Source organism: Diospyros lotus, chromosome 2 (genome assembly GCF_014633365.1).
Source record: "Diospyros lotus cultivar Yz01 chromosome 2, ASM1463336v1, whole genome shotgun sequence".
Taxonomy (NCBI): Eukaryota; Viridiplantae; Streptophyta; class Magnoliopsida; order Ericales; family Ebenaceae; genus Diospyros; species Diospyros lotus.
Genome location: NC_068339.1, coordinates 36188348 through 36260436, shown reverse-complemented (window position 1 = coordinate 36260436; position 72089 = coordinate 36188348). Strand labels below are relative to the sequence as shown.

General features: G+C 35.3%; 2 protein-coding genes across 2 annotated transcripts; both read left to right on the top strand.

Annotated features, from left to right (window-relative positions):
- The first annotated feature begins 33783 nt into the window (after positions 1 to 33783).
- Positions 33784 to 34414, top strand: LOC127794793 (nuclear transcription factor Y subunit B-1-like). Its single transcript, XM_052326045.1, has 2 exons — positions 33784 to 33844; positions 33933 to 34414. The coding sequence occupies exons 1-2, from the start codon at positions 33784 to 33786 to the stop codon at positions 34412 to 34414; spliced, it is 543 nt and encodes a 180-aa protein (XP_052182005.1).
- Positions 34415 to 37844: 3430 nt separating this feature from the next.
- Positions 37845 to 38475, top strand: LOC127794792 (nuclear transcription factor Y subunit B-1-like). Its single transcript, XM_052326044.1, has 2 exons — positions 37845 to 37905; positions 37994 to 38475. Exons 1-2 carry the CDS (start codon positions 37845 to 37847, stop codon positions 38473 to 38475), a joined length of 543 nt encoding a protein of 180 aa, XP_052182004.1.
- Positions 38476 to 72089: the final 33614 nt, after the last annotated feature.

Sequence of the window (72089 nt, the reverse complement as noted above, 5' to 3'; positions counted from 1 at the left end):
CTTGACCTTCTTGCCCTTGCTAATCTTAGGTGTAGGACCTGATGCCCTCGATCATTGTCTCTTGTGTTTGGGCCTGAAGCCTTCATGTCTGTCGACCTTTGCTACAAAAGTGTGATGCCCCGCTCCCACTTGCGGAAGGCCACTCGAGAACAATCATCAGAATTGCTAACATGCCTGGCCATTTGTGAAGGGTGGATTATGTTTCAACACGAAACGCCCTAGGTGGGAACTAGGTTTCGTCCTTCCCTTCCCTCAATCCCAGGATCCACTAGCCGATTTGGGCTTTAACCATAACACACTTGGTTAATTAATTTCCATTATGCTTGCCCAATCATTATTTTTAATTTTTCTTCTTTCCAAGAATTCCACCAGGCTTCATATAATTCAAAATTCCAATCAACCCATTGATTTTTACCAATTTCGAGGAAAAACTAATATAATTTAAATTTTCAAAAATTTTGGCACTTTCTCAAAAAATACCCAAAATCCCTTTATTTTTGAAAATTCCTACGGGGCCCAAAATTAACCAAGAAATGCCCCCAAAATCCCCAATTTTTGATATTTTTTAAAAAAATTGACCGACGGGGCTAACTGGCCCGCTTGGGGTCCTCGCGGGGCCCCGCGGTGCTCTAGTTGTGCAAGCTGGCCGCGGGCCACTCACACCTGCTGCTGCATGACCTCGTGCCCACGCGAGCTAAGCCTCGCCTGCTGCCCGCTATGGCCCCCTGCTAGCCCCGGCTACTGCCATCTGCCAACCTCACTTTACCCTTATTATTTTTTTCCTTTCTCTTGGGCTTCCTAGCCCAAATTTCCATAAATTAAATACCCATAAAATGCATCATAAATCTACACATTTGCAACAAGAATCATTTTATTCAACCTCTTTGGCTTCCAACAACCCAAACCAAATATGAGATTTACACCAATACTTTGGCTTCCACATGCCATAAGCCAATATCTCATTTTGAAAATAAAATCATACATAGCAATTACAATACATGCTTAGGCTTCAACAAGCCACAACCAATAACACAAAATACATCACAAGGCTTTCACAAGCCATACAATGGTCTTAAACCTTCACTCTCATCCATCCACATGCTATTCCATCCTTATCTTGACTTTCCCATCCCTTGACAACCTATATGTGAGGGTAAAAACCTCATGAGCTATTAAGCTCAATAAGGGTGCAATGACAATAAGCATGAACATGAATATAAAATGTGATGTCAATGCATGCAATGCAATAAAGTTAGGGCTTCCACATCCTCACAACCACCTTGGTTTGAGGCTTTAATCTACCCTACCCCACACAACCTCAAGGCCATAGGTCCTTGAACACAAACAACATGCTAATGCACACATATTTTCTCATGAACCATACTTACAACCTTGCGAGCCACTATCCCATGGAACTATCCCTTACCTTTTTCCATTCTTTGAGGCTTCAAGAACTTCCTAACTTTATTGCCAACTCTTCTCCTTAAGAGATTCTTGTACAACATAGATCTATATTACTAAAGGAGAAATAGAAAGAAATCTAGCCTTTAAATGGCTAAAAACATAATCTTCTTACCTCTTGAGGCTTTAATGCTTCCCCAAAGCCTTCTTCTTGGAGCTTCAAATCACATCCTTCCTTGCTTCCAACTCCCAACTCAAAGAAAGCTTTCTTCCTTCTCTCTTTCTTTCTTTCTTTCTTCCTTTGAGAGATTTTTCCCTAAGTCTTGATATCCCAAACTCAAGAGCAAATCCTAGCCCTTGATCTTTCTTTTTGAGACTCAATCTCAACCCTTGGAAGAAAACACAATCCATGCCATGGTCTCTTTAAATCTCAACCATTGGATCACTTTTCCTTTTCAAGACTTAATCTCTACCATTAAAAGAAAGCACAATCCATGTGCCTATCCAAGAACTAATCTTAGCCATCCAAAATTAGTCTTTAATTTCACTCATTATTATGTTGGCAATCCTTGCCAACTTTTAAGACTAAATGGTGGCCCTTAGATCGCTTCCCACGTTCAAGAATAATCCCCCACCCTTGGATTATCTTGAATTTCTATTTCCTTTCCAATTAATTAAATCCCCATATTTTCTAAGGCATTAATGGTGACTAATTACCATTTCCTTTTGGATTTTCTTTAATTCACCATAATCATGCCTCTCATTAAATGCTTGAAAGACTAATTTCATTTCTTTTCCATTTATTTAAATCTCTCCATTTTACTTGAACAAGACTTTGCCAAGTGTCATTCCTAAACACTAACCTTGGCTTCCAAGTTTCCATTCAAGCCATCCATGTGTCTCCACCACATAAATTCACCAATTTAGGGAAAAATCAATTATTTCTCTCATAATTGAATATTCACTATTTTTCCTATTTTTCATAATTTAATTCCTTCATGGAATTTCACTCCAAATTACTAAAATGCCCTTTGTGAATTATTAATCCCATATATCTCCACATAAATTCAAAAATAGAAAATTAATTCACTTCCATACTTAATTCCACCTAGGAATTATTTTCAATTTGCCAAATTACCCTTTATTGGACTTCACTATCCAAATTACCAAAATGCCCCTCTCATAGGGCACCCTCATTCTCAAGGATCCATCAGGTGCGATGCAATAAGTGATTGTGTAGATGGTAATGAGCTGATCACTTGTGCCACGCACCGTGGGTGACGATGAGCGTCGGTTAATGGTTTCACGCTCTTAAGCGCAATGGTAGGATCCCTGACTCGTGGTAGGGTTTAACAGCCAAGGTAAGGCCTAACATGGGACATGATTGTGAAAGCTGAAATTGGGTGAAGAATGGAAAGGGGTTGCTCAGTGAAGAGTTCTCTGGTATGGATATGAGACCCCTACTAGCGAGTAGTATTGGCTAGTAAGAAAGGCCTAAGTATCTCTATGTGCTTAAGCAAAGAACTCCTGGTTGGGAGAAGGTTGTGGCCCGAGCATGGTTAAGCTCGAGGTGAGAATGTAATGGTGCGTGCATCGCCAAACTCGAGGTGGACTTGGGTAGCGCATATATGGTTGAAATGTGAAATTGTCTGGCATGGTGTATGGGCATGTCGATTATTCGTTATGTGGCAAGTAAAGACCAGCTGGGCAAGGTAGTAGACCATCTATGAAATGGTCGAATTTGGCTAGATGGGTCAAATGGATGATTCCCATGTAATACTAGCATGGTTAGTTGATCAGTAATGAGAAGTTGCCATGAGAATCGACTCAAGCTATGCATGCATGTGATTAATGGCGGGATGCTATGGTGGAATGGGTGTCAGAGTGTCTTGTGGGCACTAGAAGTGACATTGCTGAGGATGATCAGTGCTAAGACGTTGCTGGTTGGACCAATGTAAAATAGTGGTAGACTGATCAGTGATGCAATGTCAGCGTGTTTGGTTTTGGTTAATGCTAAAAATGGGAAGTGGACTGCAAAGAGATGCTTTGAGGCAGTTGAAATCCATTAAGGGATGGACATCATTGCACTAGGCATGACCAACTACCAGTGGTGCGGTTTGGTGAGAGGCCAAAGCGGTATTCGATTGATGAATGTCCTCGAGAGTCAGAAGAACAAAAGCCTAAGTGAAATCTCGAGGTGGGGATAGCCCGAGGAAAAAGTGAGAAATGCTAGGCTATGAGATTCTCGAGCATGGAAATTTGGTGAGTAACCCGAGAATGTGATTGTCTTGGGCAGAAGAGTAAGGTAAAGTGAATTTCGAGGAAGAAATTCTTTTAAGGGAGGGAATGTAACACCTAGTGTTACTGGTCTTAGGAGAATGGGGAAAGGAAGTGAGAAACTTTCAAATATACCCATGAGAAGGTGATGGATTTTTAGAAGAATGGTGCCCTATGAGAGAGGCATTTTGGTAATTTGGATAGTGAAGTCCAATAAAGGGTAATTTGATAAATTAAAAAATAATTCCTAACTGGAATTAAGTATGGAAGTGAATTAATTTCCCATTTTTGTATTTATGTGGAGATAAATGGGATTAATAATTCACAAAGGGCATTTTTAGTAATTTGGAGTGAAATTCCATAAGGGAATTAAATTATGAAAAATGGGAAAAATAGAGAATATTCAATTATGAGAGAAAATAATTGATTTTTCCCTAAAATGGTGGATTAATGTGGTGAAGTCACATGGAGGGTGGAGATTTAAGCTTGGAGGCTAAGGCTTGTGTCTTAAAGTGACACATAGCATGTTCTCCAATAAGAGAAAGATGGAATAAATTAATTCCAAAAGAAAAAGGGAAAATGGTCATGTGAGCATTAAATGGGAGACATAATTATGTAGGATTTAAATAAATCCAAAGGGAAAAGAAATTAGTCTCTCATTAGTGTTGAAAATGTGAGATCTGAATTTGAAAGAAAATTGTGAGTGAAATTAGTCACTCATATGTGATGGTTGGAAAATGGTCAAATTAAATAAATAGAAAAGAAATTTTATTTATGGAAGGGAAGACAAGATCAAGGATGGAGGAATTGTCTTGAATTTTCCAATGGATGAGATTAAAAGTTAAAGAGCACATGGATTGTGCTTTCTTAAATGGTGGGGATTTGGTCTTGAAAAAGGGAAAGAAATCTAATGGTGGAGATTTAAGAAGACCAAATGGCATGGATTGTGTTATTTTTAATGGATGAGATTTGCTCTCTTAAAGAAAATCCAATGGCTATATTGGATCTTGAAGTTATTAGATATAAAAGAAAAATTTCAAGAGAGTAGGGGGAGAAGTCTTCCAATGGATAAGAAGAAGAAGAAGAAGAAGGAAATGGGAAGAAGTAAAGAGCCTGGAGGTAAGCTCTTTTGTTTTGCAAAGAAAGTGGAGCCTTCTTGCTTCTTTAATCTTCTAGTCTTCTAAAATAAAAGTTAAGATCAAGGTTTAATTTTTTTTAAGGGAATGGAAGCAAGGGAGGTCTTGAAGATTAAAGTTTATTGAAGATATTGAGGAGTTAAGGTAAGGGATGGCCCCATGGGGAGGTGGCCTTGCAATGGGTTGTAAGTATGATTCATAAATGTGTATGTTGCATTTTGCATGTTCTATTATGTACATGAGACTTATGGCCATAGGGTAGATTGGGACATGGTGGGAATGGTGGGTTGATGCCTCTAACCTTGGTGGGTTGTGAGGGAAAAGAGACCTAGCCACACTTGCATGCATTTGGCATCATATATTCTTGTTATGTCCACATTTACTTTGCATTGCACCCTTATTGAGCTTAATAGCTCAAGAGGTTTTTACCCTCACATATAGGTTGTCAAGGCCTAAGAAAGTCAAGGCAAAGATGGGATAGTATGTGGATGCATGAGAAAGAAAATTCAAGACCATTGTATGGCTTAAGGAAGCCTATTTTTGTTGTATTGATTCATGTTGTGATAAGTACCATGAGTGGCTGTAAGGAGTATATATATATATATTTTTTTGTGTAAGCTTTTCGTGGAAAAAAGTGGGTATTTTGATGTATATATGATGTGTATGAAATCTAGAAAAATTTGGGTTAAAAAGGCCCAAGAAAGATTTTGAGTCAAGTAGGTGGGCAGTAATGGGCGCACGGTGGGCACGATGGGGCCATAGCAGGCGGCGGGCACAGGCGCGGGCATGGGCGTGGGCGAGAGGCCAGCCTGCGGCCAGCTCACCGCAGGGCCCCATGAGGGCCCTAGACGGGCTAGCAGGCCCCGCCGGTCAATTTTTTTAAAAAGTTTCAAAAAAATAGGGATTTTTGGGCCATTTCTTGATTGATTTTGGGGCCCGAAATAATTTTCAAAATAAAGGGATTTTTCAGGCATTTTTTGAGATAAACACCGAATATTTTGGAAAATGGAATTTTGGAAAAACCAATGGGATGTTTGGAATTTTAAATTATATGAAGCCTGGTGGAATTCTTAGAAAGAAGAAAAATTAAAATAATAAAATGATGATTGGCCAAATTTCATGGAAATAAATTCGCCAAGTGTGGTATGGTTAAAGCCCACGTCTTCTCATTGATCCTGGGATTGAGGGAAGAGAAGGACGAAGCATAGTTCCCATGTAGGGCGTTTCGTGTCAAAACATAGTCTGCCCTTCACAAATGACCGGGCATGTGAGTAGTTCAAATGATTGTTCACGAGTGGCACACGTAAGTGGGAGCAGTGCGTCACATTAAGTGCAAGGCTTTCCCGCTCTCCCTGGCAGGACAAGCTCATTAGTGGTTCATTGAATTACCAGCATGACATATACGATCATTCGAACAGTTGAAGAAAGAATTCCTGAATGCATTCTCCATCTATCTCTCGGAGAAGAAGAGTGTTATATATCTGATGAGCTTACAGAAGAAGCCAAATAAATCCCTAAAGCAATATATCGAGTGATTCAAAGCCACAACGTAGGAAGTAAGGGATCTCCCAGTCGGATTGGTGGCGACAACCCTACTTAACGGAACTGCATACGCCCCGCTTAGAAGATCCCTAGTCTTCTCCAAGCCAGATTCCATGACTAAATTATTTGACTAAGTAGAACAGTTTATCATCCAAATGAAAATTTTGGACGCAGGGGAAGGCAATAGAAGAGGAAAGGAAACCCAGCCCGAATTGTGAAGGACCCTATAGAATTTAGAAGATGTTGGGGCCCAACATGTGCATACTACAAGTGCTACAAGGTGAGGCGATAGGAAAAACTTGGAACACAATGCACCTTAAGAGGTACTTCCCAGCTTCACCAGTTATTAACTCCAGTGAAGGGGACGAAGCACGAGATGCAAAGCCGAACCTGTCACAAGAAGCATTACTCGATCTGGCTGGGGGCTGGGATTGTCTTTAATTTTCTATTATAATAATATCCCCCAATAAATAAAATAATATACCCCCTGTATTCCCGTGGAGTAGGCAAGACTATAAGCCGAACCACACAAAATCTCCATGGGCCCAAATTATTTGTATGTGTCATATAATGTGATGCAAGTACGGTGACTCAAGTATAGCAAGCTCCCAAAGGTCAAGTCGCCTAATGGCAATCTGGTGCCAATGACCACGAGCTGGCCCGGGATCACTAGAACATCCGATGCCTATGCCTACAGACTTACCCAGATCCCTCGTTTGAGTTGGGTGCTATGCCTTTTTGGCTAGACCTAACTCCTTGGTTGATATGGTGCCTAGGTCTCCTGGCAAACATGGATGTCTGGTAGGAATCCCATGCCAGACCATTGGCCAAACCCAAATTCCTTGAGGTAGACTGGCCCCAGGAATGTGGTAAAAAGGTGAAGCAATCACATGACAACTCTAACATGACCCTGCTCCCAAAGGTCAAGTCTCCTAGTGGCAATCTGGTGCCGATGACCACAAGTTGGCCCAGGATCACCAGAACATCCGATGCCTATACATGCAGACTCACCTAGATCCCTCGTTTGAGTGCGGTGCTATGCCTTTTTAGCTAAACCCAACTTCTTCACTGATCTGGCGCCTAGGTCTCCTGGAAAACTCGGATGTTTGGTAGGAATCCTGCACCAAACCACTGGTTGTAATACCCGAGATTTTTCAAAATCAAATATGATGTAATGCTTAAAACAAAGGTTCATTTTCTGAGCCAGGGGTAAAGTTGTAATTATTGAAGTTTGGGGTAAAGGTGCAATTGACTAAAAGTCTTGGGAATTAGTGTAAAAGATATGAACTTCAAAATGTCTTTAGATTTCAAACTTTAATCAAATGTAGTTTTGGATCATTTTGAAGTCCAAGTCCAAGTCTTCTCCAAGTCTTTTGCTTAGCCTCCAAGGTTGGGACATGTGGCAAGCTTTTATTAGCCACACATAGAAGATAATAATAAAGCCTCATGATTATATGGGACACACGGCATCATTTGGTAAGAACACATGGATAGAAATGATTATATGGGACACTTGGCACCATAAGATGAAAGTAATGATCACAGCCCAAATCTTAAGGGACATATGGCACCATAAGATAAAAGTAATGATGTTGGCTTAAATCCTAATGACACATGGCATGAATCTATTAGTCAAGAGGTTTAATATGTCATGATTAGGCCCAAATCTCTAGGGCCACTTGTCACAAGGGGAGAAAAGTCATGATTAGGGTGCAAATCTTAAGGACAAGGGTCACCATCCTATTAAGTCAAGTGGCGTAAGCATGATAAAGCAAAATCTCCAAATCTAAGTAATGATGATCTTGAGACACTTGGCACCATAGGATTGCGACACATGTAGAAATAATTATGGGGCTCAAATCTCAAGTCCAAGTGGCCAAATCTTGTGGTGACACATGGCAAAGGGGTAGAAGAGTAATGATGAGTTATAATTAAGGGTGACACATGGTGAAATGTGATTTTTTGAGCACTTCTATAAATAGGCTATGGGGGGGAGAATTTGGCCAAGTCCAAAGCGGGATAAGGGAGGTTATTTTGAGAGGCTTTTAAGTGAGGTTCTGTTCTTAAAAGAGAGGGGAGAATCTACAAAAAAAAGGGAGTGAATTTGGTGGAGGAACAAATGAGATAAAAAGGTTCGACGGGAAATCGCACCTCGTTGGAATTTGAGCCAAAATAGTTGGAAATCAATTAGGTAAGTCTATTTTTTGTTATAATCTTGTAGAGCATAGAAGAGGGAATCTATAGGAAAAATGAGGGTCAAATCGAAGTTAAAATGGCCGAGTTATGGCCAAAATATGAAGGAGATCGGAAGCTGTATGAAAATAGGGGCCGCACGTGAGCTTCACTCGCCGAAAGGGGCTATGCGTGGGCCCCTTCCCAAGGTATGTGAGGGTGAATTTAGTCTTATTTTTCCATGAATGTTTTATGTTATACTCCCTTTTTAGTTCCTTACAACCCTGTATAAAAATATTTGGCATTTACTTTACGAAAACTCATGTTTTGGTAGTAAACAGCCTCAGTTTACATGCAAACGATACTTTCTAGTGAACCCGAAGGTGAGTGGTTCTTGTGCATGCTTCTTGCTTCCTCTTGATCACTCTTGGTTTCATTTGTGGATGGTTTGTTGCTAACGTCTTATGTTCCCTTTGTTTTGAGCATATCCTTTCTACTTTATTGCATCGAGTTTAACCATGACAGCTTATGTGCATGGCTTGTGAACATATTCCTTCTGCTTTGTCATACATCTTGTCATTTGGTGACTATGGCTAGTTGGTGGCTTGTCATGTATGAACTACCACAAGGGCCTGTGTAAAGGGGCTGAGGGGTTCATACATGGTAAGTGAGGAGGATATCTCGTGCCTATGTAAGGGGGCTGAGAGGTTACATCTCATGTTTTATTGATTTTGAGAAAATCTTGCCTATTTTGTATGCATCTCGGTATTTGTATTTGTGGCTAGTTGTTGGGACATCATAGGGGATCTCGTGCTCTTGCAGTGAGCCATGATCTTGGGAGATTTCGTTCTTATTTCTACATGTCTCCGGGCAAAGCTTCTTATTGTCTTGCATGCATAGTTTCTTTCCTTGTACCACTCACTTAAATGTAATAATCTAACTCGAGTGTTTCATACCCCTGGGATATTCAACGTCCCAAGTATCTCAGCGTGTCAGGTACCCGAAGTTAAGCAAAAGAAAAGGGCTACGAAGAGGCTAAAGTTTAGTTTAACTTCCTATTACTCATGTACTATAGATCTTCTGTAATCTTTAGGTTTGTTTTGAGAGAGTTGTGTATCGTAGTTGTATAAACAGGGATTACGTAAGGCTTAGATTTACTTATTATGCTGTTAAAGTTGTAAGTTATGATTTCTATGTATTATGATCATGGTAAGAGATATTTGATGATTTTTGGAAGTCATGCATTCCGGTGTACTCATATTAGAGTTTTTATTATTGGTGTAAGTAATTAATTGGTGAGGTTAAACCCTTAGCCAAAATCTTGAGTGCCTCATGAGCTTTTGGAAACTCGAATTTTGTGATGCGTGGGTCATTAACAAATATGCTGTAGGAGTTTGATGAATTTTGAAATTTGGCAGGCCCTAGATAGCAATTGTTTGGGAGAAGCATGATTTGTAAGTGTCCAAGAAGAGGAAACCTTTAGACAAGAATTTAGGGACCGACTGGATTTTTGAGAATATAATGATATACGGATTGTTAGAATTAACAAATATTTTGCGGGTGTTTCGAGGATTTTGGAGGATAATAAACACTTGGGAAACTATTTTATTGTCTAATTGTTCTACAGAAATGTTGGAATTCAGAAGACTATTGTGTCTTACGGGAATGTTGGAATTTAGAAGATTTAGTAGGCAATTAGTTCACGAAATTCCTAGATCTGGGACATAGGTATTTAGGGATTTATTGAGCTAACAATTGTTCGGGCTTACAAAAGTCAAGGAAGTTAAGAAATTTATAAGTTTTGGTTGACTATGAATGCCCTAGATTACTTATTTCTAATATATAATTATTGATCTCATGGCTCAAGTCTGGATATTTCAGATGGTGAATACCAGGCGATCCTAAAGATTTGAACCAGCTACTCCAAACCATCGTGAGAGTGTTACCCAGGAAGAAGAGTCATAATACACCCACGAGGCAAACATCGAAGACCCCTCAAGAAGACCCATCCCAAGGAAGAGGTCTGAGAAATGGAACCCGCATAGACCGAATAGAGCGAGTCATGGAACACATGGTAACTTATATGCAAGGGGTGCAGCTAATGGATCGAGTTACCCCTCGAGCTCCTGATGCTATTGACAGGTTCCAACGGTTGAATCGGCCTATATTTCGAGAAAAAACGGGAGCCGACCCAAGTGAAAGTGAGTATTGGTTGGAGCAGATCGAAAAGATATTTAATTTTATCGGGTGTAGAGAGGAGGAAAAGATTACTTGTGCCACTTTTATGCTTCGGGACGAGGCAGACCATTGGTGGAGAACTATGCAAAGGACTTTGCCGGATCCCGAGGGGCAAGGTATGCCAAATATTTCATGGGCACAATTTAAAGAACTCTTTAACACCAAATATTTTCCCTTATGCAAGAAATTGGAAAAGGACCTAGAGTTTATGAACCTAAAGCAGATTGGGAACATGACTATGGCCCAATATGAGGATAGTGATTAGCGGTCAATTTTGCAAAATTTTGTTATAATTATAACCCTATTTTGATTTTAAATTGATTTAATTAGAATTTGCAACATATATGTAAATATATATATATTATATATCCATAATATAATATATACAAATATAATACACATATATATAACATTATAACATATTATAATTTCTTGGCAGCCATGCGTGAAGCTCAATCCAATGAATCCAACATTCATTCGAATGCTTCACAATACCTATTTAGATGGATGAAGTCCAAGTACTGTCGAAGATCAAACTCATTCGAATGACTTGTCCCTCATCCGGATGTATCCTCTCCAAAGCATTCAACGTTGTTTCGAGCACCATCATCGGAATCCCTTTTTAAAGATTTTGTCAGAGCACGCACAAATGAACGTGGTGGCATGCGACGTAATTTCTTCTTTGACGAGGGCCATTTGAAAAAGATGAATATATATATATATATCATCGACTTCACTAAGAAAGAGTCCCCATCCGCTATTCAACCAAAATGAGGGGAAAGTAGCATTGTTCATCATCTTGTTCTTGCATTTTGCTTCTTTTCTATTTTGTTCTTTAATTCTATTAGTTTCATGTTCTTCATTTTGTTCTATCAATACAGTGTTTTTTATTTCTGTTATCTACATTCTACAATTTCTTTTCATGCGTGTTTACATTCTGCAATTTCCATTAACTATTCATTTACGCTTTAGTAATTTAAATTTATGTATTTACATTCAAGCACTTTAGTTCCTGTCTCTTTAATTTTTAGTTGGAGACGTGTGGCTAAGCTTAAACTTGGGCTAAGGCAAGGACTGTGTCCAGTGCCACTGCTTGCCCAAGAGAGCCAAACTCCTAATGAATTAACAGTAGGTTAATTTTAATTGAGCAGTGTGTAAATTGAATCTATGGGTTTGGATTGAAGCACGATCCTAAATTAGAGTCTCCATGCCATATATGGAGGTTACTTAAATTGGAAATGTTTTCATACCCAAACTCATTTGATTAATCTGAATTATTGGTCTCTATTTATAAATTGCAATCTAATTTATTATAATTACTTAATCTTAACTCTCTCATGCCATGTATGGAGAGTGCTTAATCTAGAATTATCATTATCTTGAGTTGTAATTATTGGCAGAATCTCAAGGTATGTTAAGTGTATTTTGACTTATGATAGTTACTTAATCTAGACTTTCTCATGCCATGTATGGAAAGTGCTTAACTTAAAGCTATTATCATTTTGGAATACAGTTAACTGCATAGCCTCAATTTTAATCTGTCGATGTTAAATATTTTGATATCTCTTTGGTAACTCAATGGGTTGGCACATAAATTGCTTTATCTCGAGATTTCCTTCCATACACAAACATCCATTTTTGTTATCTTGAAAAAAAGCAAATCGTTCAGCTGAATGGGTCTGACAAACCCGTTTAGCACATGAAGATTTTTTCACCGCTTTCATTTCCGTTTTGATCTCTCAGTGAATCGACCTAGACTTACCCAAAAAATTAAATTGTGCTACAGCGCACACTCGTACACTGGCAAGTATAAATGCCTTGTGCCTGCATTCTTGTTTCTTCTTTGTTTATTTTAAATGTGTTTGTTTAAAATAAATGCACAAAGTTCAGCACAGCCAGATAGTTTTACTTGACTAATCAAGTACATGCCAGTTTACAACCTGGACGAGGAAGCCAAGGCACAAGAGTTCCTTAGGGGATTGAAATTGGAGATCCAGTTAGCACTAAGATCTCTAGGGGCACGTACTTATGCAGAGGTGGTGTCACAAGCCCCTGACTGTGGAGAGCAACCTCCATTGAATGAATACCCTGAGGACAGAATTCTAGGAACTCGAGGATATAAAACTTGGGAAAAGACATGATCTTGGGGTTCGAAGAGAAAATTTCAAACACAAAAGGAACTGCCCCAAATGTAAAAAATTTCACCCTGGGAAACCATGTAAAGAAAGAACCCAAGGATGTTACACCTGTGGGATGAGTGACCACGTTGCACGAGACTATCCAAAAGGACCCAGGTGCTTCTGGTGCCAAAGGACTGGCCATTTCTCTAGGGACTACCCGCAAAGGAGGGAAGTCAATCAATCCAAGACGAATCAAGGAGGCCGAGACCCGCAGCGAGGTTGTGTGCTATAGTTGACGGGAAAAGATGCCAAGTAGAAAATTGTGACTTTATGTATAGTTTGTGACTTTAAGGAATGTAATTAAGAATGAAAAGGAAGATGTAACAAGCTTACTCTAGACCTTGTTACGAACTTTTATGAGAAGTCAGTAATGATATTTGGGGTTAGCAAACGCACTTGTAACCCTTGTGAGTTGATGATTGAGGTGTTTAAATCATACTTAGATTAGTTGTGATTGTGGATCGATATATGACTTGTTCTCCTCGAGAGAATTCGAGTACGAGGAAGTGTCGGTACCAAGAGTGTAATTGTTGCATCGTGTGCTAAGTGGGCTTAGGGAATTAGAGGTTCGGAAAGGGGGTGAAGGAATGGTAATTGCATACGTGGATCGGGGTAGTATGGGTGGTATGTTTTTCTTGATGTAGGCATGTGATGTGTTGTGAGCTTGCTTAGGAAATGTGTTTCCCATAATAGCGAGCAATGGGATTTCGGTTCCCATACTTGGCCTTTGGGGAAGGGGAATTTTATTCTAGTTACTCACCTGACCTTCGGTTCAGTATATAGACTGTTGTACACCCCAAAAATTATGAGTAATTGGCTCTGATTTGATTATCCTAAACTCTGCCCTTGTCAACACAGGTGCTAATACTGTAGTGCGTGTGCTTTAGCAGCACTATGTGAAAATTTTGAGGTCTTTATGATTGCTTGAGGTGTTTGTTATTTCAGAGGGATTCGAATGCAGGGTAGCGACGGTGGATAGGCTTTCCAAAAGGTTATGGTTTTGTGATCCAGTACCACCTCGGGAAAGTGAACGTGGTGGTTGACGAGCCTACTCTAATAGCATGTTCTGGGTGAACGTGGTGGCTGATGCGGGAATGAGCCTGTTCTGTTGACCCGAGAGTGGGGACTGGTGGAGGCTTATTAGCCTGTGGCATGGGATGAGATTTCTAATGGAACATCTATTTAGGTCGCTAGCTTAGTGATTCACTCTCACCTGATGAACAGACCGCAAGTTACTTTAGAAGACTCGAAGGTATGGTCATACATTGGAAATTGGAAATGGGTTAAAAACCTTGATTGTGGGTATTGGATGGAATTTATGTGCCTGAGGCCAAGAGTTAAGGAAAATCATATCGAACGAAGCACACTAAACCAAGTATGCTATCCACCCTGATGTGAGTCTAGAGGAATAAAATAATACCTCCTAGTAAAGGTGTTCTAAAAACACCATGATTTTGAGGAAATTGTTCATGAAGAAAGAACTGAGTGAGTAGTGGGGAATGAGGTAGAATTGTGAGGATGAAATTTTCTTCTAAAGGGGGGGTGGATGTAATACCTGAGATTTTTCATAATCAAATATGATGTAATGCTTAAGACAAATGTTCATTTTCTGAGCCAGGTGCAAAGTCGTAATTATTGAAGTTCAAGTAAAGGTACAATTGACCAAAAGTCTTGGGAATTAGTGTAAAAGATATGAACTTCAAAATATCTTTGGATTTCAAACTTCAATCAAATATAGTTTTGGATCGTTTTGAAGTCCAAGTCCAAGTCTTTTGCTTATCCTCCAAGGTTGGGACATGTGGCAAGCTTTTATTGGCCACACATGGACGTAATGATAAGGCCTCATGATTATTGGGACACATGGCATCATTTGATAAGAACACATGGATAGAAATGATTATATGGGACACTTAGTGCCATAAGATGAAAGTAATGATGACGGCCCAAATCTCGAGGGACACATGGCGCCATAAGATAAAAGCAATTATGGTAGCTCAAATCCCAATGACACATGGCATGAATCTATTCGTCAAGATGTTTGATATGTCATGATTAGGCCCAAATCTATAGGGTCATTTATCACAAGAGGAGAAAAGTCATGATTAGAGTGCAAATCTTAAGGACAAGTGTCACCATCCTATTAAGCCATGTGGTGTAAGCATGATGAAGTCAAATCTCCAAATCTAAGTAATGATGATCTTGAGACACTTGGCACCATGGGATTGGGACACATGTAAAAATAATTATAGGGCTCAAATCTCAAGGCCAAGTGGCCAAATCTTATGGTGACACATGGCAAAGGGGTAGAAGAGTAATGATGAGTTATAATTAAGGGCGACACGTGGTGAAATGTGATTTGTTGAGCACTTCTATAAATAGGCTATGGTGGGGGAGAATCCGGCCATGTCTAAAGGGGGAGAAGGGATTTTATTTTGAGAGGCTTTTAAGTAAGGTTTTGCTCTTAAAAGAAAGGAGGAGGTTCTGCAAAAAACTGGATTGAATTTGGTAGAGGAACGAAGAAGATACGAAGGTTCGACGAAAAATAGCACCTCATTGGAATTTGGGCCAAAAAAGTCAAAAATCAGTGAGGTAAGTATTTTTTTTTTTTATTATAATCTTGTAAAGCATAGAAAAAGAAAGCTATAGGAAAAAATGGGGGTCTAATCGGACTTAAAACGGCCGAGTTATGGCCAAAATACGAAGGAGATCAGAAGCTGTCAGAAAACATGGGTCGCACGTGAGCTTCACGCGCCGGGAGGGGCTGCGAGTGGGGCCCCTTCCCGGGGTGCATGAGGGTGCGTGCAGCCTTATTTATCCATGAAATTTTTATTTCATACGCCTCTTTTAGTGCCCTACGAATCTGTATAAAAATATTTGGCATTTACCTTATGAAAACTTATGTTTTGGCAGTAAATAGCCTCAGTTTGCGTGCAAACGATACTTTCTGGTGAACCCAAAGGTGAATGGTTCTTTTGCATGCTTCTTGCTTCCTCTTTATCACTCTTTGTTTCATTTGTGGATGGTTTTTTGGTTACATCTTATGTTCCCTTTGTTTCGAGCATATCATTTCTACTTTGTTGCATCGAGTTTGACCATGAAAGCTTTTGTTCCTGGCTTGTGATCATATTCCTTCTGCTTTGTCATACATCTTGTCATTTGGTGACCGTGGTTAATTGGTGGCTTGTCATGTGTGAACTACCACGGAGGCCTGTGTAAGGGGGCTGACCACGTGGGCCTGTGTAAGGGGGCTACCTCGAGCTTGTGTAAGGGGGCCGAGGGGTTCATACATGACAAGTAAGGAGGATATCTCATGCCTGTGTAAGGGGGCCGAGAGGTTATCCCGTGCCTATGTAAGGAGGATATCTCGTGCCTATGTAAGGGGGCCGAGAGATTACATCTCATGTTTAATTACTTTTGAGCAAATCTTGCCTATTTTGTATGCATCTTGGTATTTGTATCTATGGCTAGTTGTTGGGATATCACAGGGGATCTTGTGCTCTTGCGGATTTATAAGAAGGGGAAGCAGTCGAAAGGCACAACAAGCAGTCAACCGTTAGTAAGGGAGCTATTGGCCTATCGTAAGCGGTCGCCCGTTCTCCTTTTGTCTGTTGATTATTTTCTGCTGGACTTGACATTTGCTGAGCCAAGTAATAGAAAATAACATGTGACGTGTTAGGGATACAAAATTGAATGGTAATCTAGTGTATGTTCAAAGGTGGGAACACCGAAAGATTAAAGGATGTGACGATATTAAATGGAGAAATGAAAAGGAAAACTAAATGAGAATACATGATTATAGGGAAACTATGTTGGGACAGTAAGGAATCTCATGTAGGATTAAGCGTTTATTTGTGCCTGGGATATGTTGGCTATAATCTAGATAAGGACGTGGTTTAGAGATTGTGGAAGGAAGCGATGGGGAGTCAGTTATTTTGGTATGAGAACCAAATGATTATGATTTTAAGGGGGTTATTTAAGAGTTGGGATTGGGAAGTAAAGCGTGTCTACCCCTCCGATGTTTGTATGGTCAAATGCAAATTTCAAGGACGAAATTATGTTAAGGAAGGAAGAATGTAATGACTTGGATTTTTTGAAAAAAAAAATACTAGTAATTTATCTTTGTGTTTGAAATAATCTACTTATTTGAGATTTGGGTATTGAGGGAACTTTATGTGTATATCTAAGAGGTCAAAGTAGGTAAAATTTAATTTATGTTGGAGAGGAAAAATAAATGAGGTGTTAGATATGGAAAAATCGAAGCTAATGAAGGGGCAAAGGAAATTATTTAGTGATGTGTTGAATAATCAAAATTTGATGGCATGTATAAGGTGGACTGAATAAAAGAAAATAGGGGAACATAAATAGAAATAAAGGAAATGGGGAAATATAGGTGTAACGACCCATTAGAGGGCCTAGTATTTATTCAAAATTAGTTAATTAATTGTTGAAGTAATTAATTAAGAGAATTTGCCATTTAATTTTCAATGTGGCAATTTAGAGATCTTAATTGAGAAAATAGCATTTAATTATATTTAATTATTGTGAAGATTAAATGCAAGGACATGTTGGTCATTTAAGGATTTAATATTAGCATTTAATTATTAAATGGAGTTATTGTAATTAAGGGAATTGAGGGAAACCGAGCGTGCACGAGAGTTGGAAGTCTCCAAGATAAGGTAGGAGAAGGAATCCAAGTTCAAGTAGGAGAGTGAGAGAAGGGCATTAGGTTTCCTATAGACATATGTATATATGTATAGCCTCATTAGCCTTTCTTCACGCCGCGTGAAGAACAGAAGAAGGAAGAAGTTGCATCAGTGTCTTGGCATAAGGAGATCTTCGTTGAAAGCATTGATCTGATCAATATCAAGGCAAGTATCCTATCTGTAATTCCTTTCATTACAGATTCAAGTAAGTTCGTTCTCAGTTATGTCAGTCCTACATTGAGTTTTGTATTTATATCAGTTCTAGTGTGTATGTATATATATATATACATAGAACAGTGAGTGCATGAAGAAGATCGTGTGATTCTTGATAGTTAATCTTTTAAATATGATCGTCAAATCATATTAACAGTGATCTCCGAATACCAGGGTCCTTAGCTTTGGGTTTCCAGTTTAATCAAATGGTATGTTTATGATTATGTATATGTATATATGCATTATAGTGAGTACCAGCCAGTTCATGCATGTTCCATGCAATGTTCTCATTAGTTATGATCAGTAAATCGTCCCTAAAGTTGTTTATATATCAATTGGGATTGATCTCTCAAGATTTCTTTCGGAATGGTGTAGTAATGTTAAGTTTTTAAATCAAAGTATCGTCTCTGTTATCGTAAGTTTGTTTCTGTTGAGACTCCAGTCATTCGAATGAGTGTTGTGTCATTTGAATAAGTTTTGAGACATCCGAATGAATTTTCAGTGTTATCGTAAGCTTTTCCCTTATAATATTCCAGTCATTTGAATGAGTTTTTTGGCCATTCGAATGAGTCATGTGTTATCATATCATTCGTATGTGTTTTTGGTTTGTCATTCGAATGAGTCCTTGAAGATGCGAGTAAGCTGTTGCTTTGTATAGTCTAGCATTCGAATGAGCCTTCTTGTCATTCGAATGATCCATAAATTGATTCGAATAAAGTTACTGTTGCATTCGAATGAGTCGGTTTTTGCCAGTTCAAAAGTTGGAAATTTTCAAAATTCATTCGAATGAATTTGTGAGTCATTCGAATAAGTCCCTGATCAGATCCGAATAGCCTTGTTATATATCATCTATCATTCGAATGAGCCTTCTGTCATTCGAATGAGTCTCTGTCATTCGAATGAGTTTTCTGCCATTCGAATGAGCTTGCTGAAATCCAATTTTTTTCATTCGAATGGGCTACTTTTTCATTCAAATTGCTTCCTTTTGCTTCCTCAATCATCCAAATAGTATCAAATGGCATCCGAATGGCTTCCAATAAATTCTTGATTCAAGTCTTAAATTTAATATAAATATTCAATTATTCAAATATTGAATTTTTATGCCAAGATATGATAAAATCCAATATGCCATGCTTATACTCAGAAATTTCAGAATATTTGAATCTCAATATAGTTGGTAAAAATCATATACCATGTTTAACAGTTAATTATGACATAATCAGCATTATTTTGTGAGATTATGTGCATACATATTTGTATGAGCATTGAGCATGACTTTATGTGGAGCACTACATATCGTGTGCCAGCATTTATATGAGCATTGCATTATGCGCGCCAGGCGGCTTGTGCGCGGGGATCCCATTAGTATCAGTTCAATTATATCTCAGTTATGACTTGCTCGCCTGATGTCGACCAGGGAGCTAGGGGCATATTGCCCAAAGTATGTGCTTACAGTTTTTATGTTTGCAGGACTCAGATCAGTCAGGTATGTGTTACAGTTATGTGGGCCTATGAGCCAAAGTTGCATACCTGCATTTAGTTTACAGCTTATGTGCATCACATCTTATAAATGCTATCCAGTGATTATTATATCTCTCAGTACAAGTTCAGTAAGTATTTTTATCAGTATCGATATTCTTCGATTCAGCTTCAGTTATTCTTTCTAGTTTATTACTTGTTGAGCTTTGTAGCTCACCTTGTACTCTTCACCATTCCAGGTCCTAGTGGGGGAGTACCAGATGTGGGGCCTAGCAGCAGTGTCCAGTAGTGTGTGTACATAGAGCCGCTCAAGACCAAAGATGTCTGGGAGTTGTTAGTTTATTAGTTAGTGCTTGATCAGTTTAGATTTATTTTATATTCCAGTTTAGGGATTTTCCCTTAGATGTAATTTATGGTTTTCGGTTATTGACTCAGGGTTTTATTTCAGTTGATTGAGATGTTCATTTTGGTATCAAATTTCAGTTTATCAGTCAGTTTATTTTATTATCTCCAGTAGCACCTCTTCTCGGGCAATTCTAGGAGATGGGGTGTTACAATAGGTGTGTGTGTGTGGGTTATGTTGTATTTAAAAGGTTTATATGAAGGATATGTGGGAGATTTATTGATTTATGAAAGGGTAAATGTGGAAGTGGGAAAAGATGAAAAGAAAAAAAAAAAAAATATATATATATATATATAGAAGGAAAGAGAAGCTACGAGAGCTTCTCAATCTTCTTCCTCTTTTGTTCTTCTTCTTCCTTCTCTTTCCACCGCCTCTTCTCCTTTCATTTCTTTTTCAATCTTCTTTCCTCTATGCTTGATCTTGAGGGTTAGAGGTGAGGATAGCAGCTTTGGCGGCTTCAAATTTTGGTTAAGGAAAGTTCCCTCTTTCTTTGTTATTTATGTACAAATCCCTCTCTTTTTCATAAGGTTGATGAAAGTAAGTCATTTGGGGGTTTTGGTGACCCTTACAAATGGTAAATTGGGAGGTTGTTTCAAGATTCGGTGTGTTCTTACAAAAATTTTGGGTATTTACATAAAATTTAGTTGTATGTAAATCTTTCATTTGTTATCAAATTCTGAGTGTTTAAGCTTGTGGTTTCGTTGGGGTATTGATATATCCCATATTTCATAAAGATTGACACTAGTTTTGAGCCAAAATCGAGTTTAAATGAGTTGGGTTGAAGAAAATGGATTAGGGTTTTGTTTTTGCCGATTTTGTTCTATTTCTGCTTGCAAAAGTCAACTCTCCACATGTCAAAAGTCGACTTTCCATATATCAAAAGTCGACTCTAGAAGTGGACTACACTATGCACCTTGTACTCTTTTAGCCATAACTTTCTTCCCTGATATCAAAATTAAGATCTGCTTTTTGGGTTGTAAACGAGACATTGAGGGCTTTGATTTGATATATAATTTGACATATTTTGGTTGTAAAATTAACCAACAAAGTCCTATTATATTATGATATGCTACGCAAGAAGAATGAATTATCGAGTATGTGCCCACAAAGAGTACACAATTGTAAGAGAAGTGACGAAATGATCAAAATGGGAATGGAATTGATTTTGGAACTTGCTCATATGCCCAAAATCAGTGCACATTTGTGAATGAAGTGATGAAACTATGAATGAGGAACCATGTTTATATGAGGCATGATGTGATTACATACATGTTGCGCATGAATGATATACTTATATGTACATTAGCACATTTACTATTTTGCGTGGAGGGAAAGAAAAAGGATATCCTACAAAGGAAAAGGTGTAAGAATATGGGTTAGAGTCCCACTGCATCTGTACCCCGTGACGTGTAAGACTGTGGGTTAGAGTCCCCTAGCACCTATCACCGTAATGCATAAGACAGTGGGTTAGAGTCCCACTGCGGCTAAACAGACTCGCCTGAATTGAAGTTAGGACGAGAGTGGATAACGGTCCTCCACGATGTGATGATGGAATTATTTTGTTTTGGCACATGATATATTATATATTAATACACGTGGCATACATGACTTTTAGCATATGACGCTTATATTAATGCATGTGGCATGCATGACCAATTAAGATGGGAAAATATGGTATGGCTAAAATATTTATATTTGTATAAAACTCGCAAAGGTGAAAAAAAAAACAAAAAGGGGTCCATAAATTGATCTCATAATATTCGCAAGGGTGGACAATGGACCACAATATAATTATGGCACTTTTATATATTTGCATGTGTAAGTACATGAATGCATGTGGCGAATATGAATGAATAAAGTGGAAAAAAGAATAAAAACAACATGACATGGCTGGGCATGGTTAGGAAGTTATATATCTGTCAAAGTGAATTTAAAATTGTTTCATGTATTGTTCTTCCAGCTTTGTCAAGTTTCGATACTTAATTTCATTCATATTATATACTTGCTGAGCCTTGTGTCTCATTTTGTTTATTTTGTGTCAATCTAAATAACAGCAAGGCTGTTGTAAGCGATGAGTCTAGCAAAACATGATTTTTTTGTGGGGACGCGTAGTGTGTACAAAGTCTCCACGGGCAGAGGATCTTGGGGAGTGTTTTATCTTCTTTTGAGCAGGGCATGGGGAAATAAATAGTTGATGTAATTTTAATACAAGCCACTTTGATTTTGTAATGTATGGGCGATTAAGCCCAAGATTGATATCATATAAGATGTTGTTGTATAAAGAGACAGGTGTTACATTTTTATTTTATTTTATTGTGAATTGTGATGAATGTGCTGTTGGGATGCTTTGTTTCCATTTCTTAGCGACCTTCTCATGGATTGCCTATGCTAGCAGGTACTCCAAGAGGCGGGCCTATTTCCATTACAATCAAACCTTTGTGGAGTTTTTTATAGACACTTAAGCTAAAATTCATACTACAATATTTCTAATACCTCAAATTCCATAAAATGCTTATTTACATATCTTGCAAATCTATGGGTCCCACTTCCATTAGAATCAACCCTTTGATCTTTTTCCACATTCTCTCTACTTTGGTCACATTACCTAAAAATAACACATATAATGCCTCAAAGTCATTATTCAATTAGTTAAATATTCATTTCCCAAATTAATATAATATGACCGAATAACGAGTCGTTATAGTTAAGATTGAACTAACATGAGAAAATTCATGTGTTCTGACCATATGCTCTCTCTACCTCTCCAACAATTGTTTGAATGTTATCAATAGAGGAAACAACCATAGTTTTCTATTTAAATAGATAACCAAATCTTGGATTTTCTACTTAAACAGATGTTGTTGTCAAGATATAACAATAAATTTATTTGACTAGAAATGTTATTGTCAAGTCGTCTGTATCTGCAAAAAAGAAAATAGTCAGAGGGCACGGGGAGGTCCCCACGCAAACATTCCAATGCTTAAGTTAGATACTGAAGATGATGAAGGTCGTATTCAAACTAGTATCAGAGACATACATTTTTTGGAATGAATGTCAGCTTATTTATAGCTTTTAGGGATATTTTACTCTTGAAAATTAACATAGTTTTGATAATGATACCAAGTTATGAAAATCAATCTTGAACTCTAAAGGAGTAAGTTTGAGTGTTTAAATTCAAAATCAATGTCATTTTAATAATCTCAACTTGCCTTTAAAAGAAACAAAGTTAAGAGAGTTAACTGATTAAGAGTTTTGTGTTTGAAATCTCTCTTATATCAATCAAGTATTTTTCTACATGTTATCAGTTTAGTGTTAAGTTTTTCCAAGTGAATAGTCGACTACGCATGCTTGATCTGTCGACTATGTACTATGTGTTTGTCGACTATGCCTAAGCATCTATCGACTATGTTTTGCTCTGTTGACTATCTTGTTGGTTTTGTTGACTGTTAAATTTGTTCTGTCGACTATCCTTGTGTATGATGGTAGAAATTTTCTTTATAATTTGGGTGTGTTGACTATATGAAGATGTTTGTTGACTATCAGTAGATTTGGTTGGTTATCTGGCGACTATGGTTACATGTCTGTCGACTATGCCTTATTTTTATTCAAAAATATAGTCGACTAACCTCTTTAGTATGTTGACAAATTGTTTCACAAAAAGTCGTAACGACTAGTTTTTGGAGCATTAAATGCTTGCTCAACTACCACAACGATCGGATTTTTGTATTTATCTACCATCATCTATAAATAGGTGGCTTGAAGAATCGTTGATGGCTATTGAATACATTTAATATCTTCAACTACCGAGCATTCAAGTTTACTTCAAGCGTTAAATTCTATTCTCTCTGTACTTATCTTTTTAAGTCTTTGTATCTACACTGTACATTCATTTTAAGCCTTTATTTTTCTATTGGAGAGAACCTATAACTAAGAATTGTACTTTTAGATTCTTGTATTCATTTCTCTTGTATTTTACCTAGCTTAAGCTAGAGGGCCCATTCGAGTGGGAAGTTTGAAAATTTCCTAGTCGCGGACTAGAGGACTACTCGATTTGAGTAAGGGGTTGATAGTGGATTTATTTCAAAATCCTTAGTGGGAAGCTAAAGTAGTGGACTAGGCTTGGAAAGTCGAACCACTATGAATCATCATCTCTTGTGCTAGTGTTCTCTGTCTATTTGTCTTTTAGGAGCATTCCCATCTTCCTTATTTGATCCTTATAGTTAACCTTACATTAGAAAAGATTTCATATTTGTCAATCTTGTATTCTCCATTGTTAAAATGAGATTGTCTTTGTACAGTTGATACCTCATTATGCCATTTCAAGGTCTTGAGGTTTAACGAAACCGTGATCTTCATAGATAACATCTCTGTTTTATCAAAAGAATTTTTAAAGGAAAAATAATTTTTATATACCAATTCACCCGCCCTCTTGGTGTGTGCTATAGCATTTCAATTCTATCAATTGGTATCAGAGCGAGGTTTCCTCTATTTTTCATCAGTTTAACAACCTAGGGAAAAAGATCTTTTTTAAAATGGCACATTTTGCTTCTACATCTCAAGTCGAGGGTCAAAGCACCACTCGTCCCCCATTTTTCAATGGAACAAATTACAATTACTGGAAAACAAGGATGCAAATCTATTTAATGCAAGATTCTAGCTTGATACAGGCTATTCATAAGCAAATAAAGTTGTCTGATATGGAGAAGATTGAGACATGGAGATCAATGCCAAAGCTATGAACACATTAATTTGTGCTCTTAGCTCAGAAGAGTTCAATCAAGTCTCAACTTGCAAAATAGGGAAGAAAATGTGGGATAACATCAAGGTAACACATGAAGGTACAAACCAGGTAAAAGAAACAAAAATAAATCTTCTTGTTCATGAATATGAGTTGTTTACAATAAAAGAGAATGAAACCATAAAAGATATGTATACTAGATTCAATAATATTGTATCCACTTTAGAAGCTCTAGGAAAGATATACACAAATGGAGAAAAGGTCAGAAAAATCCTGAGAAGCTTGCCTATGTCATGGGATCCTAAAGTCACTGCTATTACTGAGGAAAAAGACTTAGATAAACTTGAATTTGATAATCTATTAGGGTCATTAATGACTAATGAAATCATGATGAAATGAAAGGACAATGTAGAATCGAAGAAAGACAAGAATGTAGCCTTTAAAGTTGAGAATGAGGAAAAAGACTCTTAGGATAGTGATGATGATGAGTTTGCACTACTAGCTAGGAGATTTATGAAAAAGGGGAGATTTAATCAAAGAAATTTTTTTAGAAAGGATAAAGATCAAAGTGAAGCTAACCCCTTTAATGAGATTCGATATTTTGAGTGTAAAAAGTTAGGTCACATGAGAAATGACTACCGTCAGCTGAAAAAGAAGGATCGAAAGGAAAGAAAAGTGAAGAAGAATGCTCTAGCTGTATGGGGTGAGGAGGTGCTATCATCAAGTGACAAATCACAAGATGTTGAAGTTGCTAATATTTGTTTCATGGTCAATCTTGAAGATGAGCTAACCTCTCAGCCTCTTAATTCAATTTCTGATTCTACATTTGAAGAACTTCATGATGCATTCAATGATTTGCTAAGTGAATGTGAGCATATGAATGAGAAAAACACTGATTTAAAAAGGAAATTAAGTTCACTACAAAGTGAGGTATATGGTTTGAAAACAGAAAAAGGAATCTTGGGGGGTGAAAGAAACAGATTGATTGTTGAAAAATGAAGTCTTTTAAAAGAAAATAAAGACGTAAAGGAGTCTTTAGAAAAATTAGTAGAAGGGAAAAAGAAACTAGAAATGATTCTTGAAGCTCAAAGAAATTTTGGAGATAAACAGGGAATTGGATTTGATCCATTCCATGCAAGTTCCAATAAAACAGTTTTTGTAAAAGATTCAAACCAAAAGTTTATTCAAAGAAAATCTTTCTTCAAACCAAAGTTTTCAAAAAGAGGCATTGCATGTCACTATTGTGGAAGAAATGGTCATTCAATTAATAAATTTTTTATAAGAAATTATCCTCAAAGATTCAAACAAGTTTGGATTCCTAAGGATGTAGTATCTTCTAACATGAATGGACCTAAGATGATGTGGGTACCAAAGGGAACAATTTGAATGATTCTTTTTGTAGGCTGCTTTGGTTTCGAATGATTCATGGAGCAAGTGGTTCCTTGATAGTGAGTGCTCAAGGCACATGACGGGAGACCAAGATCTTCTCAACAACATCATCTTCAAGGAGGGAGGTAATGTATTCTATGGTGATAACTCCCAAGGAAAGATCATAGGTATGGGTTCTATCTCTTTTGAACACATTGTATTAGATAATGTGTTTCTTGTTGATGGTTTAAAGCATAATTTGATAAGTATAAGTCAATTATGTGATATGAATTATGAAGTACATTTTGATGCTAATTCTTGTAAGGTCATATGTCCAAAGATAAAGGAAATAAAACTTAAATGAAAAAGAGTAGGAAATGTTTATCTTCCTTTTCTATGGTCATCTAGGATGGAAAATTATTTAATGTCTAACACTTCTTAAAATTTTTGGTTATTGCATAATCGATTAGGACATGCTAGTATGAACTTGATTAACAAACTAGTAAAACATGACCTTGTTAATGGGTTTCCAAAGCTGAAGTTTGAAAGAAATCACATTTGTGGCAAATGCATGAAAGGTAAACAAATAAGTGTATCATTCAACCCTACAAATGAAGTGTCAACATCAAGGCCCTTGACATTACTTCACTTAGACTTATTTGGTCCTATGAGAACATTGAGTTTAGGAGGAAAACAATATGTTTTGGTCATAGAAGATGATTATTCTAGATACACATGGGTAATTTTCCTTGCTTCTAAGAATGAAACCTTTAAATCATTTAAAGTATTTAGTAAAAGAGTTCAAAGAGAAAAAGGTTTTGGCATTTCAAAAATTAGAAGTGATCATGGAGGAGAATTTGAAAACGAATCTTTCAAAATATATTGTGAAGAAAATGGTATAGATCATAACTTTTCTTGTGCTAGGACTCCTCAAAAAAATGGTGTAGTAGAAAGAAAGAATAGATCTCTTCAAGAAATGGTTAGGACGATGTTATGTGATAAGAATCTTTCTCAGTATTTTTGGGCAAAGGTAGTGAACATTGCTTGTCATATACTAAATTTAGTCTCCATAAGACCCATTTTAATGAAAACACCTTATGAGTTATACAAAGGAAGAAAACCTAATATAAGTCACTTTCATGTTTTTGGTAGTACTTGCTACATTCTTAACAATGGAAAGGAATCTCTAGGAAAAATCAATGCTAAAAGTGATGAAGGTATATTTCTAGGTTATTCATCTCAAAGTAAAGGTTATAGAGTATTCAACAAAAGATCATTAATAGTTGAAGAAACAATTCAAGTAATAGTTGATAACATAAATGTTGAAATCTCAAAACCTAAGGAAGATTGTGAAAATGAAGTATCTCAAAATCTTGAAAAACTTTCATTACATCAAAATGAGTCAAATTCCCTAGATGATGATCCATTCAACAAAGAACAAGAGCATCAAGTAGAAAAAGAACCAACATTTCCAAGAGAAAGGAAATATGTCAAAGAAAATGAAATCATAGGAGATCCATCCAAAGGCATTAGAACCAAATCATCCATTAGAAATGAATGCTAATATGTTGCCTTCTTATCTCAAGTTGAACCTAAAAATGTCGAAGAAGCTTTAGAAGATGAAAATTGGATAATTGTTATGCTAGAGGAATTAAATCAATTTGAAAGGAGTGGAGTTTGGAAACTAATGCCAAGACCAAAAGATTATCCAATTATAGGCACAAAATGGGTATTTAGAAATAAGATGGATGAAAATGGTATAGTGACTAGAAACAAAGCAAGGTTGATAGCTCAAGGATATGGCCAAGAAGAGGGCACTGACTATGATGAAACTTATACCCCTGTTGCTAGGTTAGAAGCCATAAGGATGCTATTAGTATTTGCTTGCTACAAAAACTTCAAGCTATGTCAAATGGATGTTAAGAGTGCTTTCTTAAATAGATATATTAATGAAGAAGTTTATGTAGAACAACCCCCTGGTTTTGAAAATCATAAGTATGAAGACCATGTGTTCAAATTGTCAAAAGCTTTGTATGGTCTAAAACAAGCCCCTAGGGCATGGTATGAAAGGCTTAGTAAGTTTTCCTTAGATAAAGGATTCAAAAGAGGCCAAATAGATACAACCTTATTTTTAAGAAGTCTTGACAAGGATATTCTATTAGTTCAAATCTATGTGGATGATATCATATTTGGATTCATAAAAAAATCTATATGTGATCAATTTGAAAATCTTATGCAAGGAGAATTTGAGATGAGCATGATGGGTGAACTAAAATACTTTCTAGGATTACAAATAAAATAAGAAAATAAGGGAATCTACATTTCCCAGCAAAAATACATAAGAGACCTTCTTAAGAGATTTGATATTCAATATTGTAAACCTATGGCTACACCTATGAGTAGTTCTCAAAGCCTAGACAAAGATGAGTTAGGCAAGGCTATAGATAACAAGCTTTATAGAAGTATGATTGGATTTTTGCTTTATTTAACAGCCAGTAGACCTGACATTATATTTAGTGTGTGCTTGTGTGCTAGGTTGTAATCCAATCATAAAGAATCACACTTAAAAGCGGTTAAGAGAATCTTGAGATATCTAAAAGGAACTACAAAACCTAGAACTATTTTATTCAAAATCAAAAAACTTTGATCTAATAGCCTATACTGATTTTGATTATGATGGATGTAAAATAGATAGAAAAAGTACAAGTGGTTCATACCAATTCTTAGAACATTGCTTAGTATCTTGGTCAAGTAAGAAGCAAAATATAGCAACACTATCATCTACTGAGGCTGAGTATGTTACAGCCGGTAGTTATTGTGCTCAAATATTGTGGATGAAGTATCAGATAGAAGACTATGGCATAAGACTTCAAAACATCTCAATAAAATGTGATAATACTAGTGCTATAGCTTTAACAAAAAATATAGTGTTTCATGTAAGAATTAAGCACATAGAAGTAAAACATCACTTCATTAGAGACCATGTTCAAAAAGGAGACATAAACCTTGAATTCATAGATACCAATCATCAAATCACAAACATCTTTACAAAACCCCTTGACAAAGATAAGTTTGAATATTTTAGAAGTGAGCTAGGGTTAATTATTGCATAATTAACTATGTGATTATCTGTCTAGACATTATCTATGGCTTATTAAAATTTTAGATGTATTTGTGATATTCCTGTTGTAAAGCCAAGCATTTAAGTCTATCAATTAAATGAAGTGATCATTGACAAAATGTATTTTGGCTAAAATTTATAGGTGATGCTGGGCACATCTTTGTTAATTAAATTCATTTTATTCTCCAATATAGTTAACATAAATCATTTTTTTGTCGACTAAAGAGTCTTATCTTTGCTAAGATAGTAGACAGAATAAAGTCTCTGTCGACAGAAGGCCCTACCTTTGTCGACTATGTGGTATATTTCAATTAAATCAATCGACAGCAACATGGCATCTGTCGACTAAACCTTTGATACTCATTGTGATAGTCGTCAAAGCCATTCGAGTCTGTCGACTATCTAGATCCATTTATTTAAAGAACCGGCGACCATCGGTGTTTCCAAACCCTAATATTTTCTCTATTGTGGTCGAGTTGTTCTTTCTCTCTTTAGTGCCAAACTCATTTCTCTCTCTCTCTCTCTCTCTCTCTCTCATTCTCTCAATTGCATATCTTCACATCATTCCTTATGGCTAGAATGAAGAACTTGGGCAAGGATAAAGGAAGAAACCGACTTCTTCAAGTCATCCACCGTCTCACCCTAGGCCTCAAATCCAATTTTTTAACTCTGAGGGTCAACAAGAAAGGTATTCTATTCTCTTTGAATCTCGAGAAGTCCTAGAAGGTCACTACTTGGATTTAACGTTTCTAGAATCCACCAATTTTCCATATGTTCAAACGTTTAAGGAGTTTAGCTAGTGGGGTTTCTTGACACTCCATAGGTGTATATATGAAGATGCAGTTAGGGCATTTTACTCAAATGAAGACAACACCTATCATAAGAGAAAGTCAGATAAGAAGTTTAAAACCATCATTGGAGATTCTCATATTGAAGTCACCTTGACACTGATTTATAATTGTTTTGGAATTCCGTTAAATGGTAAGGATTATGCCTCCTGGACCCAAGACTATATTCAGGCTAGCAAAGAAGTCATAGGAGATGACACTATTACCACTAAAATCACTGACACAACATGTATGGACTTGAACACTCGAATTCTTCATCTCATTTGTTGTCAGATGATCTATCCTAGAAGTGGTATGTTTTCACTAGTTACTAGACTAGACTTATGGCTACTTCAATGTATTAAAGCTAAGAGAAGGCCAAATCTATGTCTACTGATGATAGAATCCTTCTCAGCGAAAACTAGATCATTTCCCTATGGCATGGCAATCAATGAATTATTGGATAATTTAGTAGGCCAAATGGAAAGTGCTAGGAAAGTCTATCTTAACCCCTCTCAGCACATTAATGATAAGACAGCCATTAGGATTGGCTGTGCAAGTAAGGATGGGGAATGGATCAAGATTGATAAGCAAGAGAATCCTAGGAAAAATAAAAGATCAGAAGGACCATCTTCATCTTAGCCTGAGTCTCAAGATGAATTGGTGGTTCAAGGGATAGCAGACATGAAGTTGTATATGTCAAGGGTAGAAGCAAGCTTGACTGAGTTTAGGGAAAAAGTAAGATAAGATTTACAGAGTCTTCATAGGCAGTAAGAAGAAATTCATCTCATATGGGACAGCTCATACAGATGTTATCTTCTCAGTACCCTCCTCCTACTTCATCACCATCTTTACCATCAACTTCTTCTTTGTCATCTGCTCAGTCCTCTCCATCGTTCATTTCTCCTGATGTTTAGATATTGCCCTCATCATACATTCCATTTTACTTTTGGTATATGTATGCTTATCTTGGCACTCTTGAATGTTCCTTTTATCATGTGTTTTCTATTAAACTACATTGTCATTTTATGAATGAGTGTTTATCAAGTTATGAAATATGGTTAAGTATTGACATTTTACTCAAATAAATGAATGATTTCTATCAGAAGTTGATTTAAGGGGGAGCTTCTTTTTTTTTTATGTTCTCAGTGTGTTTCAAAAAGGGGGAGTACCAATTTTTTTTTGGGGAGATAAAATGCTATAATGCTATCTCAATTGATTTTCAAAAATATGTTTTGTCATCATCAAAATGAGGGAGATTGATATTTTACTCTTGAAAATTAAAATAGTTTTAATAATGATACAAAGTTATGAAAATCAATCCTGAACTCTAAAGGAGTAAGTTTAAGTGTTTAAATTCAAAATCAATGTCATTTTGATAATCAGAACTTGCCTTCAAAAGAAACAAAGTTAAGAGAGTTAAATGATTAAGAGTTTTGTGTTTGAAATCTCTCTTATATCAATCAAGTGTTTTTCTACATGTTATCAGTTTAGTGTTAAGTTTTTCCAAGTGAATAGTCGACTAAGCATGCTTGATCTGTCAACTATGCCTAACATCTGTTGACTATGTACCATGTATATGTCGATTATGCCTAAGCATCTGTCGACTATATTTTGCTCTGTCGACTATCTTGTTGGTTTTGTCAATTGTTAAATTTGTTCTATCGACTATCCCAATGTATGATAGTAGAAATTTTCTTCATAATTTGGGTGTGTCGACTATATGAAGGTGTTTGTTGACTATCAATAGATTTGGTTGGTTATTTATCAACTATGCTTACATGTCTATCGACTATGCCTTGTTTTTATTCAAAAATATAGTCGACTAACCTCTTTAGTATGTCGATAGTTTGTTTCACAGAAAGCTATAAAGGCTAATTTTTGGCACATTAAATGCTTACTCAACTACCACAACGATTGGATTTTTGTACTTATCTGCCATCATCTATAAATAGGTGGCTTGAAGAATCATTGATGGCTGTTGAATACATTTAATATCTTCAACTATTGAGCATTCAAGTTTACTTCGAGCGTTAAATTCTATTCTCTCTGTACTTATCTTTTTTAGGCTTTGTATCTACACTGTTACATTCATTTTAAGCCTCTATTTTTCAGTTGGAGAGAACTTGTAACTAAGAGTTTTACTCTTAGATTCTCATATTCATTTTTCTTGTATTTTATCTATCGTAAGCTAGAAGGCCCATTCAAGTGGGAGGTTTGTAAATTTCCTAGTCACAGACTAAAGGACCTACTCGGTTTGAGTAGGGGATTGATAGTGGATTTATTTCAAAATCCTTAGTGGGAAGCTAAGGTAATGGACTAGGCTTAGAAAGTCGAACCACTAAAAATCATCGTCTATTATGCTTGTGTTCTCTATCTATTTGTCTTTTAAGAGCATTCCCATCTTCCTCGTTTGATCGTTATAGTTAACCTTATATTAGAAAAGATTTCATATTTTTCAATCTTGTATTCTCCATTGTTAAAATTAGATTGTCTTTGCACGGTTGATACCTTATTGTGCCATTTCAAGGTCTTGAGGTTTAACGAAGTCGTGGTCTTTATAGACGACATCTCTATTTTATCAAAAGAATTTTTAAAGGAAAAATAATTTTTAAATACCAATTCACCCCCCCCCCCCCTCTTGGTGTGTACCATAGCATTTCAATTCTATCATTTAGCCCTAAAAGTTATTTTGGGCTTTTGGACTTTCTTGGTCTTTTAATGAGCTTTTGCATACGACACAACAATAAATAACTGAATCTTGGATGAAAAAGAAGACCTAATCCTAGGGTTTCCTTAATGAGACCTCCCATTAACTGGCCCAATAACTTACAGCCTCTCTATATCTTTTTATATCAAGCATAATTAAAAGTCATGATGAACCTAAACCCCAAAACTTAATTGAATCAGTTTAGTGGGTTTTATCGATCTTATTGACTTGTTTTTCACAATCAAAATTTTCAATTAATGGTAGCCCATGTACAAAAAAATACAAAAATAATTTTAACATTCTCCCACTTGGGCAACATAATTGGGTATCATATTTTGGAAAAAAAAAAACATTATATTTAACAAATGACTCTTGAATTGATTAAACTTTAGTGACCACATATTTAAAACATCTAGGTTTAGAACCTTGTTCAAAGAAACAGTTAACCTCAAATAATGACAATCATCACAATTTTAGGTAGCGTAACATAGGTTCTAATTGTGATAGAATGTATGTTGGTGTTGCTTCATGTGATCCAAAATATATATATGAACCAAGGAACCACATTCGGTCCACTGTATAACCGAAAACTTGGTCCTTTGTGATATGTTTCTAAACTTAAGTAACATTGTATCACATATATGGAGATAAAATTTGTACTTGCATGAGTTCAAGACTTAAATTATTGGGTTCTAATTTAGTATTAAATTAACAATGTAAAACTATCGCTAAACGAAAACAAATCGCCACAAAATGGCAATCGCAGGACGATTACTCAAGCGATTTTTCAAAACTACAACAAACTGACCTACAATGGACATTTTGACACTAAATCTCCCTTTTCTCCTAGTGTATGTTCAGTTATTAAATCCTTATCGGCAATCTTACAATTTTTCCAACAACCATCTTCAAAGTCAATGTGAACACACTTACTAGGCAGTAAATGAAATAGTTTTGCAGATTATACATTCATTGATGAAACTCTTGAACGATATTATATACCTTTGCATAAAAAAAAATTAAGACTACAAAAATGCAATTTTAATTTATTTAAAATCTCAAAATTGGTTAGAATAGATAAAAGGAGTAAATGAGTCACAACTAAATATATTAACTATAAAGGCAGCACACCAACCATCATCTAACCCCCTAAACAAACTCCTTTCATTAATTACTTTCAATAGATTGCATTAAGAGAGCCCAACATTAGTATAAAAATGAAGAAGTGATAGATTAGGAAAATTAGAAGAGAAGAAAGATTTCTGAAAGAAAAGAATGGAAGGTGCAGAAGGATCACAGAGCAGCAACGGGAGCACTTATTCCAGTTCAGGCTCTGGTAATTTTTAGCAAAATACTCATATTTTATTATTCTAGTGATGTATACTTGTACAAATTGATTCTCGTAATACCTTGCAATTTGACAGAGGAGCGAACCAAGAAAAAGGTTCGCCAAGTTCTACCTGCACCTGATAATGATCATCATTTACCTGTGTCTAAGGTCACAAAGATCATGCGCCGGGCATTGCCACCCAAAACCCGCATTACTAAAGAGGCCATAGAGGTCATGCGACATTGTACAACAAACTGTATCCATTTGGTTACTACTAACGCAAACATAGGCTACAAACAAGACAATCGCAAGAAAGTCTCTGTTGAAGATGTCATTTCGGCAATAGGCAGGATAAGGCTTGAGGACTCTGTTGAGCCTTTGACGTTGTATCTGAACGAATATCATGGCATGAAACAAAATTGTGGTGTCCTGCTTGCAAAGGGTTCAGGAAAGAAAAGGCATGCCATGGATGTCGATGACTCCTTAGAGAATGATGATACTGGCAATAGCAATGCCAATCCTAGCAAGGATGACGATGTCGAACCAAGCTCTCTTCACCAGCCTTGGTTGAAATGATATTTTTCAATGGCTTTAATGATGTTTCTATATAGCATCCATCTTACCATGTCACATTCCATTTAGGAAGAAATGGTTGCATGGGAATGGCGGAATATAACGGTTGGTTAAACCAATGATTAGATGAGTTAACGATCTTTAACTAGTTTAAAGTTAAACCCGCTAGTTCAACCAGCGTTGTTATTTAACTATCTTAGTTTGCTAATACTGTTAGGATTTTCTAAGCATTAGTGAAGAATGGTTGGTTTAACGAGTGGTTTTTCTCGAGCATGGACATGTCAATATGGGTGCTATTTTAATAAAAATTTGATGTTTTAGTAAGGTTGTAGTGCTAAAGTTGGATATGTTGAGTAAGTAGGTGGTTATTGTGGATTGCATTTATTTTCTATAAAAGGTTTGTTGTTGAAGTAGCACTGCTAGGACATACAAGGTCAATTGTTTTAATTTAATTTCGTAGCACTTTATGCATTAAATTAAATGTATTTTTTTTCAATGTTATACTCCAACTAATTGTTGAACTCGTTAAATTAAAAAGTAAATATTTTTTATTAAAATTTTTAAATTTTTTATATAAAACATTATAATGGCAATATTTTCAAAATATTTTTTGCATGTATATTCTTCATGTATTATCTAACTTATTTGAATATTAATAATAAGTTTTAGTTTTTAAAATAAATCAATAGGGATCTCTTAAATTTATCTTAACTTCTTTCATCATCTTGACCACCAAATTTTTAAAGGAGATGATTGTTCATTTATCATTGCTTTTCTCTTAAGAAACTTGTCTATTAAACATAACATATTCAAAAAAAAAATTACGTTAAAAATATATAATTTAAACAATATTTTAGTCTTTAAGGATGAATGAATACTCAGGTGATATAATTATACTTGAGTTTGGAAAATAATTCAAAATTAAATACCAATGCCTTAAGGACCGCCATGCATCAAGAGCCACCATGCTGCAATTCCTTTTTGTCGCAAGGCCCCCTCTACTACAAGGCCATCTTTGTCACAAGGCCACCTCTACCGTAAGGTCCTTTCTAAAGATCCTTTTTTGCTTCAAAATATTCTCTATTCCAATGGTAGTCACAACAGCCTTCAGACCAATAGACTACTTCAGTTGTTATTTGAAGTACCTAGGCATCAAAATGACATGCAATGGCCATATCGTCCCTAAATCTCACTTTTTCCATAGTGTATGTTCAATTATTGGATGCTTATTGGGTATCTTAAAAATTTTCCAACCACCTTCAAAGTCAATGTAAATGCACTTAGTAGTCAATAAATCAATTAGTTTTGCAGATTATGCGTTCATTGGTGAAACTATTGGATTATACTAAATAACTTTCCATCGAAATAAAAATTTTCTAAGACTAAAAAAAGCATTTTTAATTTATTTATTATATCATAATTGGTTAAAATAGACAAAATGAGTAGATGAGTCAAAACTGAATATATATTAATTACAAAGTAACCACACCAACCATCATTTAACCCCTTGAACAAACTTCTTTCATTAATTGCTTTCAATGGATTGTATTGATTTGAAGAGAGGCCAACATCAGAGTGATAAATTGTGAAAATTAGAAGAGAAGAAAGATTTTTGAAACAAAAGAACAGAAGGTGTAGAAGGATCAAAGAGCGCATAATACCAAAAACAGAACACGCAATTAAAAGAGAGTTATAAAAATATCAGATTCCACAACCATCTAAATCTCATCTTTAGGTGGTTTGCTAGTGGGCACTGTTAAGATTGAACTAAGATGAGAAAATTCATGTGTTCCAACTGAGCTCTCTCACTCTCCAACAACTGTTTGAATGTTATCAATAGAGGAAACAACCATAGTTTTCTATTTAAATAGATGACTAAATCTTGGATTTTCTACTTAAATAGATATTGTTGTCAAGATACAACAATAAATTTATTTGACTGGATATGTCGTCGTCAAGTTGTCTGTATCTACATAAAAGAAAATAGTCAGAGGGTGCGGCGAGGTCCCCACGCAAACATTCCAATGCTTAAGTTAGTTATTGAAGACAATGAACGTCGTATTCAAACCAATATTCGAGACACACCTCTTTTGGAATGAGTATTTGCTTATTTATTCCTTTTAGCCCTAAAGGTTATTTTGGGCTTTTGGACTTTCTTGGTCTTTTAATGAGCTTTTGCATATAACACAACAATAAATAACTGAATCTTGGATGAAAAAAGAAGACCTAATCCTAGGGTTTCCTTAATGAGCCCCCACATTAACTGGCCCAATAACTTACAGGCTCTCTATATCTTTTTATATCAAGCATAATTAAAAGTCATGATGAACCTAGACCCCAAAACTTAATTGGATCAGCTTAGTGGGTTTCACCGATCTTATCAACTTGTTTTTCACAACCAAAATTGCAATTAGTGATAGCCCATGTACAAAAAAAATACAAAGATAATTCTAACATCCTCCCACTTGGGCAACATAATTGGGTATAGTATTTTGAAAAAAAAAAATATTATATTTAACGAATGACTCTTGAATTGATTAAACTTTAGTGACCACATATTTAAAACATCTCGGTTTAGAACATTGTTCAAAGAAACAGTTAACCTCAAATAATGACAATCATCACAATTTTAGGTAGCGCAACATAGGTTCTAATTGTGATAAAATGTATGTTGATGTTGCTTCATGTGATCCAAAATATATATATGAACCAAGGAACCACATTTGGTCCACTGAATAACCGAAAACTTGGTCCTTGTGGTCTGTTTCTAAACTTAAGTAACACTGTATCACATATATGGAGATAAAATTTGTCCTTGCATGAGTTTAAGACTTAAATTATTGGGTTCTAATTTGGTATTAAATTAGCAATGTAAAACTGCAGCTAAACAAATACAAATCGCCACAAAATGGCAATCGTACGACGAATACTCTAGAGTTTTTTCAAAACTACTGCAAACTGACCTACAATGGACATTTTGCCACTAAATCTGCCTTTTCTCATAGTGTATGTTTAGTTATTAAATGCTTATCGACAATCTTACAATTTTTCCAACAACCATCTTCAAAGTCAATGTGAACGCACTTACTAGGAAATAAATGAAATAGTTTTGCAAATTATATGTTCATTGATGAAACTGTTGAACAATATTATATACCTTTCCATAAAAAAAAAAAATTAAGACTACAAAAATGCAATTTTAATTTATTTAAAATCTCAAAATTGGTTAGAATAGATAAAAGGAGTAAATGAGTCACAACTGAATATATTAACTATAAAGGCAGCACACCAACCATCATCTAACCCCCTAAACAAACTCCTTTCATTAATTACTTTCAATAGATTGCATTAAGAGAGCCCAACATTAGTATAAAAATGAAGAAGTGATAGATTAGGAAAATTATAAGAGAAGAAAAATTTTTGAAAGAAAGGAATGGAAGGTGCAGAAGGATCACAGAGCAGCAACGGGAGCACTTATTCCAGTTCAGGCTCTGGTAAGTTTTAGCAAAATACTCATATTTTATTATTCTAGTGATGTATACTTGTACAAATTGATTCTCGTAATACCTTGCAATTTGACAGAGGATCCAACCAAGAAAAAGGTTCGTCAAGTTCTACCTGCACTTGATAATGATCATCATTTGCCTGTGTCTAAGGTCACAAAGATCATGCACCAGGCATTGCCGCCCAAAACCCACATTACTAAAGAGGCCATAGAGGTCATACGACATTGTACAACAAACCATATCCATTTAGTTACTGCTAACGCAAACATAGGCTACAAACAAGACAATCGCAAGAAAGTCTCTGCTGAAGATGTCATTTCGGCAATAGTCCGGATAGGGCTTGAGGACTATGTTGAGCCTTTGACGTTGTATCTGAACGAATATCGTGGCATGAAACAAAATTGTGGTTTCCTGCTTGCAAAGGGTTCAGGAAAGAAAAGGCATTCCATGGATGTCAATGACTCCTTAGAGAATGATGATACTGGCAATAGCAATGCCAATCCTAGCAAGGATGACGATGCCGAACCAAGCTCTCTTCACCATCCTTGGTTGAAATGATATTTTTCAATGGCTTTAATGATGTTTCTATATAGCATCCATCTTACCATGTCACATGTCATTTAGGAAGAAATGGTTGCATGGGAATGGCGGAATATAACAGTTAGTTAAACCAATGATTAGATGAGTTAACGATCTTTAACTGGTTTACAGTTAAACCCGCTAGTTCAACCAGCGTTGTTATTTAACTATCTTAGTTTGTCAAAAGTGTTAGGATTTTCTAAGCATTAGTGAAGAATGGTTGGTTTAACGAGTGGCTTTTCTCGAGCATGGACATGTCAATATGGGTGTTATTTTAATAAAAATTTGATGTTTTAGTGGGGTTGTAGTGCTAAAGTTGGATATGTTGAGTAAGTAGGTGGTTATTGTGGATTGCATTTATTTTCTATAAAAGGTTTGTTGTTGAAGTAGCACTGCTAGGACGTATTGGGTCAACTGTTTAATTTAATTTCGTAGCACTTTATGTAACGACCCATTAGAGGGCCCAGTATTTATTCAAGAATTATTTTATTAATTGTTGAAGTATTTGATTAAGAGATTTTTTCAATTAATTATTCAATGTTGCAATTTAGAGATTTTGAAGGAAAATAATAGCATTTATTTCTTTTTAATTTTGGAGTTTAAAAGAATTTGCCAAGGTGGCGATCTAGTAATTTTTAATTGAGAGAATAATATTTAAATAGCATTTAAAGAGCATTTAATTCTAATTATTTATTATGGAAATTAAATGTAAGGGCATGAAGGTAATTTTGGAGTTTTATTATTAATTGAGAGTGTTAATAATAATTTTTTTATTATTATTAATCAAGTGGGATTATGTATTTAAAGGAGAATGAGAATCCATGTATGGGATGGATTTGGATTGAGAGTTTCCTAGTTAGATTTGGAGAAGGAATCCAAGTTGTAGAAGAAGTGTGATCTAGGGCTTTATGTCTATATATAAAGCCCATTAGCTTAGCTTTTCTTCATGCCATGTGAAGAACCAAGAGGCCAAGAGATAGCAGAGGCTTGCTAGACTCTTCAGGATCACTCCAAGGTTCGATCAGAGAGTTCTATTAGGCAAGTATTCTTCTTGTAATCCCTTCCATTACAGGTTCATATCAGTTTTGATTTCAGATTATTCCAATTCTTCATTATAGTTTTCAGATTTATATCAATAAGCAGAAACATATATATATATGCGTATAACAGTGAAGTTATGAGCAAGTTCTATTAATCCTCATCCATTTTGGATTGCAAGTTCCATTAATCCTTATCCATTTTGGATTGCAAGTTTCATTAAGCCTTATCCATTTTGGATTGCAAGTTCCATTAATCCTTATCCATTTTGGATTGCAAGTTCTATTAATCCTTATCCATTTTGGATTGCAAGTTCTATTAATTCTTATCCATTTTGGATTACAAGTTCTATTACTCTAAGTTCTAATATCCAGATACCTTGTATCGTATCCGGATGTATTTAAAGTTCTTCGAGTATGATATCCAGATGGTTTGTTTATACATCCGGAAAGGTCAAGATAATATCCGGATGTCTCACCTGATATCCGGATGCCTCACTCAAAAGTTGAAATTTTTCATTCGAATAGTCCCCAGTGATATCCGAATGCATCAGTGAGATATCCAGATGTCCTAGTACATATTCTAATACATCCCAGCATATCCGAATAGCTTCTGCTTTGAATGCTAGTGTATCCAGATGAGCCTTCTTCATGTCCGGATGTCTTTCATCATATCCGGATATCCTTCTTGATATCTAAATAGCTCTTCCAGAAATCCAATTGGAACTTCTAGTGATGTTTTAATCCAAGCTTTAATTAAAGTAATGTATTCAATACCTCCAAATATTGAATTTAAAGACTAGAATCTATCAAGTTAATCATGCCCATACCATAAAACATAATTCGTTGAATCTTTGTATTCCAATATATAGATGAAGATCATATCACGTTCAGCATTATTTTATTATAACATGATCAGCATTATTTGATTAGATTATGCGCATACATTTTGATATGAGCATTGAGCATGACTTTATATGAAGCACTACATATCATGTGCCAGCATTTATGTGAGCATTGCATTGCATTATGCGCGCCAGGCGGCTTAGTCCACGGGGATCCCATCAGTTTCAGTTTCAGCTCAGTTTATGAGTTGCTCGCCTGGTGGCAACCAGGGGGCTAGGGGCTTTGCCCACAGTATGTGCTTACAGTTTTTCTGTTTATAGGATTAAGATTAGTCAGGTATGTTTTATCAAATTATGTGAGCCTATGAGCCAAAGTTGCATACCTGCATTTAGTTTACAGTTTATGTGCATTACATTTTTATGAATGCAACCAAACAGTGATTATACTCAGTACAAGTTTAGTAAGTATTTATCAGTATCGATATTCTTCGATTCAGCTTCAGTTATTCTTTCCAACTTATTACTTGCTGAGCTTTTGTAGCTCACCTTGTACTCTTCACCCCTCCAGGTTCTAACAGGGGAGTATCAGATGTGGGGCCTAGCAGCAGTATTCAGTAGTGTGTGTACGTGGAGCCGCTCAAGATAAAAGATGTCTAGGAGTCTGTTGAGTTTTATAGAGTTTTGTCAGTTTAGATCTATTTTATATTTCAGCTGAGGCATTGTCTCTTAGACAGAGTTTGTGCTTTTCAGTTTGTATTGACTTAGAGTTTTTATTCCAGTTGATTAAGATGTTCAGTCATGGTATCAGATTTCAGTTTATCAGTTAGTTTATTTTATTTCCCCGATGGCACCTCTTCTCGGGCAGTTCTAGGAGAGGGGGAGTTACACGTTATGCATTTAATTAAATGTACCTTTTTTTTCAATGTTATACTCCAACTAATTGTTAAACTCGTTAAATTAAAAGGTAAATAATTTTTATTAAAATTTTTAAATTTTTTATATAAAACATTATAATGGCAAGATTTTTAAAATCTTTTTTGCATGTATATTCTTCATGTATTATCTAACTTATTTGGATAATAATAATAAATTTTAGTCTTTAAAATAAATCAATAGGGATCTCTTAAATTTTTTTGAACTTCTTTCATCATCCTGACCATTAATTTTTAAAAGAGATGATTGTTCATTTATCATTGCTTTTCTCTTAAAAAACTTGTCTATTAAATATAACATATTCAAAAAATATATATATGTTACAAATATATAATTTAAACAATATTTTAGTCTTTAAGGATGAATGAATACTCAATTGATATAATTATACTTGAGTTTGGAAAATAATTCAAAATTAAATACCAATGTCGTAAGAACCGCCATGCATCAAGAGCCACCATGCTATAATGCCCTTTTGTCGCAAGGCCCCCTCTACCGCAAGGCCATCTCTGCCACAAGCCACCTCTACCGCAAGGTCCTTTCTAAAGATCCTTTTTTACTTCAAAAAATTCTCTCTTTCAGTGGTAGTCACAATAGCCTTCAAACCAATAGACTACTTCAGTTGTTATTTGAAGTACGTGGACATCAAAATGACATGCAATGGCCATATCGTCCCTAAATCTCACTTTTTCTATAGTATATGTTCAATTATTGGATGCTTATTAGGAATCTTACAAATTTTCCAACCACCTTCAAAGTCAATGTGAATGCACTTAGTAGGCAGTAAATGAATTAGTTTTGCAGATTATATGTTCATTGGTGAAACTATTGAATGATACTGAATAGGTTTCCACAAAAATAAAAATTTTCTAAGACTAAAAAAAGTATTTTTAATTTATTTAATATGTAACACCCCACTTTTCAAATATATAATGATGCTAAATACAAGCTATTCAAGTTGTTTACAACACACGGGAGTTAATGAAAATCCTTTATCAATGGAAGCGAGGATCAAACATGAGTATGATAAATAGCTAGGATTTCCACAAGTTTAATAAAAATATGTCACGCACTAACATATCAGAAACCATAGCAGCCTCACGGATACACAAGTCTAACACAAGTCACATATCCAGACACATTTCCTAACATTTACCAAACATTTCCACAGTATTTTTAAGAGTAGCATTTACATGCAGCTTATAACACAACTACAATATATATAAACCTTGTACATATTTTAGTTTAAGTAACTTAGCTGCTATTTACAATACGACCTTCAAATTTCAACGCCTACAGCAGTCTCAAAAAGTACAAGGTCTAACATTTGCCTCCTCTTTGCTTCTTCTTGAACTCGAGCTCAGGGTACCTAGCACGTCGGACTTACCTAGTATGAAACATCCCCTTGTGGTAGCAATGCCAGGGTGTTGCAATCACCCCCGTAGTCATCATGGTAATGTTGAGTGTAGATTTTGATGATTGATGATTGGCATGTGTGAATGTGAATTTATATTTTATGTACTAACAAAGCATGAAGCCTTCATAAGGCTTACAAAGCTATTCTTTAGTGATTTCATGACACAGGTTATATATGGAAACTTCTTATACTTATATAGAGATTTCATTATATACGGAAACAAGTTTTTAGAGAGCTTTCTAGAAATTTGAGTATTTGAGCTATGAATGGAAAGTTCTTCTTAGAATGGAAAGTCTAGAAGATATATTGAATCCTTGTTCATATATGGGAAGTTCAAAAGATATATATGGAAGTTTTTGAGGAGATTGGAGTAGTCCACTATATGGAGTTGTCATATATGTAACTTGGCGACATGGCATTGTTAATGTGGCATTTTGATGACATGGCAGCCACGTGGAGCACACTCATCAAGGTTACATCTTCTCGTTGGTCTAAATATGGTAAGAGAATCATGGAGTAAATTTAAAGGTTCTTAGAAGCTTCTTTACTTAGTTGAATATGGAAGAATTTTTGAATTGCATTCAAATGGAGAAGTTAAAGATTCAGCCCTATTATTCAACATTAATGGAGGAAATTAAGGTTTGAAAGTTAAACCTTGATTGATATTACTTTCCTTTATTGCTGATTCTATCTCATTAAAAGGATCCTCTACTCAAATCATGGAATCAATTATCCTACTCATTATGACTAATTGATATCCTCATTATAGCTAATTGATATCTTCATTATGGGAGAATATTCTAAGGATATCTTGCAAATATTCAGCTACACAAATTGATTCTCTTCTTGTTGTCAACATTTTTAGTATGGAAACTTGATCAATTAAGGGCCTTTGAAGTTATAATTGATATCTTCATTATTGGACAAATTTGCTTCATTATTTGAGAATATTTGGAAGGATTTTACACCATTTGGAGGTTTAAATTCAAATTTCAAATTAGCTATGCTTGTTATGGAAGCTAAGGGGCCAATTGCACAATCAAAGGAGTTTGAAGATCAACTAGAAGTCAGAATTGATCATTTGTTATTTAATTTCGATTTTGCAAGAATTATGAAGGGTTTGGATGATATTTTTTAATCCTTGAAATCAGCCATGCATTATTGGAATTGATTTGCTCATTCAAGGCTGATTGGAGATCTACAAAATTCAAAGGTCTTGAAGATCAATCAAGTTAGCTGATTATGGAAGGTAAATCAAGAATTCAAAATGAAAGGATGAGATTGGCTTGAAGACTTGCCACATGGAGGGCTGAGATTGATCAAGGAAAGCCTACTCTAGCACAATATAAAAGGGTCGCTTGAAGGCTTTGGAACAACTTTTGGAAGCCCTATTATTTTCTACATCATTGGCCAAGATTTTCATTCTCTCTAAGTCTTTCTTTTCCTCTATCTTCTTGAGAGAAAACTAAGAGAGTTCTCTACACTTCATTGTATTATTTTTGAGAGAACCCTATTTCTCAATCTCTACTATTCTTGTATCTTGTAAAGAGCGTACAAAATCCAAACCAGTGAGTGTGAGACTCCAGAAATAGTTTGGTGGTGGTGAAGCCAAGTGAAGGCTTCGGTGGTTGTATCAAAAGTTTCATATAGTGGATTTGGTTGAAAATCCTAAGGAAGGAAATCCTTAGGTAGTGGATGTAAGCCATAAGGGCCGAACCACTATACATCGCTGTGTTTTTCTTCTCTTCACTCTTTACTTATTCTTGCTTGATTATACTTGTTTGTTTTTGGTATTATATTCTATTTTGCTTTAACTGATCATTCTTTATTTAAAGTCTTGTTATTGTGTGCATTCAAATCACATGTTTTCACCAAGTTGTAATTTGAAGAGTATATTGGATCTAAGCACATACTAGCACAGCTGGCGGATATCATATTATCCATCTAGTATTTAAGTGCTCCCGTACTCTCAACTACAATTTTGGTTTGTATTAAATTTGTTTTCTCATATATATACGTGCATAAGTTTTGCATTAGAATTTTTAAAAGGTGTCAATTCACCCCCCCTCTTGACTAGGTTAGAACTCAACAGGTAACACATTGGCTTACTGTAAGATCACAAGATCTTGGCTCACCGCAAGAGCATGAGATCACCCATGATGTCCCAACAACTAGTCACAATTACCAAAATGACATGATGTATGACAAAGTAGAAGGAATACGCATAAACTAAGGGAAATATGATATGCAAGCCACAAAAGCATGATATGTAAGTTAACACCCACATCCAAATGAAACCGAAATGATCAGGATGAAGTGAAAACATGTAAGAACCACTCACCTTGATTGTTTACCTTATAGGTGTACTGTTCACACTTGCCGGTCTAGGTTTTCTGCAAAAAACACAAGTTTCGGTGAACTAAATATCAAATATTTTTACATAAGGTTGTAGCAAATTAAATAAGGAGTGTTTCTAAAAATTTTCAGGAAAAACCAAGCTGCCATGCGCCCTCACGAGTAGGCTAAACTAGTGTGTACAGTGCATGCGCCGGTCATCTTCTTCGGCGATGACGGACTGCAACTCAGTTTTTTGGCCATATCTCTCTCGTTTTAGCTTTGATTCGACCCCCATTCGAACCTATAACTCCTCTTTCCCCTCTATAGGAATATAAACCTAAACTGAACTTACCTTGCTATTTTCTGACACTTTGGGCTTAGATTCCAGTGAAGCTTTGAAAACTCCGACGAGGCTCGTTTCTCCACCAATTCTGCTCCTTCTTTTTGCAAAATTTCCCTCTCTTTCTCAAAAATAGATTCCTCTCCTCAAATCCTCTCAACTTAGCCTAGTTTTGGCCCAAATCCAACTCGAATGCTTTATTCCTCACCCCAAGGCCCTATTTATAGATTTTTTGGCCAATCTTGTCACGCCACTTATCCTGCCACCTAGCGTCATAATCATTACACCGCTACTTGTCCCTACCACCTCATGCCTTGGTTTGTGTGCCTTATCTCTATCTAACCACCAGTTCATTCAGTTCATTATTTTAATGGTCTAGTTTCAGGGTTTCAAGAATTACATCTTAGTCCAAATTTTTTGGGTAATTTCACTTAGACCCCTTGCCACTTGGTCCCCAACCGTCCTAAAATTTCCCTTACACCCATAGGAAAAGGGTTAATTACGCTGATACCCCAGGTTTTTAGGTAAATTGCAATTTTACTCAAACTTTAATAATTCTGATTTTGTCCCTGGCTCAGAAATTAAACTTTTATCTCAAGGCTTTCACAATCCCTCGAAATGTCCTATTTCCTCAAGTATCTGAATCTAAAAATCTCGAGTATTACATCCTCATCCCCTTAAAATAATTTCATCCTCGAAATTCCATCTCATTTCTCGAAACTCACATATTGAGTTAACTCTATGGTGGATAATGTACCCAGTCTGGCATGCCTCATCTGGTATGGTTTGCCTCAATTCCTTAGCTTCAGGCATATAAATTTGATTTAGAAATCTAAGTCAGGGTTTTTAACCCATTCCCAATCCTCAACACATGACCACACCTTTGAGTCTTCCAAAATAGGTTGTCAAATCTGTTCATCAAATGGGAGTGAATCACTGGGCTAGCAACGTAAATAGATGCTCCTTCAGGAATCAAATCCACTGTCAACAAGCTAAAAGCCTCTACCAGCCCCCACTCTCGGGTCATCAGGTCAGGCTGTTAGAGCAAGCTCGTTTCCACATTAGCCATCACGTTCACCTAGAATAGGCTATTAGAGCAGGCTCATTAGCCACCATGCATTTACCCTACCAGAGTGGTACTGGATCGAACAATCGTGACCCTTGAAAAACTCCTTTTACCGTTATTGCCCCCACTCAAATCCCATGAGTCAACAAGTACCTCAAGCTTCCACGAAGACCTCGAATTTTCCCCACAAAATAATGCCACCAAATTTTAAGGCAAACATAACTATTCCAATTCCAAATCAGGGTAAGATAATGATACTCACAATTTTTGATTGCCGAGACTTATACATTTCCATGAGGAGATACTCTAGCCCAGCCTTTAGAAGCATCAATATAGACCGTGAGTCCACCCTGTTCCACAAGGCATTGCAAAGATAGGAGCAGTAGTTAACTTTTCTTTTAGTGTATCAGTGCAATCCGTAAATCCTCCCTAAAGCACTACTAAATAGGAACAAGGGTTAACTTATTAAAGCTATACTTACCTACCTCACTCTACTCAGCTTGGTTTTTCTCAACTTATGCTCTTAAGTGTGCTAGAGTATGTTTATCACTGTATCAACACTAATATTAATAGGGCATGATTCGGATAAATCAGACCAGAACTAGTCGCTTATAATTATTAGGGTGTATAATTGCCTGCATACTAAACAGAAGATCAAACCTGTAACCAGAATTAAATTTCCCCCCTCCTCAAAACCAAGTATGGGAACCACGACCCCATTGCTTTCTATTGTGAGAAAACACATTTTCTAAGCAAGCCCAAAACACATCACATGCTTACATCGAGGAAAACATACCATTCATAGTTACAACTTTCCTCCGACCCACGTATGCAACCACATTTTTATCACCTTTCACACATATAAATGTAATGACCTGATAGTAGATTTGGGTGGTGTCATTGTGGGAATAGGATATTTAGGACATTTACTTGTATTGGTGATAATTTTAAAATATTTATATGACATTCTTGGAGGTTGTGGCAAATAAAAGGGGAACAGGAAAAGTCAAGGATTTGACCTTGGTGAAGTAGGACCCACCATATACCAAGGTACGTAATGGAATACTATTTGAGACTTACAGTACTTAATTAATGTCTACATTTCCCTTGTGCATAAAGGAATACTTTTATTAAGTATAAAGGACATTTTGGTAATTAGTAGAATATGTGTATATAAATAGAAGAAAGGCTTGATTTCTTGTATGAAGCGAGAAGGAATTAAGATGGCAAGAAGAAGGAGGAGAACGAGAGGTCAACCAAGAAGAGAAAGGTGAGCTAGGGTTCTCTTCTCTTCCAATTTTCCTTGATTTTGTGCCTCCAAAAGAGATTAAACAAGTTGGGTTAGCTTCTCTTCTTCTTTTCTTACCTATTACTCTCATTTTGGCATGTAGGAACAAGAATATTAGGGGAAAGTTATCTCAAGCAAGACCTTGAAGAAAAGCTCCAAGAGGCAAGATCTTACTCCTTCCCTCTCTTCTCTATTCCTTGGTCTTGTTAAAGAGTGGGTTTATGTGGGAGTATTCCCTCAATTTTTGGAAAAGAGCTCTTGTGGGTTGTTATATAAAATAGCATGCAAATCTTTTCGGTCCTCTCTCCATTTGATCTTGTTTATCTCCTTTAAGACTCTAATTAGGGTTTGTTCCACCCTATAAATTCTTGGAAAATATGTATTTTTGCATTAGAGTGGAGGTTTTCAAGGTTTGGGGTGATTTTGTTCGTCCGTTGGGGTTTCTAGACTCAGGAGTCGACTAAAGGGTGTGAAGAGTCAACTCTGTATGAAAGGTTCTCTGGCTAGGTCGACTAAGTTGATGTAGGAGTCAACTGCGCCTCAAAAGTCAACTTCCCTTGTGTCAAAATTCGACTCCTACGAAAAAGACTACACTACACAGCCTGTACTCTTTTAGCCATAACTTGTTGCATTGATACCGAAATTGGATCCCCTTTTTTTTTTTTTTTTGTTCTAAATCAGACTCGATAGAATTTGTTTTGGTATGGGATTCAAGCCATTTGGACAAGTTTTGAGTGGTATCCTCTTGGTTCCAAAACATGACACGCGTGTATCACTGGGTGGGAGCTAACACTATAAGAAATACACTATTTAGCAACAGAATTAGCGACGGGACAAAATCTGTCACTAATTAGCAACAGATTAGCGACAAATTTTCGTCTTTAAATTTTTACGGTGGATTTGCGATACTTTGTTCTGTCACAAATATTTTATGAATTTAGCGACAGACTTGACGACGGGAACCCCATTGCAAAAAAGAAAAACAAATAAATTAAAAAAATTAGAACTTTAGCAACAGGAAAATCCATCACTAAAAAAGGAAAAAAATAAAATAAAAATTTTAAAATTTAGCTACAGAATAAATCCACTGCTAAAAAATAAAATAAAAATAAAAAAACTTTAGCGACGCAAAAAATTCGTCTCTAAAAAAAGAAAAAAATAAAATAAAAATTAAAAACTTTAGCGACGAAAAAAATTCGTCTCTAAAAAATTTAGGGACGAAATAAATCTGTGGCTAAAAAAGAAAACAAATTTAAAAATTTAGCGAAAAATAAATTCATTGTTAAAAAAGGAAAAAAATAAATTTAAAAAATAAAAAACTTTAGCGACGAATTTATATTTTTTTACTCAATTTAATTAAATATATATTTTTTTAGTTGTGATAACTTAAAATTTTCGTTATTTTTCTTACATCTATGTACTTGTATTTATCCCTTTTTTTTACACATTAAAGTAAAGTGCTTAAATTGAATAAAAAATACAAATATAAAAATTAATTTAACTTAAAACTGTAAATAAAGAGGTGTAATTAAATAACAAAAAATTCAAATGAATGTACAAAAAAAAATGTAATAGTACATAAATAAAAATCTAGATGTGCCCCATATACGCATACATTTTTTAAAGATATTGATCTTTATTATTGAGTAATTTGTTATCCTTTAACGGATACTCATCTTTTTAATTGAATAATATGCAGATAGAATAAAAATCATATCCACGATGTTGAGATGATACGTTTCACTTGTTTTAAATTTTATCATTAATTAGATGATGTCAAGCTATATAATTCAAGAGTTTATATAGAAACTTAGTAATGTTACTGAAATTAACCTTTAACGAAATATTTATAAAAATTTAATGTGAAATTCATAAAATATTTAGTTTAAATTTAAAATCTGATTTGATAATGAAAATATTCATAGTTAAATATAGAATTTATAAAAATTTTAATTAAATTCAAAATTAGTGACAGAATATTTCATTTTTAAGTTGCAAATTAATAAAACATGAAATTAAAAATTAAATGAGCGATGGAATATTTTGAAAATAAGTTTGAAAAAGTTTGGGGTGCAAATGTAATTTTGAAAAGTTTAAACAAAAATACAATAAAAATATTTTATGCGCATAATAAATCAAGGAGACTTTCAGATCAACTGGTCGTGTAGTAGCCCACTCCCGGATAGTCCCGCTAGCATAGGATATCCAAAAGAAGGTCATCACAATGATGATATAGAACAATAACATACAACACCACATTACAATCCTTAGATAAATTCAGTAGAAGCCAACATAAAGATTTACAACATCTTGGCACCATGGCCTACACAAATGAAATATAAGGGCACTAACAAATTTTACAACATAAAATTTCCTCACACGTGCCCTCATCACGAACACTAACATAGATTGTTTAGTCTGAGAGGTTTTTGTACACCTCTAACCCTGGGCTTTAATCCCACTGGACTCGCCCTCAACCACTGTTTTACCATTACCTGGAATGACATGAGAGTAAACAAGGTGAGCCACAAGGCTCAAAAAATATATTTATAAAGCATAGAGATATAGAATCAAAGGCATGGATAAGCAAGATAGAGTAAACAACTCTATGAGAAGATATCAGTATAACACAACTCATAAGTTTTCCATTTACGTCAATTTCCCATGCTATGATTATTATACATATCATGTAGTCATTTCCATGCCCATGCATATGCACCAATAGTAAGGAATTTTTCACATAATTCCCAAGGCTCCCACAACCAATATATCTATACATTAATATATATTCATCATGAAAATACATCAACAAGCAATAACAATTTGAGCCTCGCCAACTGGGTTGATGGCCACCTTACCTGTATCAGGCACTTATAGGATATCCTTTTCTCACCCACGGACATAGCTGTCGCCAAAAATAATAGGTGCATAAAGATAATAATCATGCATCACACGTACATATCCCAATTTTATGTCAATCCTCAATGATTAAGAAAAATCCCACATCATGCTTATTATGCACAATTACATAAATTAATTAAGGTGTGCACTATCATGATCACATGGTAAATTTTTACCCCAACAACAATTACAATAAATCAAATTTTTATAAATGCAAGAAACACCAAATCTTTCATGACTCCAAACCCTAATCAATAAATGTGTCATTCCTTAAGAAATATAAGGTAATACAAAACCCTATTGAGGCTTCTAACAAGACTCCACAAAATGCAAGAAAATTTCAAAACTTGGCAATACAAGGGAGATACAACTCATTTAGAAAAATGGGGGTTTTTCATGGGCAAAAACCATGATATTAACATAGGAAGTGTATCAACACAACAAATTCTCAAAATTTTCAGATTTCAAACCTATTTCGGGCTCATAACTCAGTCAAATATTATGAATAATATAACCAAAATCGAAGCCCTGGACCTCTAGTTTCTAAAACAATAAACAGATTCAGAATCAGAAATAATCACAATGAGTTATAGACCAAAAATCGAAGTAATGATAGATTTCACGAAAACAGAATTTCCAAATTCGATTAAATATTTCACATGGCACTTACAGGCTCAATACTTGGTCAAAAATTCCAAATAATATAATAAAATGAAGATCAAGAAGTCTAGTTTACATCACAACAAATAGATCTTGATTTGGATGTAAGCACAGAAAGTTACACGCCAAAAATCGGAGGAATGACAGATTACACGAAAATAAAATTTTCAGATTCGAATAGATATTTCATAGGACACTTACAGGCTCGATACTTGGCTAAAAATTCCAAGTAATATACAAAAATGAAGCTCAATAAGTCTAGTTTACATCATAAAAAACAGATCTTGATTTGGATGTAAACACAGAAAGTTATAGGCAAAAAACGAAAGCAATGACAGATTACACGAAAATAAAATTTTCAAATTCGAGTAGATATTTCACAGGGCACTTACAGACTCAATACTTGGCCAAAAAATCCAAGTAATAAATCAAAATGAAAATCAAGAAGTCTAGTTTACAATGAAATAAACAGATCTCAATTTGGATGTAAATACAGAAAGTTAAAGCCCGAAAGGTACAACATGCGCAAGTTGGCCGAAAATTTAATAATTTCGAAATGAAGAGCACGAAATGAATGGAACTTTCCTTGGATGGAGAAATCGAATTTAGAGAAGAAGAAGCCTGCTAAATGCTTCAAAGACACACCCCTTGAAGCTCCAAATCAACAAAGAAGAAGAAGAAGAAGAAGAAGAAGAAGAAGAAGAAGAAGAAGAAGAAGAAGAAGAAGAAGAAATACTAACGGAAAAGAGAGAGAAGGGTGCAAGAAAGCAAGGAGGAGAAAAAAAAAAGAGGGAAATGGGGAAATGTCTACCACCCCACCCCCCATTTATGCTTTCTCAACTTTGCCCCACCCACTTGCACACGCACATATATTTTCATGCCCTTTTATGTCATTTGTCACTCATTTAATTTTTCTTTTAAATTTAAACCATCCTTTTGTAAATGGCTTCAAGCCCAAACCCATTCATCCTTCACATATAATTTAAGTCCAACTCATTTAATTAGGCCCAACATCTCATCAAACCCAAAAGGCTTATTTTCAACTTGGCCTAACACTTAAGACCCAAAAGATTTATTTTTCGCTTGGTCCTACCCACTTCATTTAAAATCAACTATGGATTCAATCTATACATAGTTAGGCCCAATCCATTAAAATAGTTTCATTTAAATTCTAACTACCATTTTTCAAGGGCTTTCTCACATTGCCCCAAATTTAGCTTCATTAAACCCTCAATCTATTTTATTTAATTTTAAAATAATATCATTATATATATACACTAAAATAAAATAAATATCAATAATGGCATAGACGCAATAACGGGTTGTTACAGATCGTGCATGCGCGTGTAAGTTTTTTGAGGCTAATAGATCTAGGGTTCAATCATTGGAAAACGCAAGAATGAATCACTCGTTAGGAAAATAATTTCTGAGAGCAGGTACATATTTTTATTAATAGTGGAGTAGGAAGTGCCCATTAGCAGATACATATTTTTAATTGTAATATCATACTCAAAATTATATATTTAATTAGCTAACTAATTTTTTTTCTATGCTACACTTCAATTAATTGTATAATTGAGATGAATAATAATTTTTGATAATGTTTTCAGTATTTTTAGTGAAAATATAAAAGCAAGACTACAAAGTCTTTTTTGCTACTATATTATATCTATGTTGTTTTACTCATTTGAACAATAATATAAAAATTTATTCTTTAATCAATGAAAGGATCTTCAACTTTATCTCAAAGACCACTTTGTAATACCCCGTGTTATTAGTGTTAGAAAATAAGGAAGGTTGTTAGAAACTTCCAAAAAAGTGCCCTTGAGATAAGTGGATCCATGGGAATAATGCTACCATCGGAGATGGGCATTTTGGTAAATTGGGTGATGAGACCCAATAAAGGGTAAATGGGAAATTTGGAAAGTATTTCCTTGTTGGAATGAGAGTTTGTTGGGAATTATTTTCATTTGTGCAATTGTGTGGAGATTGATAGAATTGTTAATTCCTAAGGGCAAATTGGTAATTTGAAGTTCCTCCCCATAAAGGTAATTATTTTGTGGAGAAAATACTTATATGTTGTGGAATTGGATTTTGGGAGAGTAATTCTTTCTTAAGAGCATAGAGAAAATATATGGATAATTAGGAATTAAAATGGAAGCCAAGTAGGAGTAGATTGGTGACACTTGGCAAGATCCCATGAAAGAACTCCAATTAAATTATGGAAATAAGAAATTAGCTTAATTGAGTGTAAATAAGACACTTGGCAAGATCTTGTGAAACAAGATGCGGAATTAAAATGAAATTAAAAAAAAAAGTGTCTTTCAAGCATTTAATGAGGCCATCAATAGATGGAATTAAGAAAAGGCAAAAAGAAAGTAGAATACAGTCAAGTATTTATGGTGGGAAAATGAGAGGAATTAAATAAATAAATTTCAAATAGAAATTAGTCTTTCAAGTGATGGTTTGAAAATGGTCTTATTTAAATAAATGGGAAGGAAATGATAAATCGAAGAAGATTTAAGGGTAAAGAATTAGTCTTGAGATGGGATTTGATCCAAGGGCTCTCATTCATTCTAGAAAGTTGGCATGGATTGCAAACATGCTTAATTTTTTAATTAAAAATAAAAGAATTGGTGGATGAGATTATTTTGGAAAGGAAATCAATGGCTAAGATTAATTCTTCTTTTAAGCAAGGATTGTGCTTTCTTGGATGGTGAGGATTAAGTCTCCCAATTCCCATCAATGTTGGAGATTAAAGAAATCAAAATGCCATGGATTGAAATCTCCAATGGCTAGGATGGGGTCCTTTAAAAGAAAATTGGAGGGCTTGGATTAAGTCTTGATTTTAAGTAAATTAAAGAAAGATAAATTGGAGTAATATAAATAAGAGGAAAGAGAAAGAGGCCAAATTCTTTTGGCCTTAAATGGGTTAAAAGTGTTGTATCATATTTTTTTATATATGAGAAAATATGTTTGATAAAAAAACCTATCTTAGAATGAAAAATCTTTATGTGAATCTCATATTTCGAAATAAACTTCTCATATTTCGAATCATGCATGATTAGTGTTTAGCGCGAATGTTCAAATGTTTGAAAAAATTCAAAAATCATGCATCATGTTTCAAAACTTAGTTTCTATGTTTCGAAACATCATTCTGCCATGTTGTTATACTTGTTTCGAAAGGCTTTTTGATAAGGCTTAAAAGTTTGTTAAGCTTGCATACTATATTTCGAAACCTATATCGTATGTTTCAAAACTTCTGTTAACTCTATCAGAAAAACATTCAAAAACTGTGTTGCATATGTTTTGATAAACGTTTTTGAAGCATATTTCGAAACCTTCATAGCATGTTTCAAAACATCTGACTCTGTCAGCAGAATATTTGAAAAACCGACATGCTTTTGCCTTTTAATTTCTTTTCATCCAAAATCCATTTAAAAGTTTATTTTGACTTAATCTCCATGCTCTAATGTTTTAATTTCAAAATCTTGAAAGTGGAGAACAAAACAAAATCAGTTAAAACATAAAGCATTATCTCCTACTCATTTTGTCTCTAAGTGCATAACTAGCTGTAAAGGCTGGATGTTTCGAAACATGTGATGTATGTTTCGAAACCTCAGTGTAAAAGTGTGCTGTTTCGAAACCAACAAAGTGTGTTTCGAAACATATTTTAACATCTTGTCTCTAACGATTATAATTAGCCAAAATTCTATTTTTTGGTATATATATCAATTCTTTAAAGACAATAAGCACTTCTCACAAGCATACATACGAGAACCCACATACAAGAAACATTAACATATTCAGAAGCATAAGTGAACAAAATCCTTTCGGCTAACTCTCAAAGAAGATCCATTCAATCAATCCTTGGTGTGCATTGTGGCGTGAAAAAGATAAGCAAACTGAAACCGACATCTCATCCTTCTAAGCTCTCCTCACCTCATACCAATAGGTTTGTGCAACCATTTGGTAAGGTATTTCATTACATTAAATCTGTCAGGTTGCAAAAGATAAGTTTTATTTATCTTGTTATTGGTTGTAAGGTTTTGAATCTAACCTTAAAACTCATTGTGGTGTAAGGTTTGAGTTGAGCCATAAAAACTCATCTTGTACAAGGTTTTAGATTGAACCGTGGTAAAACCCTTGTTATGGTTGATCACTAGTAAAAGTGATTGTGTTTGAAAATCCTTCAAATAGGTAAACTTGAAGGTAGTGGACTAGGCGAGATGTTGAACCACTATAAATCTCGTGTATAATTGCTTTACTATTTTACTTACCTACTCTCATTGTTCATGCTTTCAAAAGAAACGTTTTCAAAAGCTAAGGTTGCGTTCTTTTTGCTTTTTAATTTTTAGTTTTGAGTTTTGAATTCATTTTCAGTTTTCTATTTTAGTAATCTGTTTTTAGAAAATTGAAAACACGTTCTCTTTATCATTTTGAAAAACTATTTCTCAAAACAGAAAATTAAAAAACGCGTTCTCTTTGAAATTTTTAAAATAATTTTAATGATATTTTATTCAATAAATTTGATTATTCAGTAAATTAGAAATATTTAATGTTAATATATTATTAAAAGAATATATACATTTTAAAGTTAATGAATTTTATAATATTTTTTTCCATTACAATAATAAAATATGAATAAATAAATAAATGTATTTTGAGTTTAGAGTTTATTTTGAATGAAAACACTCAAAACAACATTTTGTTGTTTTGATTTTTCTTTACAATTTTTTTTTTGTTATAAAAATGTATTTTTAAAAACAGTAAAGAGAACGGGTTTTCATTATTTTAGAAAATTAAAAACTAAAAATGATTTGAAAATAGTAAAGAGAACGCAACCTAAAAGTTTCAAAATAAGCAAAATAGAGAAGAAGATTTCGAAACATACTCATTTAGGTTTCAAAACATACTTATTTAAGTTTCGAAACATACTTAACAGAAAGGTTGATTTTGAAACAAATTCCTTGATATTTCGAAACATAGTGTTCTGCAAAAAATAGGTCTTTAAACTATCGAAGAATTTACCCTAATCCCAATTCACCCTCCCTCTCTTGGGATATATTTGCTATGATTTGGATCTAACAAAAAGAAGAAGAAGAGGTGGAGGAGAAAGACGAAATACTCAAGTAAGAGGTAAGCTCCAGTGTTCTTAAGTAAGGGTCTTCTTTCCCCCTCATTTAGCAACCTTTATTTTTCTTATGATCTAAGGTTATTTGTTTCTTTTTTTCTAAGGTGGTTGGAATCAAAGAGAATCTTGGAAGGTTAGGGCTTGAAGCTCCAAGAAGAAAAGAGAGGTAAGGGATGACCCGAATAGTGGTGGTCTTGCATGCATTTGTAAATGTTTTTCTTTATGAGTTGCATGTAGTAGTTAACACTTGTATTATATGAGTTCTAGTGTACCTATGGCCATATGAGGACTAGTGTTGTGGGAATGGTTGGTTGATGCCTTAACCTATGGATGTTATGAGGGCATGGAAGACTACCCATTTTGCATTGTATTTTTGCATTACATACTCTCTCATACTTCATTTACTTATGCATTGCACCCTTACCGAGCTTTATGGCTCATGAGGTTTTCATCCTCACCATGTAGGTCGTTTATGTTCCAAGAGAAATTAGAAGTTTGCAAGCTTTTGATGGATTTTTTGTTAGTTTATGGTTTGTGGAAGCCTAAAGCATGTGTGGTAATTTTTATGAATGTTGTATATATATTGTGTTGTTGTCGTGTGTATTAGGTTAGACCTTTATGGTTAATATTGGGGCTCAAATGTGAAATTTGAATAAGATTTGGTTTTGAAGGCTTGAAGGCCAAAGAGTAAAGTGGAGTGCAACATGTCAATTTTTGATGTATTTTTTATGTTTATTTTTTGTGGTGGAAATCTAGAAAATTTGGGTTAAAAAGCCCAGGAGAAAAAGAGAAAATGAGTGAAGGATGGTAGCTAGCTACAGGGGGGTAACAGGGGCAGCCAGGTGAGCGGGCAAGCTGGTGTAGGCTCATAAGCGCGGGCGAGCAAGAGCGCAGGCGAGCGGCCGCTCGCAGTAGGCGAGCATGGCACACGGCTAACCCGCACTGCTAGCGCACCGTAAGGCCCCGTGAGGGCCACAGGTGTGCCAGCAAACCTCGTTGTCTAATTTTTTTAAAAACTTTTTGGAAATTTAGGATTTGGGCGGCATTTCTGGATTGATTTTGGGCCCCAAAATAAATTTTCAAAATAAAGGGATTTTTCGGACATTTTTGAAGATAAATTCCAAAATTTTAGAAAATAACAATATATGAGTTTTTTCTTGAAATTGGGAAAATCAATGGGTATGTTTGGAATTTTGAATTATATGGAGCCCGATGGAATATTGGAAAAGAAGAAGAAATAAAATTAAAAAAAAAAAGGTTGATTGGGCATGTTAAATAGAAATTAATTTGAAGAGTGTGAAATTCATAAAGCCCAATTTGCTAGTTGATTCTGGGAATGAGAGAAGGAAATTACGAAATCTAGTTCCCACCCAGGGCGTTTCATGTTAAAACATAGTCTGCCTTTCACATTTGACCGGCCATGTGAGTAGTTCGGATGATTGTTCACGAATAGCATCTGTAAGTGAGAGCATGGCGTTAACACACTTTTAAAGAGATGATTGTTCATTTTGTTTTCCTCTTAAAAGACTTGTCTTATCCACAAGATAGGCTTTCCAGCAAGAATGCTAGATGATACAATCTCCTACAATACTTGTAAACCCTATAGCACTTGCTAAGTAATAAAAAAAAAAAAATTGCTTCAATAAAAAGAGATAATATAAGAATTAAACTTCTCAATTATAATATCTCTCAATTGATACAAGACTTAGAAAATAAATAACAAAAATGAAAACAACAATAGTCTTGAGAAAAATTATGTCAATTTAATGCGTGAGAGACAAAATATGAGCACTTGTAAGTTGGAACACTTGGACACTTATAATGAATGTTCTTTAACCCCATAAATGTTGCACCAATCAAGTATTTATAGTTAAGGATGAGAAATGCCAAAAATTGAATCGTTGGGGACGGTTGACCTGTATTAAATGTACTTATTAAAAATAATTTTTAGTTTAAAGAATATATATAATTTAAAACTAAAAATTAATTAGTCAAATAATTTATATAATTATTATTATTTATAACATAAAAACTATTGATCATTTAAAAAATAAAAGATTAATCTTGACCTTCCATTTTATAATTAAGAATAAACTTGCATACTATTGAAAAATATTTTAATAAAAAAATAATTTATTTTCTTCTTGAGTCATTGTTCTTCAAGAACTTTTAGTATTTTATTTTTATTACTTTTTTTTAATTTTTTCCTTTTTTCTTTATCTCTTATATTTGTTTTTTCTAATTAATTTAAAGTCGTAAAATCAAATATCTATAAAAGAACTATATTATTTTTAATAGTTAAAAAAGTATATTAATTTTAAATATATATATATTAATTTTAAAAAATTCATTTAGTGACGGACAATCACCTGACGCTAATTCTGCATTTGTGACAGGTGACTGCAGATGATTGTTGATTTTGCTTTCCTCTTAAAAGACTTATCATTTTTAGTTTAAGGAATATATATAATTTAAAATTATAAATTAATTAGTAAAATATTTTATATAATTATTATTATTATTTATAACATAAAAATTATTAATTATTTAAAAATAAAAAATCAATTTTTATCTCTTATTTTAGAATTAATAATAAATTTATAGATTATTAAAAACAATTATTTATTTTCAGTCATTGTTCTTTAAATACTTTTAATGATTTATTTTTATTAGTTTTTTTATTTTTTCTCTCTTTATCTCCTAAATTTTTTTTTGATTAGTTTAATGTTGTAAAATTAAATATAATTTTATTTTAAAGTAGTTAAAATATATATATTTATTTAAAAACTAATATATTAATTTTAAAAATAAAAATTTATTAACGATGAGCACCTGCTCGTTGCTAATATTAGCGACGACGGGTGCCCGTCGCTTATTCTAGTGGGCACCAGCCTGCCTCCTTTCCTCCCTCCTCATAACACTTGGCGCCCCCTTTCCCAATACCCCCCCCCCCCCCCCACCCCACATTTGGCAGCCCCCCTCGTTCCCCTTTTTTAAACGTCCTCCCCTACGTTCTTCTCTTCTTTCAAATTTCTTCTTCTCCTTATTTTACACTATTTTTCTCTCGTCTCACTCATTAAAATCATGAAAGTGATTTTTATTTTATTATAATTTAGTCGTGATTCAGAATATACAAATCTTATTAAGAATTGAATGTTTTTATTTTTTTACTCATTATATTTTTAGTCGTTAATCATTTTAGATTTAAAATGCAATATTGAATGTTTCTTACATAATAAATATTATTTGATTAATTGTCAAGTAATAAATAGTTATTTATCACTTGATTAATATATATGTTCACTGATTAAGTGTTAATCTTAATATTTATGTTATTTATATTTATTGCATGTTTATTATTATTTATTTTATATTTATATGGTTATATATTTTATATATATTATTATATATTCTGTATATATTATTATCTTTATATATTATATGATTTAAACAAAAAAATGATATTCAAAAGTGAGATTGGCCAGCTGAAAGGTTTCACGGGGAAGGGGCCAATTGAAAGGTTTCACGGGGGATGGGGTTTGGTTCTAGGGTTAATAAAAAAATCTTAATAAAATTTAAATTTTTTATTTAATTTAATTATAAATTTATCATTGTTGGTCCCTTAACAATGGTCACTCAAGAGGGGGGGGGGGGGGGTTGAATTGAGTGTTTAAAATTTTTTTTTCTTTTAATAAATATTATTGATTAATTATTTTCTCTAAGAATATATATAAATTATTTTCTTTTAATTAAATTCTTGTTATTTAATTTTAAACAAATTAAGATTTTATAACTATGTATATGTAAATTAGAGATTAATAAATTACAAGCCACAAGATATAGCAAGAATAAATAAATGAGGCACAAGACAATTTATAGTAATTCGGTATTTCCACACACACTTACTCCACTCTTTCAAGGTCTCAACTACTCTTGGGGTTTCACTAATCTCACTAAGATTTTCACACTAGTTCACATTGAAAACTAGATACACTCCTAGATTACAATGGATTCTAAAAAACCACCAACACCAAAGTTTTCTCTCTAACTTATCTTAGAAACTAGATTCACCTAGATTTTAATGATTCTAGAAAACCTATACAATCCACAATAGTAATTTAAATGTTACAAATAACTTGTCCACACTTGAACACAAATAAACAATTAAGAATAAATTATACAAAATAATAATATTTAAATAAATAAATAAACGGTGACCTCAGTTTGAATGGAGAAGATCGAATTCGACTTTATGATATCTTTTTCTCCTCTTGTCTTGTGGCTCTTCAGTAGATGAATAATGAATATTTGAGAGCCTTGGAATGCTTGGAAATTAGCTTGAGAGATTTTGGGAGTTTTGGATATGCAATATATGCAATAGATATTCAAAAAATGAGTTTGGGCGTATTTATAAGCATTTTAGCCACTAAAAAATGATTAATATGAAGTTTGAAATTCAAAATATAAGTTTTTAAGACATAAATGATTAAAACAAGAAAATATGTCTAAAAGCAATCTCTTTTAATTTAAAATAAATTTACTTTTTGCATAAGTAAGAAAAAACATGTTTAAAACCAATTCTATTTAATTCAAAATAAATTTACTTTTTTGTATGAGAAAGAGAAAATATGTCTAAAAATAATTCTCCTTTAATTAAAAATAAATATACTTTTTGTATAAATAATAAAAGTATTTATTAATAAATAAAAATTCAAATATAAACTTTTGAGACATAAATGATCAAAAGAAGAAGACATGTTTAAAGACAATCCACCTTTAATTCAAAATAAATTTATTTTTTTATATGAAAAAAATACATTTATATCATAAAAATATTTTTGTTAATTATCAAAACTTAATTAATATAAGTAAGTTGACTCAACAATCATGTTATTAAAATTAATAACATGATAGTTAAATAATTTTTTTAGGTACAAATATTTTTTTTTTACTATTAAAATAAATTTTAAATTTTTACTATTAAAATAATTTTTTATTTAATTTTTATTTTTTTACTTTAAATTTAATTAAAATAAATCTTAATAAAATTATATAATAATATATAATTCAAATTAAATTAATAATAATCACAGTGGGAGTTTAAGTGGGGTGGGGCGTTTAGTTCATAGTAAGGATTCTAGGGGGTGGTTAATTATAAATTTTGAATAAATTAAATTTAATTAATTTTAATTTAATTTTAATTATAAGGTATTAATGTTAATAATATGGTTGTGAAATAATTTTTGTAGGTACAAATTAAAATTTTTTACTATTAAATGAGATATTTTGACTTAAAATTTAATTAAAATAAATCTTCACAAAATTAGATAATAATATATAATTGAAATAAATAAAAATTTGTGTATTAGTTTTGTTGTTAAGAATATTTTTTAATTTTTAACTTAATTTTTTATTAAATCTCTTATTAGAAATTAAAAAAACTTAATTTTATAATTTTTTTAATTATATACTATAAATTAAAAATATTAAATTTATGTTTTCTAATTTTATAATAATGAGTGGCTAGGGTTCAAGATTTAAGCTTAAGGGTTTAATTGAGCGGGGGATTGGTTCATGGATTTAAGAGGGAGGGTTCCCAAATTTAAGAAGAGGGTTAAATTAAAAATTAAAATAAAATTTTAATTAAAATTTAGTTCAGTTACAATTAAAAATTAAAACTAAACTAAAAATTAAAAATTTTATGATGCTATTGAACTGTCCAGGCCCAATCTCGACCCCTTCCTTAGGCCCAATCTCGACCCAACACCAGCTTACCACGGCATCATTGTAATTCTCGTTGGGTATATCATCATTAATAGCGGATCCCATCCACATTAATGAGGGTCCCGTCGCTACCATGCTACTACTTGGGAACCTTTGCTAGTGCCAGATAGTCGGTCCCATCACCTACAAACGCACGACGCGCATGCATGTAGGATGACGTCTCCTCCTCCTATATCAATTAGCTCTCGTCAGAGTCAAAGTATGTTTTGACCTCTAACCTACTGATACACTGCCCTCTCCTTATTCTCTTACTCACTCGAGCGTCGGAGTACTTGCAAATACCAGTCGTCCCTCGAACAAACCCGTCACTAGAGCTGGCGACCCGCCGTTGCGATCCCGCCTCCAATCGTCCTCTTTTGGTCAGGAAGGAACATTTGGCACCCATTGTGGGACTCGGTAAAACTTACCTACCCAATAATTTCACTAGAGCCTTTCAAACCAACCTCGCCGTTGCCATACCATGGTGCGAACCTGTAACGACCCGCCTCCTGGAGCCTCCACGCACATAGAGGATCTGTGAGAGGGTCATTACCTAAATGATGTCGAACAATATCACAACTGCAACTCTTACTAAAATCATAATCTTTTTATCATTTAACATCTCATAATCATTTTTACATAACCATTCACCACTTGGGCCCACTTGGGCTTACATAACATACATCAATCTCAAAAACATAAACATTAATCTTAACATAGGCATAATGACACCTAGGACCTAGGTTCGGGAGAGCTCTGCACTTGCTATCATGACTCAACGATCTGGACCCAACTCCATTAAACGCACATGCAGTCTCAGGATACTATTACCTAAAATGATGAAAAACAAACGCAAGTCGCAAGACTCAATAAGCTCTAGAAAGAAAGGCTGTAGGGTACAGACAAAACTCTACCCATAATACCCCATGCAATTCATGCCAATGCAACGTCATGTCATGCCATGCCCAATACCTGCCTTATTTCCAGATGTATAAACATATAATAAACTTCACATAAACGGTTCTTGGGGCCCACATCAAACACACATTGGCACCCAAGTCCCACATACAAACCTGTTGGCAACCTTCTATAGGCTACCATTCTATTTCCCTTACACGTCCATTTCCCTATCATTATCGTCTTATCCTGCCGTTGCCGTGGGACTCTAACCCCTGGTCTTGTTGTTGCCGTGGATCTCACCCTAGGGTCTTCCGTGGTCTTACTGTGGGCACGCCGCTGTGGGTCTCACTCCCAAGGTCTTACTGTGGGTCACGCCGCCACCCATACTCATTACTTAAAACTGCACATTCTTACCATGCAGTGCAACAATTAGGAAATGCAATGGCTTTTGCAGCATAAACGTGATGACAAGGCTCCCATAAACCAAGCATCAGGCCATGCTACGCCCACATAAGAATTCACACATGCGATATGCCTCTAAATGCACCGGCTCACCTAAAGAACCCAGGTTAGCTCTTAAACCAACTGGGTCATGAAGATGCTCACACTTCCCATCACACACAAAGTATGTCTCCAAGTGAATGCAACCCAAGCCCTATGCAGCACGCACATCATGATATGCACAAGCCAAGGCGGGAATATGGCAGTACCAGCCCTTTTGGCCCATCTAGCGCTTATTATAACAAACGATGACTGACGCCCATACATCCAACCATCAACTGCCACGACCTACGATTGACAATCAGTGGCTTTGTACTCCATACCCTTAGACACCCATAGACGACATTAAAATTAGTCACTTAAGCTTATCATTTCGCACACTTAATCCATAATAACATAGACTCCATTAAGACATTCACGTTCTCATCTCTTCTCATACACAGGAAACCATCTCCACATTCATAATAAATAATTAACATAACCTCATAATCTTGACCATAGCCATTTTCTAAGAACCTAGCCCCAACAGGTTCGGCATCATTCCCAAGGAAAGTGAAGTGATACGAAACTCCGTGATGGACGGAATGAATGACACCAAGACATCATTGCTTAACTCATTCCATTAACATTAAACTCATTAATAAAATATAAGTCATAGGGTGGTTACCCTGCGGACTATTATTATTAATGCGTAGAACTGAGTCTCGGTGAGGAAGGGAATAAAATATGAAAAACCATAGAGACTTTCACGGGAATTAAAGAACACGAGAAGAGGGTTAGGAGCTTGCCTGTAAACGGTTGATTCTTGACTTTTCTATACTCCCGATGTGAAGTAAAACATTCTATATAAAATAACGAGTTAACAGCTCAAATTAATTAAATCAAACGGCATAATCCACATAATCTAGTCGTGAAAAATACATAATTTAAACATACAATACTTTTACTAATTTTTACCTACTTACTTGAATATTTTGAACACCAAATAACCCCCAAAATCTCATTAATTTCTCCCATTTTCCTTTCTTCCTTAAGCTGCTAGCCGCGCCTCTTTTTTCTCTTATTTCTTCCTCTGCCAAAGGCTCCAGCACGCCATTATCTAAGGCCTTTAAAGGCCCCATGCTTGCTGCCCAAGCCTCCCCCAATTTATATCAAATTAAGTGGCTTGGAAGCCATAAAAGGGAAGGGCCGGGAGGCAGCCACGCCTGCTGCCCATTTCCCATAAGCTTATAATTAAACTATATTAATTAAAATTATTTTATCTTATTATATAAAATATATATATATATACTTATATACTGCCAATGCCATATCTTATATGTATACTAACTATGAGCCTATAGCACATGTACCCATATATTAGCATATTATATATTATGCCTTTGATAAACTATGTGATAATATTATATATATATATATTACCTATTCATATTGAGAGCAAACTTTGCACGCCAACATGTTGCAAATTGCTATCACTTCTTTCATTTAATTATTTTATTTTATATATAAACATATTAATATTTTATTTACCTTAAACACTTAATAATCTAAGTCTTAGGAATTCTACAAACTTTTCTCATTCAGAAATACAATAAATTTAATATTCTCTTTTAAACTTTTTTTTTTTAGGTCACAAATATTCCATAAATCACCAATCACTCTAAAACGTCAGAATTAATAACTATCATTTAACTCCAAAATTTTGGATGTTACAGAACCAGAAGCGCCCCCGCCCAAGAACCGAATAATGCCAACCATCTCCTACAAAACCCAGCTATCATAGAAGTCCTTCTTCAGATGGTCCAACAACTCCAGAATCAAGTTACGAAATTGACCTGAAACCAACAACATAGCCAACCCAATGAACGGGTCGATTGTGATGCAGAAGGCAGTGGTCACCAACACCACCAGGTTACCCACACCCCTATTCCCCCACCTTCCACATTCTTGTACTCCCACAATCACTCATTTTTTGAGTTTATCATGGCTATCATTTCACCCGACGGCTTTCGCCCTCCTACACCCTGGAACATTATGACGGTACCATTGACCCCCAGGACCATCTCACCAGATTTAGCGTCGCCATGCTAATAAGAAAAAGCTCAAACCCAATCATGTGTTGATCATTTCCTAACACCCTAAGAAAGTCAGCCATGTTGTGGTTCTCATCCTTGGAGCCGAACTCTATCCATGACTTCTCCGAGCTAGCCACTCACTTCCCCACTCATTTCTCCACTAGCCGAGCCCATCATAAGACGTCGGCCAGTCTTATCAACTTGAAGCAGGGCGAGCATGAGCCAGTATGGGCATTCATAAACAGGTTCTTTCAGGAAGCCCTCCGATCAAAGATCTTAACCCTGTAGTATCCTTGCACGCTATTATGGTTGGGCTACGAGCAGGCCCCTTCACCAATTCACTGGCTCGATATCCCCCGACCATATCCTGGCCGATCTTAGAATGTGTGCGGCAGGATACATCAACATGGAAGAAGCCTCAGCCGCCTAGCGCAGCAAGGCCGAGCCATGAGTACAGCTGCAGTCAGCCCCCTAGTCAAGACCTCCTATCAGGCATCAACACAACCATAAAATGGACCCTTACCGAAACCAAGAAAGTTGAGATCATAACAAAAGGGCGGAGAGAACCACCACGGGCCCTCAAGCCACCTTAGTTGCACTACAATGCATACACACCCCTCACAACAAGGCGGGATCGAATTTTTCGAGAAGTCTACAACACCAGGGTCATCCCCCTTTCGGATATCAGCGAGCAACGACCCCCTCGCGCCAACACTGACACCAGCAAGCGGTGTGATTACCACCGTATGTTTGGACATACGACTGAAGAATGCGCTGCCCTAAAAGACCAAATAGAGCAGCTGGTCAGGGAAGGCTATCTTTGTTAATATGTTTATAGACCAAACCAAAGGCAATCCTTGCAAGGCAACCCCAACAGGTAAAGGAGCAGCATCCCTTAAAGGCGGCACCAAGCAGACAATAGGAAAAACGTCGGGCCGCCCCTAGGAAATCCAGTAGTCGAGGTCATCGACACTATCTTTGGAGGCTTCGCAGGTAGAGTAGAATCAAGCTCGATAAGGAAATGATACCTCCGGGCGGTAATGTCAATAGATAGCACTGAGAGGAAACCAAAGAGAATTCCCCACCACCCTACAATCTCCTTTACTGAGGAGGATTTCGAAGGTATCAATAAAAACCTCGATGATCCCATGGTAATCTAAATCATCGCTGCGAATTTCTTGGTAAAGAAAGTCCTCGTGGACAAGAGCAGCTCGACTGACCTGCTATACTTGCCAACTGTAACACCCGGTGTTACAGGTGTTAAAAGAATGAGAAAGAAATTGAGAAATTCCAAAAATGCCCTTGAGAAGGTGTTGGATCCTTGAGATTGAGAGTGCCCTATGAGAGGGGTATTTTGGTAATTTGGATAGAGAAATCTAATAAAGGGTATTTTGATAAATTAAAAATAATTCCTATGTGGAATTAGGTGTGTAAGTGAATAAAAATCCCAATTTGGTATTTATGTGAGATATATGGGATTAATAAATTCACAAAGAGTATTTGGGAAATTTGGAATTTAATTCCATAAAGGAAATTTAATTTTGAAAATAGGGAAAATGGTGGATATTAAATTATTTGAGGAGAATAATTATATTTTCCCTAAGTTGTGAATTAATGTGGTAATGCCACTTGGAGAGATGAGATTAAACTTGGAAGCCAAGGTTAGTGTCATGTTGTGACACTTGGCATTTTGTGGTTCAAGTATAAATGGGAGATTTAATTAAATGCAAAAAGAAAGGATAATTGGTCTTTCAAGCATTTAATGAGAGACATTATGGTGTTGGATTAAAGAAAATCCAAATGAAATGGGAAAATAGTCACCATTAATGTTTGAAATTATGGTGAATTAAATAAATGGAATGGAAAATGGGAAAATGGTCACCCATTAATGCTTGGAAAATGGTGGGATTTATTTAAATGGAAAATGAGGGATTTATGTCTTTCAAGTGGTCTCTCATGTGATGTGGAAATTAGTCCCATTAATTTAAATGGGAAAGAAATGGAAATTAGTCACTCATTTATGAGTGAAAATGGGAGGATTTATTTAAATGAGAAATAAATAGAAATCTCCAAGTGATCCAAAGGTTAGGATCAAGTCTTGAAAAGGGTGAAATATATCCAATGGCTTGGATTAAGTCTTGAAAATGGCATATAATTGTCTCATTAAAGTAAATGAGAAAGAAAAAGAAATGTCCAAGTGATCCAATGGTTATGCTTAAATCTTGAAAAGGCAAAATAATCCAATGGATGAGATTAATCAAGATGAAGAGCATGGATTGTGTTTTCTCCAAGAGAGGAAACTTGTTTATTTGAAATGAGTGGTGGAGATTTAATTCTCCTTAAGCACATGGATTGTGCTTTGAATGGATGGTGGAGATCCATTCCTGAAAATGGGAAAGGATAGTATAAAATGGAAAGTGTGGAAGACTTGTCTCCCTTTTGGCCATTTGTAGAGAGAATGAAAGAAAGAAGAAAGGGAGAAGATGAAATAAATGAAGAAGAAAGGAAAGAATGGAGAAGAAATGAAGATCAAATCAAGGTATGTTCCATTCTTCTTCTTCTCTATTTGGTATTCTTGTATGCAAAGTGAGTGACAAGTTGAAATGCCATTTTAGGTGGGAGAAAATGAAGATGGAAGCTCTCTTGAAATGGAGATTTAATATTCAAGAATGAGGTAAGGGATGGCCCCAAGTGGTGGAGGCCTTGCATTGCATTGTAAGTAGGTTGCATAAATTTTTATGTATCTTTTTGCATGCTTTATTTGTTCATGAGACGTATGGCCATGGGGGTGGGAAAGAAATGGTAGGTTGATGCCTCAAACCATGTTGGGTTGTGAGGATGGAATGACCTAACCATACTTGCATGCATTTGCCATTACATAGACTTGTTATGCTTTTATTTACCTTGCATATGCACCCTTACTGAGCTTTTAAGCTCATGAGGTTTTATCCTCCCCTTGTAGGTTGTTCTTATGTTAAAGAAGAGAAGGGAAAGTGCAAGCTAGTGGTTGGAAGCTCTTGGAGTATATTACATTTATTTTTGTTGTAAAGTTAAGGCTTAAAGAAGCCTAGGCATGTGATTATTTTATTTGTGACCTTATGGCTTAGGGAAGCCTATTTGTTGTATTTAATCATGTGTGGTGTTTATTTATAGATGTTGTTATGTGAGCAACAATAGGTTCTGTAAGGCTCATGTGTGAAATGGAAGGAGACTTTGATGTATGTTGTGTAATATTCAAGAGGTGGTTTAAGCCTTAATTTTTGGAGAAAAAGAGGCTAAAATTTATGGAAAGTGAAGTGTTTTATTTATGTTATTTTCTGGAAAATATGGGTTTAAATGCCCAAGAGAAAAAAAAAAAAGAGAAATGAAGTGTGAAAGTGCTGCAGATGCAGCAGCCGGGGGGGGGCAGCAGCCTCGCCCACGCGCAGGCGGCCGCGGCCGCGCGTGGCCGTGCGCGGGCAGGCTCGCGGCCAGCGCCCAGCCCAGCGGGGCCCCGCGCGGGCCCTGTCGGCCAAATTTTTTAAAAATTTGGAATTTTTGGAAAGTTAAGGGGCATTTCTAAATTGATTTTGGGCCCCAGAGGAATTTTCAAAATAAAGGGATTTTCGAGCATTTTTGGAAAAAATGCCAAAATTTTGGAAAATTGAAAATTTGAGTTTTTCCTCCAAAATTAGTAATCAATCAATGGATTGATTTAAATGGTGATTTAGGGAGCCCGGTAAAATTCTTGGTTGGAAAAGAATTAAATAAAATTGAGAAAATGGCGATTGGGCATCGGAATGAGATTTTCTTTATAGCCAAACGCGGTGTGGTTTAAAGCCCAATTCTACTAGTAAATCCTGGGGTTTAAGGGAAGGGAAGGATGAGCCTAGTTCCCACCTAGGGGGTTTCTTCTTGAAACATGGTCCGCCCTTCATCAAAGATCGGGCAAGTGGACAATTTGGGTAATTGTTCACGAGTAACACCCGTAAATGGGAGTGGGGCGTTACACCAACCTTAAAGAAAATAGGAATCCCCAAAAGGGAGCTAAAACCATTTGACGAGAACCTGATTGATTTTTCTGGAGAACAGGTAAGAGTCAGGGGCTACGTCGACTTGCTAACTTCATTCGGGACAACTCCCCTAGTCAAAACAATCTGTATCTAATATCTAGTCATTAATTGTCGCACACCATACAATGTGCTGCTCGGCCGCCCATTTCTCAACAACTTAGGCGCATTGGTATTCACTCCCCATCTAACCATAAATTTCCTAGTGTTAGACACCAAAGTCGAAGCCATACACGTCGATCAGAAAGAGGCTCGACAATGCTACCACGATAACCTCAGGGTTCGAAGCCCCGAGCCTGACAGGGACAATAAAGGAAACAAAACACCCCGGAGCAGCAGTCAAGCGACAGGAATAAGCAGCCAAGTCCCACACCCTAGCATGCACATGGCATAAATAGAATTAGAAAAGCAAAATCGACCAGCAGATGACCATTGTCAACCCATAACAGAACCCCACCTCGAAGGACCGAACCCCTGCCCAGAGCAAACCGTCTATACTAAAAGTACCTCACCGGATCAGCATCAGCAATGGAGCCCGCCACCTAGCTGAGCCCAAGGACATGCCTTCACCTAGATCGAAAGATGTGGGGAAGCAAAGGCACACCATAACTAAGCAACCATCCTGCAACACCCAATATTTTTTATAAGAGTGATCTCTTTTAAAGAAGATAAGACGGATTCAGGATTCAAGAAGGAATAGGTAGATTTCGGGCAAAATATAGTATGTTTTAGGAGGTTTCGGGCAAAAGCGTAATTTCTTAAAAATAATTGGAGTTCATTTTGGAACCAAGAATGGTACCCAAAAGTACAAGGAACATTATAAGAACCCTTAGAAATGGAGAAATGGCATCTTGAGGGCCAAAATGGGATTCTCAAAGTTACGAGGGGTAAAAGTGCAATTTATGAAACTGTGGGCCGAAACAGTAAAAGCCAAAAACTTAGCCATCATGAAGCCAACAAAAAATCAGCAATTGGCCAATCCCAAATGGCCAAGTGTCTCTCCAAGTGGCACAATCTAATTGGCCAAAAAATTTATAAAAAAGCCTAAGCCCAACCAAAGCAATTCATGAGAATTTGAGGCAAAGTTGAGTTGTGTGAGAGAACTGAATGAGGGGAATCTGTTCTTGAGAAATAAGGGGAGATTCTATAGAAGAAACGAGGGAAATTAGTGAAGGAACGGAGGAGGTACGAGCCTCCTTGAGAAAACTACGCATTGTCAAAATCTGGGCTCGAATCGCTAGAAAGCAGCGTGGTAAGTTCTGTTTAATCTTATAATCCTATAGAGGGAAGAGAGAGGGAGGTGTAGGAACAAACAGGGGTCAAATCAAAGTTAAAGTAAAGGAGAAAAGCCCAAAAAATAGAGTTGCAACGTCACCTGCGCTAGAGAAGACACGACGCGTGTAATACACACGCCGCCTGCTGCCGCAAGTAGGGGCCCATGAGGCCCCTTCTGGAGGCACGTGAGAGCACATGAGGACCCCTCTTGACCTGAAATTTTGCATAATTATACCTATAATTATTCCTTACAAGTCTATGTAAAAATATTTAACTTTGGTTTTATGAAATCTTGTGTTTTATATATGCAGAAAAATCTAACCGACAACCGTGAACAGTACTGGGTCAGGTAACTTTGGTGGGTGACTCCTACTCTTGTGAACTCTTGCATCTCTTACACGTTGTAATTTCATTTGGGTGGTTCGCATTTTTATACACTTGGACATACATCACTACATTCATCGCTAGTGGCATGAGATGGGTTGCATCATGTACGTGGTCTTGGACCACACCATCCTAAGTTAGGGATAACTATGGCTTGTGATAACATGATGGCTTGCAAGGGTGATTGCAATGCCCTGGTGTCACTACCATCGGGTTACTTCATGACATACTGCATAATGCATTTGCACGCACCACCAATACTGAGTCATTCACTTAGATATCAATATCTAACTTGGGTGTTTTATACCCCTGGAACATTCCACTTTCCAGGTGTGGCAAGTGTTTTAGGTACCCAGGGACCAAGCAAAGGCAAAGAGGAAACGACTACTTAACATTTCTATCATTTTATTTACGTTTCAATGAATCAAGTTATTGTAATCAATTACTAAATGACCATTTAAATCTACTACCCATTTCTATTCGAGTGTCTTGTAAAATTAACTATTTCTATGGAGATACTAAGAATTGAAGCATGGTAAGTTTTTAAGCCAATCTTGTGGTGTATTTATGTTCATATTCAAATTCCAAAGGAAAGCAATACTGAATCCCAAGTTTTATTTGGCTTGCTTTGTAAAGAGTAAAATTAGGATGTGGTGATACACAAGACCATTTGTATTAACTACCATTT

What these genes read in the sequence shown, in the direction of transcription:
- LOC127794793 (XM_052326045.1), top strand. Translation starts at nt 33,784, where the DNA reads ATGGAAGGTGCAGAAGGATCACAGAGCAGCAACGGGAGCACTTATTCC. An exon ending in TTATTCCAGTTCAGGCTCTG is followed by an intron (nt 33,845 to 33,932) that starts GTAATTTTTAGC and finishes GCAATTTGACAG; the next exon opens with AGGAGCGAACCAAGAAAAAG.
- LOC127794792 (XM_052326044.1), top strand. Translation starts at nt 37,845, where the DNA reads ATGGAAGGTGCAGAAGGATCACAGAGCAGCAACGGGAGCACTTATTCC. An exon ending in TTATTCCAGTTCAGGCTCTG is followed by an intron (nt 37,906 to 37,993) that starts GTAAGTTTTAGC and finishes GCAATTTGACAG; the next exon opens with AGGATCCAACCAAGAAAAAG.